Consider the following 72,089-nt stretch of genomic DNA (forward strand, 5'->3'; position numbering starts at 1 on the left):
ACCGATTCGACTTTCTCGGTCCACCGTTTCAATCCAATTGGTCCTTCGGTTCCATCAAATTCCAAAGGTTTGCAGGCAGTGAATTCTTTGTAGGAGCATCCTACACGATTTCTTGTGGAATTAGTTCCACTGTTAGATCCAGAGTTATTGTTATTTTGCATTGCAGCCTGTACTGCGGCTATGTTCGCAGCAAGGAAAACACGGAAGTCTTCCTCGCTCATGTTCAAATTCTGACGAGTCGCCGGTGCCATTTCCTTAAAAAATAGCCAAAAGAACTGAATTAATCATATAGAATTTAAGAGTAGTCAATAGTATCTCGTAGCATTATATGAACTTATTTATAAAAGCTTTTTCTTCATATTAGCATTTCATAGTTTTAATTCGGGTAATACCTACCCGTTAAGTTCATACTTACTAGCTACTATACAACTCAACTACTACACTTCTATGTGAAAAACTTATTACAATAATATTTCGCGTTCAAATCTTTAAACAATATTTTACAAACATACAATACCACTATTTTACATATAGGATGAAATATAGCACGTAATATCTTTGCTACTCGGCAACTATAAAGGCATTTCTAGTTAATACGCAAGTTGTTCAGCAAAAGAAATAAAGACACGGAATTCATAAGTCCAAAAACAAGTCATGCATTCTGGTTTTACTAAGACGACTTCCCATCCTTGGTCTTGTGAAAAGTAACCGTTATGACCATTGACTAGGCAGCATGTTGTAATGTTGTCAAAAGGACGAGGGTTTCGTAATGCCTAACAGCCTCGTAGTAATCTAAAAACCTTGTTTCTTACCCCAACTACTGAGTCCGTCACTTGTGGGAAGGTTTTATTTAAAAGTTGTAACCCGATATTCTTTTTCTCACTTTGATAAGAAGCGAACATCACTAACCCGTAAGTATAACATGCTTCTTTATGTTGCATGTTAGAAGCTCTTTATAACTCACGAAATCCTATATTTGGATATGTTGAGTCAAAATAGGTTCGTAACCCGTAGCGTAAAATTGCATCTGGGTTTCCCGCACTAAATGCCTTAAAGAAAACTTGGCATAACTTAAAGTCTCCCTAATGTGATATACTCCATCTTTCAAAGGAAAGCCTTTTATATACTAAGGCATGCCTGGAATGTCTTTCAAACATTTGACAAACTAATTTTTCCGTAACTAATTGTGCTGATGAATTCTGCCCGACTCTAGACAAGATTTCATCAATCATATCTCCTGGTAGGTCTTCTAAAATTTTTGGTTGTCTATCCTTAACGTCCATTTTGTGTTTTTATACTGTAAAATAGACAAGGATTAGATTCGTAAAAGATAATTAACAAACAATACAAGCAATTTTTACATAGAACATAAAAGTACAAGCACACTACATTACATATAATACACAACATGATTACAACCCTCTAATCTGAATCACTAGTTTCTTCTTCTTTGGACTTGGTTCGTTTTCCTAATTTTCTAGGGATATATGGTGCTCCTCTAATACGAGCAGTCGTTTTCCACAATGGTTTAAAAAACCTGGTGGTTTAGAGGTTCCCGGGTTATTGTTACAATTTAGAAAATACGGACGTTGCCGATACATATAAAGTTCATCGGGGTTGGAATCAGGTTTCTCTATTTTTATACCTTTTCCCTTATTATTTTCTTTTGTTATATTAAATTGGGTCAAGGTAATTTCTATAACATCATCGGAATCCTCATCGGGATTCAATTCATCGGAAAATGGGTAATCTTCCCAATATTTTGCTTCCTTGGCGGAAACACCATTGACCATTTTTAACTTTGGTCCGTTGGTTGATGATTTTCTTTTATTTAATCAATTTACTGTAGGTATCAATATTCTTCCTCCAGAACCTCTTCTTCTTCTGGTTCCTCCTCTTCCAGTTCCTCCTTTTCTGATTCCTCTTCTTCCGGTTCCTCTTCTTCCGGTTCCTCTTCTTCCGGTTCCTCTTCGGGAATTCGTGAATCTTCCCAAATTATATTCGACTCTTCATTATTATTAGGTGAGATGATGAGATTTGTACTAGTGGTAGACATCTATCACACAATATCAAACACATTAAGAGGTTAATATATCACATAATATTTACATGTTAATAATATATAGTTTCCAACAAAAGTGTTAAGCAATCGTTTTTAAAGAAAACACGGTCGAAGTCTAGACTCACTAATGTATCCTAACAAACTCGATAAGACACACTAATGCAAATTTCTGGTTCTCTAAGACCAACGCTCAGATACCAACTGAAATGTCCCGTTCATATTGATTATAAACGTTCCATATTAATTGATTTCGTCGCGAGATTTTGACCTCTATATGAGACGTTTTTCAAAGACTGCATTCATTTTTAAAATAACCATAACCTTTATTTTATCAATAAAGGTTTAAAAAGCATTACGTAGATTATTAAATAATGATAATCTAAAATATACCGTTTACACACGACTATTACATAATAGTTTACAATAAGAATATATTACATCAAAAAATAAGTTTCTTGAATGCAGTTTTTACATAATATCATACAAACATGGACTCCAAATCTTGTCCTTATTTTAGTATGCAACAGCGGAAGCTCTTAATAATCACCTGAGAATAAACATGCTTAAACGTCAACAAAAATATTGGTGAGTTATAGGTTTAACCTATATATTATCAAATCATATTTGATAATGCTAAAAACAAACATATATTTCATAGCATTATCCCTCAAGAAAGACAAGCTTTTAGTTGCAAGTGTTCTATTTACAAGTGATATTCGTTTAAATAATAAAAGGTGAAGACAAAAGACAGATTCGACGAATTGAAGACGCAAACGACCAAAAAGCTCAAAAGTACAAAGTACAATCAAAGAGGTTCAAATTATTGATGAGAAACGTCTCAAAATTACAAGAGTACAAGACGCAAAACGCAAAGTACAAGATATTAAATTATACGCAAGGACGTTCGAAAATCCGGAACCAGGACCAAAGTCAACTCTCAACGCTCGACTCAACGGACTAAAAATTACAAGTCAACTATGCACATAAATATAATATAATATTTAAATAATTCTTAAAATTATTTATATATTATATATTATATTTAAAACCGTCGGCAAGATAGAAACAAGCTCATGTGCGCTGGAAAAAGAGGCCATGCGATCGCATGGCCTGGAATCTATAATTCCATGCGATCGCATGGTAGTAGGTAGCTGGCCACATGCCTATAAATTCACGGTTTTGGTTGATCATATATCCATCTTTCATCTATCTCTCACTCGTAATATATATATATATATATATATATATATATATATATATATATATATATATATATATATATATATATATATATATATATATATATTATAAATTTAATTTTAATTTTAATTTTAAATTCTAATAATAAGGGTATGTTAGCGAATGTTGTAAGGGTGTAAGTCGAAATTCTGTCCGTGTAACGCTACGCTATTTTTTCATTGTAAGTTATGTTCAACCTTTTTAATTTAATGTCTCGTAGTTAAGTTATTATTATGCTTATTTAATGCCGACGTAATCGTGATGTTGGGCTAAAATATTAAAACGAGGTAATTGGGCTTTGTACCATAATTGGGGTTTGGACAAAAGAACGACACTTGTGAAAATTAGACTATGAGCTATTAATGGGCTTTATATTTGTTTAACTAAATGATAGTTTGTTAATTTTAATATAAAGATTTACAATTGGACGTACCTATAAATAACCATATACACTTAATCAGACACGGTGGGCGGGATATTTATAAATACTAATAATTGTTCATTTAACCGGACACGTGAATGGATTAATAGTTAATAGACTTATTAAAACAGGGGCGGATTATGTACAAGGACACTTGGCATAATTGTTAACAAAGTATTAAAACCTTGGGTTACACGCAGTCGATATCCTGGTGTAATTATTAAACAAAGTATTAAGACCTTGTTACTGTTTAAGTCCCCAATTAGTTGGAATATTTGACTTCGGATATAAGGATAATTTGACGAGGACACTCGCACTTTATATTTATGACTGATGGACTGTTATGGACAAAAACCAGACGGACATATTAAATAATCTAGGACAAAGGACAATTAACCCATGGGAATAAATTAAAATCAACACGTCAAACATCATGATTACGAAAGTTTAAATAAGCATAATTCCTTTCTTTCATATTTAATGGCACTTTTAATTATCGCACTTTTATTTATTGTCATTGTATTTAATTGCACTTTTAATTATCGTACTTTTTAATTATCGCAATTTTATTTTATCGTATTTTTATTTATCGCAATTTCATTATCGTTATTTACTTTACGCTTTAAATTAAGTTATATTTATTTTTAATATTTTACATTAGGTTTTAACTGCGACTAAAGTTTTAAAAATCGACAAACCGGTCATTAAACGGTAAAAACCCCCTTTTATAATAATAATACTACTTATATATATTTTTGTATTTTTACAATTATAAGTTAAAAATATAGCATTAAGCTTGGCTAAAGATCCCTGTGGAACGAACCGGACTTACTAAAAACTACACTACTGTATGATTAGGTACGCTGCCTATAAGTATTGTAGCAAGGTTTAGGTATATCTATTCTATAAATAAATAAATATCTTGTGTAAAATTGTATCGTATTTAATAGTATTTCCTTGTAAAAATTAATGTTATTTCCTAGTACGCCTCGCACACATCAAGTATTTTTGGCGCCGCTACCGGGGACACTAAAACGCCGGAAGCGCAACGCTATATAAAAAAAAGATTTTTTATTAAGTTCTTTGTATAAAAAATATATGTTTTAAATAAAAATACAAAAATATAAAAAGAAAATATAAAAAATCTATATATTTGTTTTTAAGAGTTTTAAATATATATAAAGTTAAAAAGTATTTTTATTTTAGTTTTTAAAATTAAATTTGTATTTAAGTTATATATATATTTTAATCTAAAACAGAAAAAAAAAGTGTCGCGGCCCGATCACTGTTGCAGCCCAAAGTCTGGCCCGAATTCGCAAGCCATGCGATCGCATGGAAAACCAAGTAACACCTCATGCGATCGCATGAGGTGATTTGACTGGTCTGGTAACCTAGTCCGACCAGTTTAGGGTTTAAATTAATTATAATTATTATTAAAACCCTAATTAGGTTATACTTATTTTTTTTATTTAGTTTAGTTTATTATTTAGTTTGTATTTTTAGTTTAATTAGTTTTATTAATATATAAAATTAATAGTTTTATAAAATAAATAATATAAAAATAATATTTTTATAAAAATTGTGTTTTTACAACTTTAAGTTTATTTTTATATTTTGTATCTTTTTATTTGTTTTAGCGTAATTTTTGTATTTTTCGCTCGTAATTAGTTTTAAGTCATAGTTTTTGCCATAGTTATTTTTATTACTAGATTTTTAGGCTTTGCCATAAAATCCCTTAATTGCTTTTTCTTTAGACTAAGATTTAGGTGCTTTAGAATTTTGCGACGCCGTTTTTATATTTTAGTACCCTTTTTAAGTTATTGCCGTTTTTGATATAGAATTTATTTTTAAGCTTTAATATTTTTAGACGCAACTTTTAATTCTTAGTTTTTAGTTCATTTTTAAGTTTCGACGCGCTACTTTTTATTTTTCGACGCCTATTATTTTTTTTCGACTTTTTATTTTTCGACGTTTTCCGACGCGCTCTTTTTCTTTCTTATTTTTAGCCGCTCTAGTTTTTAGGACTTAGAATTTTAATTTTCTATTTCTTCTCTAAAATTTCAACGAAAAATTATTTTAAGCGGTTAAATTGATAGACATCCAAATTTTCTGCTTCGTAGTAATAGTTGGATTTGTTAGTGGCTGAGTTGTGAGTTTCCGATTTAAAGGGTTCTGGCTCCCTGCTGCATCTATTGGCTATTCGAAACGTGGGCAAAAACAGAAAAGTCTATTAATTTGATAACTTATATAATTTTTATCTTTTATAACTAATAGGATATTCAGTGAATGCACCGACCAAAACGTTCACCACCTTTTGTACGTTCACCACCTGTAACACGATCAAGACATCTAGCAAATATTGTCGCCGTTGATTTTTATTTAGAATCGTCAACCAAGTACTCCAATTCAAATTTCCGATAATCCATTTTTTGAACCCGACCTCACAATTGAGAATCCGGAAGATATTCAGGGATAATTCAGAGATCCTGAACCACTAATCTTTCCTCCAGAACCACCAATCATTCAAACAGAGATTGTAGAGGAACCAACCATTAAATCAGAATCCTCTAGTGATTCAGATTCAACAAATTCAATTATGGAGAATCTGGAACCTCTAAGTATGGAAGACCGAATGCGAGCTAAACGCACTGGCCAAGGTCACGCAATTACTCAACCTGACATTAATGCACCAGATTATGAAATCAAAGGACAAATCCTACACATGGTAACTAATCAATGCCAATTTAGTGGTGCGTCGAAGGAAGATCCAAATTAACATCTTCGTACATTTAATAGGATCTGCACTCTATTTAAAATAAGAGAAGTGAAGGATGAACAGATATATCTCATGTTATTTCCCTGGACTTTAAAGGGAGAAGCCAAAGATTGGTTAGAATCGTTACCTGAAGGGGCGATTGATACATGGTGTAGTGACCCGAACTTTTCCATGTTTATATATATATTAAATGAAATTGTTATTTACATGATTAAGTGTTTCCAACATGTTAAACAATCAAACTTATTAAGACTTGATTAATTGAAATAGGTTTCATATAGACAATTGACCACCCAAGTTGACCGTTGATTCACGAACGTTAAAACTTGTAAAAACTATACGATGACATATATATGGTTATATATATAGTTAACATGATTTTATTATAAGTATGTATCTCATTAGATATTTTAACAATGAGTTATATACATAAAAATGAGACTATTAATTTAAGAAACTCGAAAACGATATATATAACGATTATCGTTATAACAACGTCTTACTAGGTACATATGAATCATATTAAGATATTGATACACTTGGTTAATTATGTTAAATGATAAGTAAATATATTATTAAGTGTATTAACAATGAAATACATATGTAAAAATAAGACTACTAACTTAATGATTTCGAAACGAGACATATATGTAACGATTATCGTTGTAACGACATTTAATTATATATATATCATACTAAGATATATTATATATCATAATATCATGATAATATAACAATTTAACATCTCATTTGTTATAATAAAAATGGGTTAACAACATTCAACAAGATCGTTAACCTAAAGGTTTCAAAACAACATTTACATGTAACGACTAACGATGACTTAACGACTCAGTTAAAATGTATATACATGTAGTATTTTAATATGTATTCATACACTTTTAAAAGACTTCAAGACACTTATCAAAATACTTCTACTTAACAAAAATGCTTACAATTACATCCTCGTTCAGTTTCATCAACAATTCTACTCGTATGCACCCGTATTCGTACTCGTACAATACACAGCTTTTAGATGTATGTACTATTGGTATATACACTCCAATGATCAGCTATTAGCAGCCCATGTGAGTCACCTAACACATGTGGGAACCATCATTTGGCAACTAGCATGAAATATCTCATAAAATTACAAAAATATGAGTAATCATTCATGACTTATTTACATGAAAACAAAATTACATATCCTTTATATCTAATCCATACACCAACGACCAAAAACACCTACAAACACTTTCATTCTTCAATTTTATTCATCTAATTGATCTCTCTAAAGTTCTATCTTCAAGTTCTAAGTGTTCTTCATAAATTCCAAAAGTTCTAGTTTCATAAAATCAAGAATACTTCCAAGATTGCAAGTTTACTTCCAAGTTTTCTAAATCCATTCCAAGTAATCATCCAAGATCAAGAAACCTTTGTTACTTACAGTAGGTTATCTTTCTAATACAAGGTAATAATCATATTCAAACTTTAATTCAATTTCTATAACTATAACAATCTTATTTCGAGTGGAAATCTTACTTGAAATTGTTTTCGTGTCATGATTCTGCTTCAAGAACTTTCAAGCCATCCAAGGATCCTTTGAAGCTAGATCTATTTTTCTCATTTCTAGTAGGTTTATCTAAGGAACTTGAGGTAGTAATGATGTTCATAACATCATTCTATTCATACATATAAAGCTATCTTATTCGAAGGTTTAAACTTGTAATCACTAGAACATAGTTTAGTTAATTCTAAACTTGTTCGCAAATAAAAGTTAATCCTTCTAACTTGACTTTTAAAATCAACTAAACACATGTTGTATATCTATATGATATGCTAACTTAATGATTTAAAACCTGGAAACATGAAAAACACCGTAAAACTGGATTTACGCCGTCGTAGTAACACCGCGGGCTGTTTTGGGTTAGTTAATTAAAAACTATAATAATCTTTGATTTAAAAGTTGTTATTCTGGGAAAATAATTTTTATTATGAACATGAAACTATATCCAAAAATTATGGTTAAACTCAAAGTGGAAGTATGTTTTCTAAAATGGTCATCTAGACGTCGTTCTTTCGACTGAAATGACTACCTTTACAAAAATGACTTGTAACTTATTTTTCCGACTATAAACCTATACTTTTTCTGTTTAGATTCATAAAATAGAGTTCAATATGAAACCATAGCAATTTGATTCACTCAAAACGGATTTAAAATGAAGAAGTTATGGGTAAAACAAGATTGGATAATTTTTCTCATTTTAGCTACGTGAAAATTGGTAACAAATCTATTCCAACCATAACTTAATCAACTTGTATTGTATATTATGTAATCTTGAGATACCATAGACACGTATACAATGTTTCGACGTATCATGTCGACACATCTATATATATATTTTGGAACAACCATAGACACTCTATATGTGAATGTTGGAGTTAGCTATACAGGGTTGAGGTTGATTCCAAAATATATATAGTTTGAGTTGTGATCAATACTGAGATACGTATACACTGGGTCGTGGATTGATTCAAGATAATATTTATCAATTTATTTCTGTACATCTAACTGTGGACAACTAGTTGTAGGTTACTAACGAGGACAGCTGACTTAATAAACTTAAAACATCAATATATATTAAAAGTGTTGTAAATATATTTTGAACATACTTTGATATATATGTATATATTGTTATAAGTTCGTGAATCAACCAGTGGCCAAGTCTTACTTCCCGATGAAGTAAAAATCTGTGAAAGTGAGTTATAGTCCCACTTTTAAAATCTAATATTTTTGGGATGAGAATACATGCAGGTTTTATAAATGATTTACAAAATAGACACAAGTACGTGAAACTACATTCTATGGTTGAATTATCGAAATCGAATATGCCCCTTTTTATTAAGTCTGGTAATCTAAGAATTAGGGAACAGACACCCTAATTGACGCGAATCCTAAAGATAGATCTATTGGGCCTAACAAACCCCATCCAAAGTACCGGATGCTTTAGTACTTCGAAATTTATATCATATCCGAAGGGTGTCCCAGAATGATGGGGATATTCTTATATATGCATCTTGTTAATGTCGATTACCAGGTGTTCACCATATGAATAATTTTTATCTCTATGTATGGGATGTGTATTGAAATATGAAATCTTGTGGTCTATTATTCTGATTTGATAATATATAGGTTAAACCTATAACTCACCAACATTTTTATTGACGTTTTAAGCATGTTTATTCTCAGGTGATTATTAAGAGCTTCCGCTATCGCATACTTAAATAAGGACGAGATTTGGAGTCCATGCTTGTATGATATTGTGTAAAAACTGCATTCAAGAAACTTATTTCGTTGTAACATATTTGTATTGTAAACCATTATGTAATGGTCGTGTGTAAACAAGATATTATAGATTATCATTATTTGATAATCTACGTAAAGCTTTTTAAACCTTTATTGATGAAATAAAGGTTATGGTTTGTTTTAAAATGAATGCAGTCTTTGAAAAACGTCTCATATAGAGGTCAAAACCTCGCAATGAAATCAATTAATATGGAACGTTTTTAATCAATAAGAACGGGACATTTCACATGGGACGTTTTAGTTGAAAAATTTCTTAAACAATTCTTTCCGGCATCTAAAGCCGTGAGACTTCAAGGAGAAATTGTTACGTTCACGCAAAAGCCAAATAAAACTTTATATGAAGCGTGGACCAGATTTGGAAAGTTATTAAGAGGATGTCAACAACATGGTTTAGACACCTGTCAAATAGTACAAATATTCTACCAAGGATGTGACATCACTACAAGAAAAGACATAGATATAGCAGCTAGTGGTTCCATTATGAAGAAAACAGCAACTGACGCTTACAAAATTATTGATAACACTGCTTCCCACTCACATGAGTGGCACCAAGAAAAGATATCGTTAGATCATCTAAAACAGCTATAGCCGATTCTAGCCATGACTTCGATTCCATTTCTGCAAAGATAGATGCTGTTGAGAGACGAATGGAAAAGATGACTAAGGATATTCATTCAATACGAATTAGTTGTGAGCAGTGTGGAGGACCACATTTAACAAAAGATTGTCTCAGTATTGAACTAACAATGGAACAAAGAGAGAATGTTTCATATATGAACCAAAGGCCTGGAAATAATTATCAGAATAATTATCAACCTCCAAGACCAATCTACAATCAAAATCAGAATTATAACCAAAATGTTCCATATAACGACCAACAAGGTCCAAGCAATCAACAAGTATCTAACAATACTTACAATCAGCAAAGGCCTAATTTTAAAAATAAACCACCACAAACCGATGATAAAAAGCCAAATTTAGAAGATATGATGTTGAAACTAGTTGAATCTCAAACTCAGTTTTTCACATCTCAGAAACAAACCAATGAACAAAATGCTCAAGCATTTAGAAATCAACAAGCTTCTATTCAAAATTTGGAACAAGAAGTGAACAACCTAGCAAGGTTGATAGGTGAAAGAAAACCGGGAAGTTTACCTAGTGATACAAATGCTAACCCCCGGAATGAAATAGCTAAAGTCATTACCACAAGAAGTGGTGTTACACTTAAACCACCTGAAATGCCTGTAATTTCTGATGAAGCTATTCCTACTCCACAAGAACCACAGTCTGAGCAAGATAAGGAAATAGAACCGGTAGTTGAAAAGGTTAATGAAGATAACACAGTTAAAGCTAAACCTTATGTTAAACCAAACCAACCACCACTTCCTTACCCGAGTAAAATGAGAAAAGAGAGACTTGAAGCCGAGCAATCCAAATTCCTGGATATGTTTAAACAAATAAATGTTAATCTTCCTTTCATTGATGTGATTTCAGGAATGCCTAGAAATGCTAAATTCTTGAAAGATCTAATCACAAATAGAAAGAAAATGGAAGAACTCTCGGCTGTTACTATGAATGCTAATTGTTCTGCAGTGCTATTGAATAAGATACCAGAAAAACTTTCAGATCCAGGAAGTTTCACAATTTCATGTTTTCTGGGAAGTCTTAGTTCAATAGAAGTATTGGCAGACTTAGGTGCTAGTATAAATTTAATGCCATATTCACTATACGCTAAACTAGACCTTGGAGAATTGAAACCAACACGAATAATTATACAACTAGCCGATCGATCAGTAAAATATCCTAGAGGGATAATGGAGAACATGCTAGTTAAAGTTGGTACCTTAGTATTTCCAGTAGATTTTGTTATTCTGGACATGGAAGAAGATTCTCGAGTTCCTCTCATATTAGGAAGACCATTCTTAAACACGGTTAAAGCACTAATAGACATGTTTGGTAAGAAACTGACCCTAAGTATAGAGGACGAGAGTGTTATCTTTTCAGTTGATAGAGCCATGCAACAACCGCAATCTGCAGATGATACATGTTATTATATTCAAACTATAGATTCACATGCAGAATTGTTAGAAGAATTTCCAGAATTACAAGGAACAGGAGAATGTTCTTTAGGAGAAGGAACTGAACCAATTGATGAAATTGAAATGTTAGCTACACTTATGGCTAATGGATATGAACCAACAACAGAAGAAATTCAAATACTAAAAGAAGAAGAAAGATATCGATACAAATCATCGATAAAAGAACCACCGACATTAGAGTTAAAGCCACTTCTAAACCATTTGAAATATGTTTATTTACATGTTGAATCTGAATTACCTGTAATAATATCGTCTTCTCTTACCAAAAATGAAAAATCTCAACTTATTTCTGTGCTAAAAGCTCATAAACCAGCTATTGCATGGAAAATTCATGATATTAAAGGAATAAGTCCTTCGTATTACACACATAAAATCCTTATGGAAGAAGGTCATAAAACATATGTGCAACGCCAATGAAGACTAAATCCTAATATGCAAGATGTTGTTAAGAAAGAAATTATTAAACTGCTTGATGCAGGTTTAATTTATCCAATTTCTGATAGTCCATGGGTAAGCTCAGTTCAATGCGTACCTAAGAAGGGTGGCATGACTGTCATCACAAATGAAAAAAATGAGCTTATTCCTACTAGGACTGTAACAGGATGGCGTGTTTGTATTGATTATAGAAAATTAAATGACGCCACCAGAAAAGATCACTTTCCCTTACCTTTCATTGATCAAATGTTAGAAAGATTAGCCGGAAATAGTTACTATTGTTTTCTTGATGGTTTTTCCGGATATTTTCAAATTCCAATAGCACCCGAAGATCAAGAGAAAACCACATTCACGTGCCCTTATGGTACTTTTGCTTACAAATGCATGCCATTTAGACTTTGCAACGCCCCTGCAACCTTTCAAAGGTGCATGATGGTAATTTTTCACGACATGATAGAAGAATGCATGAAAGTTTTCATGGATGACTTTTCAGTCTTCGGTGATACATTTGAATCATGTCTAGTTAATCTTGAACGAATGCTTATTAGATGCGAACAATCAAATCTAGTTCTTAATTGGGAGAAATGCCATTTCATGGTTAAAGAAGGCATCGTTCTTGGACATAAAATTTCAAAGGAAGGAATTGAAGTGGATAGAGCTAAAGTAGATGTAATTGCTAAACTTTCACATCCCACCAATGTTAGAGGAGTTAGGAGTTTTCTAGGGCATGCCAGTTTTTACCGACGTTTCATAAAAGATTTTTCTAAAATTGCCACTCCTATGAATGAACTCCTAGAAAAGGATGCTCCATTCATCTTTTCAGATGAATGCATCAAATCTTTTAATATTCTTAAAGAAAAACTCACTAATGCGCCGATCATGATAACTCCAAATTGGAATCTACCATTTGAACTTATGTGCGATGCAAGTGATTTTGCAATAGGAGCCGTTTTAGGACAAAGGATTGAAAAATGATTTCAACCTATTTATTACGCTAGTAAGACGTTACAAGGAGCACAAACAAATTACATAACTACTGAAAAAGAACTCCTTGCTATTGTCTTTGCTTTTGATAAATTTCGTTCATATCTCGTTCTAGCAAAAACGGTGGTCTATACCGACCATTCTGCTCTTAGATACCTATTTTTGAAACAAGATGCCAAACCAAGATTAATCCGTTGGATCTTACTCTTACAAGAGTTCGATATTGAAATTCAAGACAAAAAGGGAGCAGAAAATCTCGCCGCTGATCATCTTTCTCATCTTGAAAATCCTGAATTAGAAGTTCTAAATGAATCGGCAATACAAGACAACTTTCCTGATGAATATCTATTGTATATAGATTATAATGAAATCCCATGGTTTGCAGACTATGCAAACTACTTAGTATGTGGATTCCTTGAAAAAGGATTAGCGTACCAAAAACGAAAGAAATTCTTTAGTGATATAAAACACTATTTCTGGGAAGATCCACATTTGTTTAAAAGTTGTCCCGATGGAATAATACGCTGATGCGTATTCGGATATGAAGCTAGTCAAATATTAAACCATTGTCACACAGGACCAACAGGAGGGCATTATGGGCCTCAACTTACAGCAAGAAAAGTTTACGATGCTGGATTCTATTGGCCTACAATTTTCAAAGACGCACACCTTCTTTGCAAATCCTGTGATGCTTGTCAAAGGGCCAGAAAAATAAGTCAACGTGATGAAATGCCACAAAATGTCATTCAAGTATGTGAAGTATTTGACATTTGGGGTATTGACTTTATGGGTCCATTTCCAAAATCTCATAATAACCTCTACATTCTCGTTGCCATTGATTATGTATCTAAATGGGCGGAAGCACAAGCTCTCCCAACTAATGATGCACGAGTTGTAGTCAACTTTTTAAAACGTCTTTTTGCCAGGTTTGGAACACCGAAAGCTTTAATAAGTGATCGGGGTACTCATTTTTGTAATAATCAACTTGAGAAAGTTCTCAAAAGATATGGAGTAACTCATAAAATCTCCACTGCTTATCATCCACAAACAAGTGGACAAGTTGAAAATACCAACCGAGCATTAAAACGTATTCTCAAGAAAACCGTAGGATCAAATCCGAAGGAATGGTCCATTAAATTGGAGGATGCACTTTGGGCTTTTAGAACAGCCTACAAAACTCCAATTGGAACCAAACCTTTTAAACTCGTTTACGGAAAAGCATGTCATCTTCCAGTAGAAATTGAACACAAAGCATTTTGGGCTTTGAAGACATGTAATCTTGATTTACATGAAGCTGGACGTCTACGATTAAGTCAACTAAATGAATTAGAAGAATTGAGACATGAAGCATATGAAAATTCGTTAATCTATAAAGAAAGAACGAAGAAATGGCATGATAAAAGAATCAGAAGTTCAAAAGAATTTAAAGAAGGAGACAGAGTTCTTCTTTTCAATTCACGATTCAAGCTATTTCCTGGAAAATTGAAATCAAGATGGTCTGGACCATTCATAGTCAAAAGAGTTTTCTCGTACGGAACAGTAGAATTAATAAATTCAAATAGGATTGAATTTAAAGTTAATGGTCATAGAGTTAAACATTACATAGATAATCCAATGGAAGTTGAAGATGAAGTTAATCACAATTTCGATACCACAGCTAACTAAGTGTGGGAAAATTCGAGTGTTTAAAGGGTAATATGTATTTATGTTAGATTTAGATATTCTGTTTTCATGTAGTTCTCGAGAATGGAATCCGAATGGTCTTTCCCTAGCAGACCCTAAAGAACTAGTCTTCTCCCCCCATTCTGAATTTTTATTTTTTTTAGGTTTTACGAGATGAAGAATTCCTGTGAACTAAACCATGGTCTAATGCTACACGCTTTGATCACTAAACGTAATAATGACACACTCTCGAGTGACCTGGTGTCAGTAATAAGAGCCAAATTGGACGGAGTAAAAAAAAGAACTTAGAAACGATCATAATAAGTTACATTTTGGTAAAGGAAAATCAAAATCTGCAGCGAAAAGAAGAGCACGACACCTTGAAAGATGTCACAAATGCGAAAAATGGTCACACGAAGGAAAATGCTCGACGAATCAGACATATTCCAATACCGAGTTCGTTACTTTATGTAGAGAAGGACCGTTCATATGTTTCGAAGAAAAATCGTTGAATGCTCGAGGTTATGCCTATGTAGCTATGGAAAACCAATTAGTCCGATTATCTTATGAGTGAGCTAAAGCAGGTCACTGAGAATTCTATCTCACAGGTAAGTATGTACAGTTTTTATTTTTATTTTATTGCTTTTAACCTTTTGATAATAAACGCTAAATTATTCGCTATAAAGTATTAAATTGGTATTCAATAAAATTAGGTTTTGCAACTGAAATTATTGATATCATACAAAAATTTATTACATCACTGCGAAATTTACCGTTTATTCTTAAGGTATAAATATCTTTAATCAATCAACCCAAAATATTTCAAAAATTCGTCAGGAGTAAAACTAGGTAATATAGCCGAAATTACTTTACCGAAAAGAGGGGCGTATATTTTTGATAATATTTGATTGATTAAAGTGGGATAAAATATCAAAAAGATTTTTTTATTTTTATTTTTACTTTGTTTTTAAAATTAATATATTAATATTAAATTATTATTGTAAACTTTTAAAATCAATATATTTAAGTTTGTAAATATTTGAAAAATTTATGTTTTTAATATAAGTTTGTATGTATAAAAACAAAATTATAATATAAATTTGGTGTGAATTTTTAAAATTTTAATAATATGAATTTTTAATTTTATGCATTTTAAATTTAAGTTTGGTGTGAATTTAAAAACAAAAATTTACTTTATTTCGTTAAGTTAAAAATATGATTTTTAAAATTCGTCGTGAGTTGAAAACTAGGTCATTAAACCGAAATTGCTCTACCCAAGGGAGGGACGAGAACTTTTATTATCATTATTTTTAACCTTATTTAATTAAAGTATGCCAAAAACATTAAAAAATCTAAAAAAATTTTCTTTTAAAACAACCGCGTTTAAAAATGACAAAATTTTAAAATTTTGTTGAGGGACGGACTAGGACAACGATCCGAAACGCCCTCCTCCTCCTAAAAATAAACAAAATTTTAATTTTTTAATTAATTATATGTTTTATTAGTAAAGGTTTCATATATTAAAAAAAAAAGAGTACTGTACCCGGACCCCATGCGATCGCATGAGATTTGGCCTTTAGGACCATACGATCGCATGGAGCTGAATATTTGGCCAGAAATAAAAGACAGACGAGTTCTGCTCTTCCCACTCCAACACACACATAAACACACGAACATACACCCCAAAACCTCTCAATTTTCATCAAATTTTCACCAAATTCAACCAAATTTCTTGCTACAATCCGCTCTAAACATGAATTTGATAAGGAGTTTATCAAGAAGGGTAACAATTTCACTCCTAAACCTCTTTAAATTTGATTTTTAGTGTTCTTGAGCTATAATTTACCTAATTTGATTTTGTTAATTTCTAGTGTAATTAGTGTTAGATTGTTAGTATATTATGCATGTATAACCTAGATTGATGCTATTTAACATGATTTGAAGCCAAAAACTTCAAAATTTTTAGAAATCTAAGGTTTGTGTTCTTGAGCAATTTGGGGCTTTTAGATATAAACAGGTTATGGCCGATTTTTGTCATGAATTATTGCAAAATTAAGTAGTGTAACATGTTTAGGTAGCTAAATGATCCAAACTTTGATCCAAAACATGGTTTTTGAAGATTAAAGTGGACTTTTTAGGTATAAAATTCATGAACTTGATTAATTTGATATAATTGCCATTCGAGACTTGTTTAATTGTTAGTAATGGATGTTTTAACATGTTATTTGAGTTGAATGCTTATGAACTTTGTAAACATTTTCATATATGCTTATTTGAAAAAGTGTAGAATTGTAAAAAATTGTGAAAATGTGTATAAGTTTAATTTTGATTTAACATGTTATTGTAATTGTTTCAATTTGTTATTTTGCTTACACTAATGCATATTTGGATGCACAAATTTTGTGTTTAATGTGTTTTGCAGAGATTTACAGATACTGATGGTGCTTCATCATCATCTAGACGACCTGCTCCAGAACCTGAACCAGAAATGCAATATGAACCTGAACCGGAGCAACAACAGGAACCACAACAACAACCTGATCAACACGTACCATATTATGATCCGCTACAATTTGTTGATGCCTTCATAGTATTTGCGATACATCCACCAGTAGAATACCCAACGATTCATGAACACACGTTGTATCCTAATCTGAGATTCGATAGAAGCTGGAGGGATTACCCGGCATATCAAAGTAACAAATTCAAACTGCTACCAAAAAATGTAGAAGTGCCAAGGGTAATCGATTGGGATCCTTTGGAAAGGGTCCAACTAGCTAACTCAGTTAGGGAGCATCTGATCCAAAGGTATGGCAGTTCTTCTTTTACCGATTGGGAACGTCTATTCACCATTCGAAGGCATGTATATAAGGGATGGTGTGTTGATCTCATGAGTACTATAGCGTTAAATGTAGATGTATATAGATTAGATGATAGAAGTTTTCTTAGATTTATACTTGGCCGTAGGATGTACAGGATGTCCATGCTGGACATGACCAGGGTTTTACATATATATACTCCTGGTGAATTACTACTACCCGATTGTATAAATTTGATTTATCGTGGTGAAAGGGTAGACAGGAATTTTGACGCGAACGCCGTCTGGAGGAGTATGTCAAACAATAATGTTTTTACGCTGGGAGGAAAACACTCCTACTTACATATTAACAAAGCCGAGCTTCGTATAATTCATAGATTTCTAGCTAACTCGATTACACAGAGAGGTCACAACAAGGAGAAAATGACCTTACATGATTTATTTTACCTAAAGTGTATTCGAGACCCAAGAAGCTTTGTTAATATCCCCTACTGTGTTGGTTTTTATTTATCTAAAATGGTGGAAGGAATACAGGAAGGGGGGATAATGGGAGGAGGTATTTTTGTTACTCTCATTGGAGAGTATTTAGGTGTAGATAGGGACCAAGGGGGTCCACTTTTGAAATGTAGGGAACAGGTTGAGCCTTTAGGATTGAAGGTCTATCAGGGTGCTAAGGTATTAAAGAGCAGACGCAACCAGGCAATACCCTATGAAGGTAGTCGTCCTCAGGTAGAGAGAGTTTCAGATGAGGAAATGGAGGAAGCGGATGACATTAGGGATGTCATTAGGGAAGCTATGACTGACATCTACCAGCGTGTAGATGAGGTAGATATGATAAACGCTGAGAGATTTAGTCGGATGGAGCAGTGGCAAGCCCGGAATGATTACGAGCATTCCAGGCAACGACATCATGATAGATGGGACTATCATCAGCGTCAGATTATGAGCCGGCTGTCACCTCAGGATCACTACGTTCCGACCCGACCCGCTTACTATCCTCCACAGCAGCCCGAGATGAGACCACCATATACTCTCTACAACCCTAACCAGGCCTAGCAGTACACCTATCACCAACCATGGAACCCGGATGACGACATAAACTGGAACCCCTATCCAGATTGATATAGTTCCTGTTGGTGATTTCTATGATTTTTATCTTTTTATATGTTTAAACATATGATATTGTGATACATTAATGTATTGTTTAATATTTTTTTTTATTTGGTACTAATATTTCATATTTGATTTGAAAGTGGAATTTTAAGTCCCATTTCAAATTACCAATCATGTTTATATTTGTATTGTATGTATTTTATTTCATGTACACAACAGGGTAAAACAGCGCATTTTCAAAGACTGACATTAAGTTCAGCAAAAGCTACTGATTTTGACGACAAAATGAAAAACAAATGTGATGTAACAACAAGACGGAATGAACAAATGATGTGCACCATTTATCATTCAACAAACAAACGCCAATATATTTGTAAACTTTGGTAAAATTTAATCATTTTTCTACACTAATCACCCTCAATAATTTAAATAGTTACTGATTTCTTGCAAATGAGGGCATTGCAAGATCTTAAGTGTGGGAAGGGGTTAAATTCTTTCGGATTTTTAAAATTTTTTGACTTATACACTTGGTTACCATTAAAAATACTAGTAATGCAGTAGTTGTATTAGAATCTAGTGCTCTCTAATAATAAAGAACAGCCTTGGTCTTATATACTGACTACCCAATTCTAGTAAAATTTTCAAAATTTTCAATTAAATGAATTCAAAATCATGTTTATACATATTTATGAACGATAAAACTAGGTGTCAACACCGAAATTATTGTTACCTCAGAGTTAGAATTCATTTAAAATGGAATAGAGGACAATAAAAAGGAAAATAAAAGCCAAGTGTGGGAAAAATTTACCATGTTATTTAAAAACATGTATCACATATTTTTGTACAAATAATTGAAGATACTTTTGTTTTGGACAAAATTAACCGTTTTACCCGGTAAATTGTAAGATATTTGAAAGAAAGATGGATCTACACGATGAATCAATTCCATCATTAAAAGGAAGTAAAGTCTTCCAAAAAAGAAACACACTTCTTGATTTAGGTCAGGAAGTTGTCGTCCAGACCAGTTGTAGAGTCTACGAAAAACCTTGAAAAATTTTCTCAAAAATCAGCTGGAAATCCACGGACCTCAGCATCAAACAGGGTCGCCAAGTGGTCAGACTTATCCTAACCATGAGAGGATCTGTCTCGTAAAATGGGGAGGATGCTGTTCAAATTAGCTTGATAAGACTAATGAATCAAACCCCCAAAAAAGGATAATCTCCTTAAAGATTAAAAATCAGCTTTTAAGCCTGATATTACTCAATCCTGGAGATTGACTTTAAAGATTGAGAATTACAAACTCATGGTATTCGATGATATCTAAACTCGAGCTTGAACGAGAAAATATTTTGATCAAAATTACAAACCGATTTGTTTTCTAAAAAACCCATTTTTAATGCGTTCATTACCATTGAACGTAAAATCCTAAGAATTCACCTGGAATTCATTAGGTCACCCGAACCAAATCCGGTGTCAACCGTAAGAACGGTGGATGCATAGCATGGTCAAAGACAGGACCTTGTGCCAGATCAAAAAATTATAAGGGTGAGCTTTACTATTGCTCCTACAAAGGATAGTAATTGCATCCGACATGTTATAGACCATAATTAAAAGCATGTCAGGGGACATTGCCTTAACAGTTGCTTGTTCAACGCTTTCCTTTACAACCGGACGGTAGTTTACCGAAAGGTAATATACAGAGCAAGTATACTGGACGTGTTGCTTTCCCAATACAAGGTTAGCAAGTGGGTGACACAAAACCATAAGTTTTGAGCTAAAATTTTCAAATCTGAAACCCACCAAACCTACAAAAACAATTTGCAAACACCGGTGAAGGGTTATTCCGAAAAACTTATCTAGGGTAAAAGCTAGATTTAATTTTTAAAAAAAGATCAAATGTTTTCATAAAGATTCAATTTCCTAAAGGATCTAAATTTTTATAGTCATGTGGGACTGTAAACCACATCGTTACTACCATTGTTCATACCGCCGTATAGAAATCACTGATGTACAAAGTGTGAAGAATAAAGAAGTGATTCTAGTATTTTTATTTCAAGACTATATTGCTTGAGGACAAGCAACGCTCAAGTGTGGGAATATTTGATAATGCTAAAAATGAACATATATTTCATAGCATTATCCCTCAAGAAAGACAAGCTTTTAGTTGCAATTGTTCTATTTACAAGTGATATTCATTTAAATAATAAAAGCTGAAGACAAAAGACAGATTCAACGAATTGTAGACACAAACGACCAAAAAGCTCAAAAGTACAAAGTACAATCAAAGAGGTTCAAATTATTGATGAGAAACGTCTCAAAATTACAAGAGTACAAGATGCGAAACGCAAAGTACAAGATATTAAATTATACGCAAGGACGTTCGAAAATCCAGAACCGGGACCAAAGTCAACTCTCAACGCTCGACGCAACGGACTAAAAATTACAAGTCAACTATGCACATAAATATAATATAATATTTAAATAATTCTTAAAATTATTTATATATTATATATTATATTTAAAACCGTCGGCAAGATAGAAACAAGCTTATGTGAGCTGGAAAAAGAGGCCATGCGATCGCATGGCCTGGAAGCTATAATTCCATGCGGTTGCATGGCAGTAGGTAGCTGGCCACATGCCTATAAATTCGCGGTTTTGGTTGATCATATATCCATCTTTCATCTATCTCTCACTCGTAATATATATATATATATATATATATATATATATATATATATATATATATATATATATATATATATATATATATATATATATATATATATATATATATATTTTAAATTTAATTTTAATTTTAATTTTAAATTCTAATAATAAGGGTATGTTAGCGAATGTTGTAAGGGTGTAAGTCGAAATTCTGTCCGTGTAACGCTACGCTATTTTTTCATTGTAAGTTATGTTCAACCTTTTTAATTTAATGTCTCGTAGCTAAGTTATTATTATGCTTATTTAATGCCGAAGTAATCGTGATATTGGGCTAAAATATTAAAACGAGGTAATTGGACTTTGTACCATAATTGGGGTTTGGACAAAAGAACGACACTTGTGGAAATTAGACTATGAGCTATTAATGAGCTTTATATTTGTTTAACTAAATGATAGTTTGTTAATTTTAATATAAAGATTTACAATTGGACGTACCTATAAATAACCATATACACTTAATCGGACACGATGGGCAGGATATTTATAAATACTAATAATTGTTCATTTAACCGGACATGGGAATGGATTAATAGTTAATAGACTTATTAAAACAGGGGTGGATTATGTACAAGGACACTTGGCATAATTATTAACAAAGTATTAAAACCTTGGGTTACACGCAGTAGATATCCTGGTGTAATTATTAAACAAAGTATTAAGACCTTGTTACAGTTTAAGTCCCCAATTAGTTGGAATATTTGACTTCGGATATAAGGATAATTTGACGAGGACACTCGCACTTTATATTTATGACTGATGGACTGTTATGGACAAAAACCAGACGGACATATTAAATAATCCAGGATAAAGGACAATTAACCCATGGAAATAAATTAAAATCAACACGTCAAACATCATGATTACGGAAGTTTAAATAAGCATAATTCCTTTCTTTCATATTTAATTGCACTTTTAATTATCGCACTTTTATTTATTGTCATTGTATTTAATTGCACTTTTAATTATCGTACTTTTTAATTATCGCAATTTTATTTTATCATATTTTTATTTATCGCAATTTCATTATCGTTATTTACTTTACGCTTTAAATTAAGTTATATTTATTTTTAATATTTTACATTAAGTTTTAACTGCGACTAAAGTTTTAAAAATCGATAAACCGGTCATTAAACGGTAAAAACCCCCTTTTATAATAATAATACTACTTATATATATTTTTGTATTTTTACAATTATAAGTTAAAAATATAGCGTTAAGCTTGGCTAAAGATCCCTGTGGAACGAACCGGACTTACTAAAAACTACACTACTGTACGATTAGGTACACTGCGTATAAGTATTGTAGCAAGGTTTAGGTATATCCATTCTATAAATAAATAAATATCTTGAATAAAATTGTATCGTATTTAATAGTATTTCCTTGTAAAAATTAATGTTATTTCCTAGTACGCCTCGCACACATCAATAATAATAGACCACAAGATTTCATATTTCAATATACATTCCAAACATAGAGATAAAATTCATTCATATTGTGAACACCTGGTAACCGACATTAACAAGATGCATATAGAATATCCCCATCATTCCAGGACACCCATCGAACATGATAATTTCGAAGGACTAAAGCATTTCAAATTCCAGAATGGGGCTTGTTGGGCCCAATAGATCTATCTTTAGGATTCGCGTCAATTTGGGGTCTGTTCCCAAATTCTTAGGCTACCAAGCTAAAAAGGGGCATATTCGGCTTCGATCATTCACCCATATAATGTAGTTTCATTTACTTGTGTGTATTTCGTAAAACATTTATAAAATTACATGTATTCTCATCCCAAAATATTAGATTTTAAAAGTGGGACTATAACTCACTTTCACAGAGTTTTACTTCGTCGAGAAGTAAGACTTGGCCACTGGTCAATTCACGAACCTATAACAAATATGTACATATATATCAAAGTATGTTCAAAATATATTTACAACATTTTTAATACGTTTTAATATTTTAAGTTTATTAAGTCAGCTGTCCTCGTTAGTAACCTACAACTAGTTGTCCACAATTAGATGTACATAAATAAATCTATATATATTATCTTGAATCAATCCACGACCCAGTGTAAACGTCTCAGGCTAGATCACAACTCAAAGTATATATATTTTTGGAATCAACCTCAACCCTATATAGCTAACTCCAATATTACTGCATATAGAGTGTCTATGGTTGTTCCAAATAATATATATACATGGGTCGATATGATATGTCAAAACATTTGCATACATGTCTATGGTATCCCAAGATTACATAATATATTAGAATACATGTATAATACAATATAAGTTAGCTAGGATATGATTTGTATAGAATTGTTACAATATTTCCCGTAACTACAACAATCAAAAATATCCAATCTTGTTTTACCCATAACTTCTTCGTTTTAAATCCGTTTTGAGTGAATCAAATTGCTATGGTTTCATATTGAACTCTATTTTATGAATCTAAGCAGAAAAAGTATAGGTTTATAGTCAAAAATATAAGTTACAAGTCGTTTTTGTAAGAGGTAGTCATTTCAGTCGAAAGAACGACGTCTTGATGACCATTTTTGAAAAACATACTTCCACTTTGAGTTTAACCATGATTTTTGGATATAGTTTCATATTCATAAGAAAAATTATTTTCCCAGAAGAAAAACTTTTAAATCAAAGTTTATCATAGTTTTTAATTATCAAACCCAAAACAGCCCGCGGTGTTACTACGACGGCGTATGTCCGGTTTTACGGTGTTTTTCGTGTTTCTAGGTTTTAAATCATTAAGTTATCATATCATATAGATATAAAACATGTGTTTAGTTGATTTTAAAAGTCAAGTTAGAAGGATTAACTTTATTTGCAAACAAGTTTAGAATTAACTAAACTATGTTCTAGTGATTACAAGTTTAAATCTTCGAATAAGATAGTTTTATATGTATGAATCGAATGATGTTATGAACATAATTACTACCTTAATTTTAGTAGGTAAACCTACTGGAAATGAGAAAAATAGATCTAGCTTTAAAGAATCCTTGGATGGCTTGAAAGTTCTTGAAGCAGAATCATGACACGAAAATAAGTTCAAGTAAGATTTCTACTCGAAATAAGATTGTTATATTTATAGAAATTGAATCAAAGTTTGAATATGAGTATTACCTTGTATTAGAAAGATATATTACTGTAAATAAGAAAGATCTCTTGAGGTTGGATGATCACTTTACAAGATTGGAAGTAAGCTAGCAAACTTGGAAGTATTCTTGATTTTATGAAACTAGAACTTATAGAATTTATGAAGAACACTTAGAACTTGAAGATAGAACTTGAGAGAGATCAATTAGATGAAGAAAATTGAAGAATGAAAGTGTTTGTAGGTGTTTTTGGTCATTGGTATATGGATTAGATATAAAGGATGTGTAATTTTGTTTACTTGTAAATAAGTCATGAATGATTACTAATATTTTTATAATTTTATGAGATATTTCATGCTAGTTGCTAAATTATGGTTCCCATATGTGTTAGGTAACTCACATGGGCTGCTAAGAGCTGATCATTGGAGTGTATATACCAATAGTACATACATCTAAAAGCTGTGTATTGTACGAGTATGAATACGGGTGCATACGAGTAGAATTGTTGATGAAACTGAACGAGGATGCAATTGTAAGCATTTTTGTTAAGTAGAAGTATTTTGATAAGTGTCCTGAAGTCTTTCAAAAGTATATGAATACATATTAAAACACTATATGTATATACATTTTAACTGAGTCGTTAAATCATCGTTAGTCGTTACATGTAAATGTTGTTTGAAACCTTTAGGTTAACGATCTTGTTAAATGTTGTTAACCCATTGTTTATTATATCTAAAGAGATGTTAAATTATTACATTATCATGATATTTAGATATATTAATATATCTTAGTAATATATATATATATATATATATATATATATATATATATATATATATATATATATATATATATATATATATACAGTTAAATGTTGTTACAACGATAATCGTTACATATATGTCTCGTTTCGAAATCATTAAGTTAGTAGTCTTGTTTTTACATATGTAGTTCATTGTTAATACACTTAATGACATGTTTACTTATCATTTATCATGATTAAACATAGTGTATCAATATCTTAATATGATTCATATGTATTTAGTAAGACATTGTTATAACGATAATCGTTATATATACCGTTTCGAGTTTCTTAATTCAATAAACTCAATTTTATGTATATAACTCATTGTTAAAATACCTAATGAGATACTTACTTATCATAATATCATGTTAACTATATATATAATTATATATATGTCATCATATAGTTTTTACAAGTTTTATCGTTCGTGAATCACCGGTCAACTTGGGTGGTCAATTGTCTATATAAAACCTATTTCAATTTATCAAGTTTTAACAAGTTTGATTGCTTAACATGTTGGAAACACTTAATCATGTAATTATAAATTTCATTTAATATATATAAACATGGAAAAGTTCGGGTCACTACATATATATATATATATATATATATATATATATATATATATATATATATATATATATATATATATATATATATATATATATATATATATATATACACATTCAGATGGTTTTGGAGAGAAAAACAAAAACAACATAGTAATCAAATAGTTAAGCAGCCATGGATTTAGATTAATGTGCAGACAGTTTTAACGGACTGTGTATCGTGCGAAATTAGTGACGGATAAAAGTGTTCAGAAAAATTCCATATTTTTAAATTAACTATATTTTTTTATTTTGATCATATTGGAATAAAATTTAGTCATTAATTTAATAAAAATTACATCAACTGTCCCTCTCATTTATGGGTAAAATATAAAGTGTTAAAATTAAATAATTAGATCCTAAATATACTTTTAGTAAGCCTATAACTTATATAACTCATTTTCGGATCACCTTTTATTTTAAAATCATATAAGTTCGTTTTTAACTTGATTAATAGCCATCAAGATGATAAACGAGTGCTTTGAGCGTTTGTTAAATAAATTCTAAATTATATATATTAGATGTACTTTTCATATATAGATAGATTTATAGTAATGTCATGTATTATTTTATTTACACAAATAAACTAACTCATATAAGTTTCTATTTCAAATTAATATATATATATATATATATACAGATAGTGGTTCGTGAATCGTCGAAAATAGTCGAAGGTCAAATAGATATCTGAAATAGTTCAAAATTTTTGAGATTTAGTTTAACAGACTTTGCTTATCGTGTCGAAAACATATAAAGATTAAGTTTAAATTTGATCAGAAATTTTCGGGTCATCACAGTACCTACCCGTTAAAGAAATTTCGTCCCGAAATTTGTTTGGGATGGTCATGGCTAACAATAAGAATGTTTTCATGACGAATATGAGTTGATAAATAGGGTTTTATCGTCATTGAGTAATATAGATAAAACGATCTGATTATGTGAAGCGTACGAGTGAAGTTGTCACAAAATATTGCGATAGATATTTAACTTTTGACGTAGTCACGGTTGAATTCCGAAATTCAAGAGGTTTAAAGAAAATCTTTGAAATCTATAAGATCTGATTCTTCGGTGAATAGGGGAATTAAGATCTCTTTTAATAAATAATGTGATCTGCCTTGATTGCTCTGTCGGATATTTTCATTATAAATTTACTTTTTCCGTTCCATTAATTTTCACCCCTCAATACTTTATTTCTTAGTTCATACATCTAAAAGATTGTGAAAATGCTTAATCCCGTTCTAATCCTTGATATTTTCCTAATTATCATTTCTGTCATCCTTCTTTTCAAATTTCCACCAGAAAAATCTATTTACTCCTACTATTACCTTGGGGTGATACTATTCTTACTTCTACAGTGTCTTTATATTGCTATTCGTATTAATATCCACGATTTGTGACCTGCGTGTTGTTATTGGGCTTTATATTTTCTGTTATATTTTGCAGCTCTTTGGCTTTTTATTCTCTTCTCGACCTCTAGTAAGGCGATTAATGGTCCAGAATTCGTAAGTATAGAGTTTCGAATGAACTTCATGTTCTAAACAAGAAAGAACGTAATAGCATGATTTGATTTGTCAAATTACTAGAATCACTGAGAATAGAACTATCAAGAATATACTTTCTTGATATGTTCAGAAGTTAAGCAGAATGAAAGAGTTATGTAACATGGCACGTGATGATGTTATGGTCTGTGAATCATCACGTTCCATTAGAAACTCAGCATGACTTACTGTAATATAATCACGTTGATCAAGTGTCATTATATTATACTAACTCATGCTTCAGTTCCCAACACTACTTCAAAAACATTCATATTTTAAATTTGAATCTTTCAGAATTTAGAAACTAACACAGTTTCCTTTATGATATAACGCAGATAGCGCGAAGAGATAAATGATTTCAGATAAGAATAGTTATGAAAATATCTTCAGAAATATCGAAGATATTTATAATGAAAGATACGATGATATCTTAGAATTTCTAATATCGATGGATGATGATGAAGGTTTGTCTGTAAAGGTTTAGAGTCAGGAGCAAGGTATTCGTTAATGACTTCAGCAAATACGGAATCATTAGACTTCTTTGAAGGCAGGTTTAGTCTTTGTGATTTTTCCACGGTCTGCTTCATTGTTTGCTCAATCCATTTTTCAGTTCTGACTTTTTTCTGAGCTTTGCCAACATACTATTCTTTATCATCAACTTTTGACTGTTACGATTGTCTACAGTTTCTGATGCTTCATTCAGCTTTTTCAAAATTTAGGGTATTGATTCATAGACTGAGTGCTATTCAGAATTTCAAAATGGAAGATCATAAGTCTAAGAGATAAATTTTATATGTATACATATAACTGTTGATGTAGTAACGCTGCGAAATTCAAAATACTGATTGCTAATTCCCGGTAATTGGTATAGTCATTCTCGTTATAAGGTGTGGATGAGTATATGATAAGGTTTCAATGAATATAATGATTCTTCAGAAAGTCAGAGATCAATGAAGTTGCTGATAAGTTTACTGCTAATATGGTGGAATATAAACGGTTCTCTAATAACGATGATGAAAAGCAGACTTATATATCAAGGTTATAATAGAGTTTATTCGAATGAAAAGTCAAAATTGATTTGCTGGAGCTGTGACAAAATTGGCTACTTTGGAAAGAGGTTGTAAAGTTATTTTCAATAATAACAACGCCAAAGGAGCTAGCGCAGATACGTGTTAAACATTTATTCAGGTTCCAAGTGTTTCCGGGTGCATAACTATATGCATCAATCGTTTCTTCTGTAGATGAAGTGCGGTTGGTTCATCCTCTCGGTTGAGGTGTTTTCAAGAATCATGAAAGGTTTGAACGCAGATTGTAATCGTCAAAATACAAATGAGGTTTAAGATGAAATCAAGTGGCAAACTTAAAAAAATGTTTAGTTTCATATGTTATAATCAATATTTTAATTCATTTTAATTATCCAATGTTAATAGTCCACTGTTAAAAGTCCACAATTAGTAATTCAATAATTCATATATAATATTCGAATTAATTAATACATATCGTGACGCATTATATACATGTCTCAGACTCGATCACAACTCAAAGTATATATATTATTTTAGAATCAACCTCAACCCTGTATAGCTAACTCGATCATTACCGCATATAGAGTGTCTAAGGTTATTCCAAATAATATATATAGATGCGTCGATATGATATGTCAAAACCTTGTATACGTGTCCCGATATTTAAAATGCGTAAATAACAGTATTTAAATGAAGATAAATAATGTGCGTAAAATAATGTAACACCCCGTTCTCTCGTACGTATCGAAAGGTACATACTTAATCATTTGTACGTTTATAACTCGTTAGATTATGCACAAATGTATGAATAAATGTGTAGATATATATATATATATATATATATATATATATATATATATATATATATATATATATATATATATATATACACACATATATGTATACTTGATAATGTGTGCGCCTACAAGTTTATACATGGGCTTTGATAGCGTTAAGTCTTATGAGACTATTGTTTAAGTCTAGGAGAATATAGGGAGCGAGTTTGGATTGAACAAATTAAATAAACTCGAAAAGTGTTTAAGTTGGTCGAGCTGTCCAGTTCTAGCCTTAGGCCGCGCCGCGACATTTGGGTCCGCGCCGCGGCATAACAAGCAAATTTGGATCAAAAGTTGGTTTAAGAAGGGTCTAATTTCCCTTTATGTGTCGCGCCGCGACAGTTCTGCTGAACTGGTGTCGGATTTAGCTCATTTTAAGGGTTTTCAAGGGGCAAAATGGTAAATTGACATGTGGATCTGATGGGAGCATTAACTCTCCCCCATATATTCATTTATTTCATTTCCTTTTCCTTTTTCTTTCCTATCTCTCTCCCAAAACACAAAACCAACTTAGTTTAATCTTGAGATTTGGAGTTAGAGATTTGTGAATCATACCTAGGAGCGAGATTTAAAGTTGTTCTCCTTGTTACTAGCTACAAGAAGATAGTCGCGGTAAGTTCTAACTTTATGTTTCGAGTTTTAATTGGTTAATGGCTAGGGTTTGGGTTACTAGAGATTTGTATGACCCATTTGAGGGTAAAATGGGTGAGGTTGGGTTATGTTGTTGTAATTAAACCCTAATAGCCATAATCTAGGGTTTTGGCCTTGTGATTTGAGGTTGTAAGTGTCAATTGGTGTTGTTAGTCACTAATGCACTTTAAGATTTATGAAAGAAGGGTTAATGGGTAAGTTTGACTTGATTGTGAGTTTAAGTGAGATAAAATGGGTTAAAATGTGCTAGTTGACCTAATGGGATGAAATGGGTAGGGATTACCCTAAGTTTTGTGTTAATTGAAGTTAATAGACTTTAATTCACTAGTCTTAGTGATTAAAGTCGAGTCTTAGCCATGTATGGGCGGTTGTGAGTAGTTGAGTCATTTAATGCAATTTGGGTCATTAAATGCTCAAGTGGGAGTATTGTGGTTAATCCCACTAGTTGTGGAATTGAATGCGCACTTAATGATTTAGGTACATTATGTTGAATCTCGGAAGTACTAGATCATCATCCTTGTGACAAGGTGAGTGGAATAATTATATATGCATGTATATGATTTATTTGCTTGTGGTGTATGGGTTAAAGTTCGATGTTGACGATACCATACCCTAGAGTATATTATGTTGTGGATGAGGGTTTAAAGTTCGTTGTTGATGATACCTCATACGTATGGAATTAAAGTTCGATGTTGACGATGCCATACGACTATTGTAGTGAGTTAATGAGGGTTTAAAGTTCGATGTTGACGATACCTCATATGTGGGTTTAAAGTTCGGTGTTGACGATACCACAATAATGTAGACGAATGGGGTTTAAGTTCGATGTTGACGATACCATTCGTTGGGCTAGCCTTGAGATCTTGAGCACTTTGGATGTTGTGAACATCATCGTTATAATTGTATTTTAGCATGATGTATCGTTGTGTTATATGCTATTGTTATACTAGTCTTGTTATCGTGGTACTTAGTGTTATACATGTGAAAGGTATGCTAATTGTGTAACTAGTATGTATGCGGATTTGGTAAGTGTTTGCAAGTAAGTAGGTTATATATATGTATGTATAATTGTTGCACTCACTAAGCCTTGCTTACCCTCTCGTTGTTTACCATTTTATAGGTTCCATCTTGGACAAGGGTAAGGGCATACGGTTGGATTAGTTGTCTCCCGTTTGTGTTGACAGGGGGTGCTTTTGGGATAGCTTTTGAAGTGGCCGAACGTTTTGGGTAGTTTAGCCCCAAACCATGCTCTAGTGTCGTTTGGATTATAAACTATCATTTGTTGTTGGTCAAACTTGTATCACATTCATTAATAGGCCTTTGTGCGTTTTTGTAACCATTAAACTCGTAATATGTTTTGACGAATCGTGTGGAATGGGTTAAATATTTAATTGGCGCGTAAATGTGTATTATATTTTAAATAAAAAAAATTTATCGTATGGAGTACAGGTTGGGTTATTTCAAGTGGTATCAGAGCATGGTCTAAGGGATTTAGGCGACTTGAGATAGGTGTCTAGACTTGGACTTTATTGTGTGAGCGCTTTATGCGGGACTTGTAGGACTTTGGGTCTAATCGGGAATTGTTAGCGCCTTGGCTTATGTAAACTAACCTTGTGCTAATTGTTTTGTATTGTGGTTAGCAATCATCAAGCAAGACAAACGTGGTACTAGCGAGTTAATGCGACGTGCTCGCGTAACAACAATTAGCTACCGTTGTTACGGGTGCAAATCGTGTTAAACGAGTAATATATGACGATTGTTGAGCAAGATGGGGTAGTGTGGTACGCATGTATATACTTACGTGTTATGCTTTTCGTTCAAGGTTTAACCCTTTCCGTTTTATAGAATGAAGACGAGAAACGGACTCGATCATGATAACGGAAGTACAAGTGAGGACGCCGAATTTTCGGCTAAGGTTGAGGCCGTCTTTAAAAAGTTAAAAGCGGATTTTCTTACGGACGTCCGAAAGGTCTTCCAAGATTCGGTCGATGGGCAAGTGATCGATTTGATAAATGAATGAATGAAGGCCACTATCGAAGAGGCCCTTGATGCTAGAAACATTTATCGTCGCGGTGAAAGAGGTGAAGGAAGGCGGGACTTCCACTATAAAAATTTCAAGGATACTCAACCTCCGATGTTTAATGGGGTGAGGGATCCATTGAAAAGCACTTGTTGGATTTCCGATATCGAGGGAGCGTTCCGTACAGCAGAGTGTCCTCCCGAGAAGAAGATGAGATATGGGTCTAGCATGTTACGTGAAGAAGGCAAGTTGTGGTGGGACGATAAAATCAATTTGTATGGTGAAGAGCAATGCATGAGCTTGACATGGGAGGAGTTTAAGAAGGAATTCTTCCAAGAATACCGAACTTCTTCCGACCTTAATAGAATCCTGGACGAGTTGCATCATTTGCAACAAGGTTCAACGGACTTGGTTACTCTCAAGTCTACCTTTTTGGCAAAAACTCATTTTTGCCCGGAATATGTTGGTGACGATCACAAGCTAATGAAAGATTTCTACCGTACCTTGAATGACGAGTTCAAGGGTAAGATTAGTCGGGGAATGGCTAAGACTTTTGAAGAGATATACGAGTTGGTTCGGGGTTTTGAGCCGGAGGTTCCAAGAAAAAGCGATTTCGCTTTTTCAAAAAGAAAGTTTGAAGGTTTGAGTCATTCGAATTTTTCAAATAAAAAGAACAAGAACAAAAGGGGTTCCGAAAGTGTCAATAGTGTGAAGAAGGGGGCTACCGGTGGTTTTGGGAACTTTGTCCCTACTTGCTACAATTGTGAGGTACGTGGACATATGGCTCGAGATTGTCCGAAGCCAAATTCAACAACCAAGCTCACTTGTTTTAATTGCAACAAAGAAGGACACCGAAAGTCAGAGTGTCCCGATTTGAACAACGATAATGTTAAAAGGCTAGAGAAGGCGGCGGGTACGGCTCGAGGGCGAAACTATTTGATGACTAACGACGAAGCCAAGCAATCCAACGAAGTTGTCTCAGGTACTTTCTTGGTTAATTCCAATCCGGCAAGGATTCTTTTTGATAGCGGTGCAAATTTGTCGTTTGTGTCCCCAAAATTTGTGCCTAAACTTGATAGACCGTTAGCTAAGTTAAGTCATCCGGTAGAAGTCGAAATAGCGGACGGCAAGACGGTGCTAGTGGTTGATGTGTGTAAGAATTGTGACGTTGTCTTTGGTGCCGAAAACTTTAAGATTGATCTTATCCCGATGACTTTGGGAGATTTTGATATCGTTGTTGGTATGGATTGGCTCGATCGAAATAGAGCCGATATTGCATGCCATGAGAAATTTATCCGCGTGAAGACCCCAAGTGGGGGAGAGCTAATTATTCATGGTGATAAGCGAAGAAGATTTGTGCCGATATGTTCTTTTGCGTGGGCACGTCGTTTTCTTGTTAGTGGTGGCATGGCTTTTCTTGCCCATGTTGTTGATACCCGTGACAAGTCACCACCCATTCGTGAAATTCTGGTGGTTAGTGAATTTGAAGACGTTTTTCCGGATGAGTTACCGGGTGTTCCGGCGGAAAGACAAGTTGAATTTCGTATTGAGTTGGTTCCGGGAGCTACTCCCATTGCTAAAACTCCTTATCGTTTAGCACCAACGGAAATGCAAGAGTTGTTAAATCAAACCCAAGAGTTGCTTGAGAAGGGTTTTATTCGACCGAGTGCTTCGCCGTGGGGCGCTTCGGTTTTATTCGTGAAAAAGAGGGATGGTAGTATGCGGATGTGCATCATTTACCGGGAGTTGACCATAGTGACGATCAAGAATCGTTATCCATTGCCTCGGATTGATGATTTGTTTGACCAACTCCAAGGTACGACGTATTTCTCTAAGATTGACCTACGGTCCGGCTATCACCAAATGCGGGTCCGTGAGGAAGATACTGAGAAAACAGCTTTTCGAACGCGTTATGGGCATTTTGAGTTCGTATTTATGCCTTTTGGTCATACGAATGCACCGGCGGCATTCATGGATCTTATGAACCGAGTGTGCCAACCTATGTTGGATAAGTCGGTGATTGTGTTCATTGACGACATACTAGTCTACTCGAAGAGTATGAACGAACATGAACATCATTTGCGTGAAGTTTTGAAGACGTTACGAAAGGAGAAGTTGTATGCTAAGTTCTCCAAATGTGAATTTTGGCTAAGGGAGGTTCAATTCCTTGGTCACATTGTGAACAAAGATGGCATTCAAGTGGATCCGGGGAAGATAGAGACGGTGAAGAGTTGGAGACAACTGACTACGCCTACGGAGGTCCGAAGTTTTCTTGGATTGGCCGATTATTATCGTCAGTTTATCCAAGACTTTTCTAAGATCACTTCTCCGTTGACAAAATTGACAAGGAAGAATGCGAGATTTAATTGGGAGAACGAGCAAGAAGTTGCTTTTCAATTGTTAAAGGAGAAGTTGTGTCAAGCTCCGGTGTTAGTTTTGCTGGAAGGGGTGGAAGACATGACGGTTTATTGTGATGCCTCGTTAAATGGACTCGGGTGTGTCCTAATGCAAAGAGGTAAAGTCATCGCTTATGCCTCTCGACAGTTAAAGGAACACGAGACGAGATATTCGACTCATGATCTTGAGTTGGTGGCGGTTGTGTATGCGTTGAAAATTTGGCGCCATTACTTGTATGGTGTAAAGTGTACGATTTATTCGGATCATAAGAGTTTGAAACATCTCTTTAATCAACGAGATTTGAATTATCGTCAACGTAGGTGGATGGATGTGGTAAAGGACTATGATTGTGAGATACTTTATCATCCGGGCAAGGCGAACGTGGTCGCGGATGCGTTAAGTCGAAAGAGTCATCACCCGGCGTTACGATTGGGATTGTTACGTATGATTATTACTAACAATTTTCTTGAAAAACTTGGTGTGATTCAAATAGAGGCTTACGTTCACAACAAGCATGCGGAGCGAATTGTGGGACAATCGGAGTTCATTACTATGGGCTCACGGGGTTTGTTGTCTTTTCAAGGAAGAGTGTGGGTGCCTAAGATGGGAGATTATCGACAAGTGCTACTTGATGAAGCACATAAGTCAAAGTATTCCATTCATCCGGGCGCAACAAAAATGTATCTTGATTTACGGAAAGATTATTGGTGGCGGGGCATGAAATGTGATGTTGTGAAGTATGTTGAGCAATGCGTCACGTGTTTACAAGTTAAAGCCTAGCACTAAAAGCCGTATGGTAAGTTACAACCGTTAGAAATCCCGAAATGGAAATGGGAGCACATTACCATGGATTTCATCACAAAGTTACCTAAAACGGCGAGAACCCAGTTTGATTCGATTTGGGTTATAGTTGATCGACTGACGAAGAGTGCTTTGTTTCTTCCCATTAAGGAAGCGATATCGTCGAAGACCTTGGCTAAGTTGTTTATCAAGGAAGTCATCTCTCGACACGGTGTTCCTATATCGATTGTTTCGGATCGAGATACCCGTTTTACATCTCGGTTTTGGGAAAAGTTTCACGAAGATATGGGTACAAAATTGAAATTGAGCACGGCGTATCATCCTCAAACGGACGGTCAAACCGAACGTACGAATCAAACTTTGGAAGATATGTTACGAGCATGTATTATCAATTTTGGTGGTAGTTGGGACGAGCACTTACCTTTGGTAGAATTCTCGTACAATAATAGTTATCATACTAGTATTGGGATGCCACCTTATGAGATGCTTTATGGGCGTAGGTGTCGAACCCCGATTTGTTGGGGTGAAGTGGGACAAAAGGAAATCGGAAGTACCGATTTGGTCTTAGAGACGAATAGCAAAATTGATATTATCCGAGAGCATTTGAAAAAGGCTCAAGATAGGCAAAAGTCGTATGCCGACAAGCGTAGACGAACGATCGAATTTCAACAAGGTGACATGGTGATGCTTAAGGTTTCGCCATGGAAAGGTATTATTTAATTCCGGAAACGAGGAAAGTTAGCTCCTCGATTTATTGGATCATTTAAGGTTTTAGCTCGTGTTGGTGAAGTCGCGTATCGTTTGGAATTACCCGAAGAACTTGCGGGGATCCATAATACATTTCATGTTTCCCATCTCCGTAAGTGTCTCACGGATGATTCATCGTGGGTGCCATTAGATGAGATCGAGCTAAATAATAAGTTAGAGTATATTGAGGAGCCGATTGCTATACTCGATGAGAAGGTCAAAAGGTTGAGACATAAAGAGGTAAGGACTTTTAAAGTCCAATGGCGTCGTAGTAAAGGTTCCGAGTTTACTTGGGAGCCCGAAGAATTCGTGTTGGTTTATCTTCCTTCTTGTCATGCGGCTTGGATCGCGAGGACGCGCTCCGATTCAAGTGGGGGAGAGTTGTAACACCCCGTTTTCTCATACGTATCGAAAGGTACATACTTAATCATTTGTACGTTTATAACTCGTTAGCTTATGCACAAATGTATGAATAAATGTGTATATATATATATATATATATATATATATATATATATATACACATATATGTATACTTGATAATGTGTGCGCCTACAAGTTTATACATGGGCTTTGATTGCGTTAAGTCTTGTGAGACTATTGTTTAAGTCTAGGAGAATATAGGGAGCGAGTTTGGATTGAACAAATTAAATAAACTCGAAAAGTGTTTAAGTTGGTCGAGCTGTCCAGTTCTAGCCTTAGGCCGCGCCGCGACATTTGGGTCCGCGCCGCGGCATAACAAGAAAATTTGGATCAGAAGTTGGTTTAAGAAGGGTCTAATTTCCCTTTATGTGTCGCGCCGCGACGAGTAAGGTCGCGCCGCGACAGTTCTGCTGAACTGGTGTCGGATTTAGCTCATTTTAAGGGTTTTCAAGGGGCAAAATGGTAAATTGCCATGTGGATCTGATGGGAGCATTAACTCTCTACCACATATTCATTTATTTCATTTCCTTTTCCTTTTTCTTTCCTATTTCTCTCCCAAAACACAAAACCAACTTAGTTTAATCTTGAGATTTGGAGTTGGAGATTTGTGAATCAAACCTAGGAGCGAGATTTAAAGTTGTTCTCCTTGTTACTAGCTACAAGAAGATAGTCTCGGTAAGTTCTAACTTTATGTTTCGAGTTTTAATTGGTTAATGGCTAGGGTTTGGGTTACTAGAGATTTGTATGACCCATTTGAGGGTAAAATGGGTGAGGTTGGGTTATGTTGTTGTAATAAAACCCTAATAGCCATAATCTAGGGTTTTGGCCTTGTGATTTGAGGTTGTAAGTGTCAATTGGTGTTGTTAGTCACTAATGCACTTTAAGATTTATGAAAGAAGGGTTAATGGGTAAGTTTGACTTGATTGTGAGTTTAAGTGAGATAAAATGGGTCAAAATGTGCTAGTTGACCTAATGGGATGAAATGGGTAGGGATTACCCTAAGTTTTGTGTTAATTGAAGTTAATAGACTTTAATTCACTAGTCTTAGTGATTAAAGTCGAGTCTTGGCCATGTATGGGTGGTTGTGAGTAGTTGAGTCATTTAATGCAATTTGGGTCATTAAATGCTCAAGTGGGAGTATTGTGGTTAATCCCACTAGTTGTGGAATTGAATGTGCACTTAATGATTTAGGTACATTGCGTTGAAGCTCGGAAGTACTAGATCATCATCTTTGTGACAAGGTGAGTGGAATAATTATATATGCATGTATATGATTTATTTGCTTGTGGGGTATGGGTTAAAGTTCGATGTTGACGATACCATACCCTAGAGTATATTATGTTGTGGATGAGGGTTTAAAGTTCGTTGTTGACGATACCTCATACGTATGGAATTAAAGTTCGATGTTGACGATGCCATACGACTATTGTAGTGAGTTGATGACGGTTTAAAGTTTGATGTTGACGATACCTCATATGTGGGTTTAAAGTTCGGTGTTGACGATACCACAATAATGTAGACGAATGGGGTTTAAGTTCGATGTTGACGATGCCATTCGTTGGGCTAGCCTTGAGATCTTGAGCACTTTGGATGTTGTGAACATCATCGTTATACTTGTATTTTAGCATGATGTATCCTTGTGTTATATGCTATTGTTATACTAGTCTTGTTATCGTGGTACTTAGCGTTATACATGTGAAAGGTATGCTAATTATGTAACTAGTATGTATGCGGATTTGGTAAGTGTTTACGAGTAAGTAGGTTATATATATGTATGTATAATTGTTGCACTCACTAAGCCTTGCTTACCCTCTCGTTGTTTACCATTTTATAGGTTCCGTCTTGGACAAGGGTAAGGGCATACGGTTGGATTAGTTGTCTCCCGTTTGTGTTGACAGGGGATGCTTTTGGGATAGCTTTTGAAGTGGCCGAACGTTTTGGGTAGTTTAGCCCTAAACCATGCTCGAGTGTCGTTTTGAAGTGCCTTTTTGTAAACATTAAACTCGTAATATGTTTTGACGAATCGTGTGGAATGGGTTACATATTTAATTGGCGCGTAAATGTGTATTATATTTTAAATAAAAAAAATTTATCGTACGGAGTACATGTTGGGTTGTTTCAAATAAATAACAGAAATTAAATAACGATAAATAAAATTGCGAGAATTAAAATTGTGATAATTAAATTGCGATAAATAAATGTAATAAGGAATTAACAGTTAGCTAGGAACAATTAGCTAAGATTTTATTAGCGTGGATTCTTAACAAAATTTCTCATAGTTAATTTGTTTGTTTATAACAAATTTTATTTTGTCAAATGTTTTTCTTCATTATGCCACTTGTTGGATTCTGATAGGTCAAAATCCAAATATGAAATTGAATGAAAATGGTTATTCTGCGGTGAACAGATACGTATATCTGTGGATGTAAGTAGGATAGTAAATGATTGTTGAATCAGATTCGAAGAATGCACAGTGTAACTTATTAATGTGAAATCTCGGGTATTACCTACCCGTTAAAATATTTTCACCATTAACAATTTGTACAAAAGAATTTTTAATTGCAATCTTTATGAAAACATATATACATATATATTTTCTTCAGATGTAATCATGGATTTAATGAGTTAACATGATATTAAACTCATTTGGTTTACCGTTAGAACTAGAATACATAATCTCTAAGACATTAGAGATTACTTAATCGCCAGGAAGAACGAAGATAATTGATGTAGAACGATACGTAGAACAATGATTATACTCGAAGTACAGAATAAGATGTTGAGGGATGGATTGTTGATGGTACTGGTGCTTTTACTGATGGTACTGTTGGTGCCGATGATGTTGCTCAAGCTGGTAAGTTTTGCACCATATTCTCCAAGTTTATTACTCGAGCGCGAAGTTCGTTAACTTCTTCTATTATTCCAGAATGATTGTCGGTCGAAACGAGCGGATGAATAAAGTTTAGAATTGTGGATAGAATATAATCGTGTCGAGATACCTTGGAAATGAGGCTGAAAATGGTGTTTCGGATAGGTTCGCCGGTAAGTGCTTCAGGTTCCTCGTTGAGAGGGAAAAAAGGTGGGTGGAAGGGATCACCTTCTTGTTTCCAGTGATTAAGTAGACTACGAACCCATCTCCAATTCATTCAGAATAGATGATGGCTGATTGGTTGGTTCATTCTGGCCACACTGCTTTCGGAGCTTGAGTGGGACTCCATGTCGGAATCCGAGGGACTTGAACTAGTGGCGAATTCCATTTGGTACGATTGAACAAAAGGATTTTTTGATATGAAAAGATTTCCAGCTATCAGATGTATTCTAATTACATAGCATAGCTATATATATATAGAACAGAATATATCGTAGATCACAGAGGAATTTATGGAATATGTTAGACAAAGTTTACAGTAACAGATACGCTAAGATATAAATTAGCAGATATGCTAAGATATGAATTTTGTATATACACTATTCATGCAATCAATGCGATAAGATGTGTCTAGATTAAGAATGATAAGCAGGTAATTTTCCGACGAAAATGATAAGCAAGACTTTTGACATGCAGACACGGTCGAAGTACAGACTCACTAATGCATCCTAACGACTTATCAGTTAGACACACTAATGCAGACCTGGTTCGCTAAGACCACCACTCTGATACCACATGTAATGTATTCGTCTAGATGGATTAGGACGGGTCATTAAACATAGTATAAGTCTTGATAATTGAACAAATTTATAGTTTATCAAACTCAAAATATTATTTATTTCAGGAGCTATATTATACTTGAATTATCATGGCAATCGAACATGATTTTCATATAGTTTTCCAATACTTGAAAATCAGATTATAGTGTTTATAAAGCTTTAAAACATGATAAAACAGTCAACTTTGACAATTGTTCAATAAGACGAGATGTGCCTTATATAAAAATTCATTTACTCGATTAGTAATATTTGAAAATCCAATTTATCAATCTTATAACAAGTTGTTTACATATCAATTGCAGATTCAAAAGCAATTTCAATTAATGTTAATTATAATTCAGTTGACCATAACTTTTAATCCGTTTCTCGAAAACACACGATTTCTAAATGAAAAGTTATTAATTTTTCGACAGTTTTCCAACGACATGCATATCATATACCTTATATCAAAAACATATGTATCAAATTCGTGATTCATAAAAAACTATCTAACGATAAAATTAAAGTATACAAGTATGCATAAACATATATACTCGAGCACTAGACAGGGATACACTATTAATATATAAAAGATAAGATATGAGTGCTCACGTATCAATATTGAGATTCAATATTGCAGGAAAGTACGTAGACATAACGGAGATGATAAACACTAGATTAACCTCACAAGCATACCCACGAATCGTACCCATAACCTCCATAGCTATAACCCAATATTTCCTTAGCTCTATCCCTCTCAAAAACTCGTTTTGAAAACACGCGAGCAGAACCTCGTCGTAGTATTTTTATGTAATAATTATAATAATACTAAAATTATTAATAATAATAAGATAAATAATAATATTAATCTTATTAATAATAATAATATTAATAATAAATAATATACAGAGGAAGTAATGAATGAATATATGTGTGTGTGCAATTCAAAACGAGCTCGACATTTATAGACATTCAGCCACTAGCTCCCCCATGCGATCGCATGGGTCTGAGGAGCATTGGTCATGCGATCGTATGGCCTGAGGATCCAGCTCACAAATTTTTGTTTTTTTGTTTGTCGACATATTTTTATAATATAAATATAATATATTTAATTTATATAATTAATTATATATTATATTAAATTCACGTGCATATTGACTTGAAATTTTCGTTCCGATGACTCGTACTTTGTCACTCAACTTATGACCCAGTTCCGGTTTCTTGAATGCATTTTCGTACGCTTAGAAAACTAACACGTTACGTTATGCGACGTGTACCTTTATTAATAATTCGACCCAATCATCAATAGACTATATTACTCAAAGTATAATCTTTACATTTAAGTGTTGTGGTCATTTGCTTCTATAAATCAACATCTCGATATTCATTAACGTGATAATATTAATTAAAATCCAAAACGTTTTTGTATCTGATGTGTGCGAGGTGTAGTACGAAATAGATTATATTTTACTACGAAATACTATTAAATACTCTACAATTTTACACAAGTTATTTATTTATTGAATGGAATATACCTAAACTTTGCTACAACACTTATAGGCAGTGTACCTAATCGTAGAGTAGTGTATTTTTTAGTAAGTCCGGTTCATTCCACAGGGATACAACTGAGTTTAACGCTATATTTATTTTAAACTATATTTGTATATAAATATATATATATATACATAATATATATATATACATATATATATATATATATATATATAAAAATATATATATATATATATATATATACACATATATATATATACATATATATATGTACATATATATATACATATATATATCTATATATATATATATATATATATATATATATATATATATATATATATATATATATATATATATATATATATAAGTAGTATTATTATTATTATAAAAAGGGGGTTTTACCATTTAATGACCGGTTTGTCGATTTTAAGTCCTAATGCAAAATATTAAAAATAAAAATAACTTAATTTAAAGCGTAAAGTAAATGACGATAAATAAAAATGAGATAAAATAAAAGTACGATAATTAAAAGTGCAATAATTTAAAGTACGATAAATAAAATGACTATATATAAAAGTGCGATGAGATATAAATTAAAGGAATTATGCTTATTTAAACTTCCATAATCATGATGTTCGACGTGTTGATTTTAATTTATTACTATGAGTTAATTATCCTTTGTCCTGGTTTATTTGATATGTCCATCTGGTTTTTGTCCATAATAGTCCATCGGTTATAAATATAAAGTGCGAGTGTCCTCGTCAAATTACCCTTATACCCGAAGTCAAATATTCCAACTAATTGGGGATTTTAACTATATTATGGTCTTAATACTTTGTTAATGATTACACCAGGTTATCGACTGTGTGTAATCCAAGGTTTTAATACTTTATTAACAATTACACCAATTTTCCTTGTATGTAATCACCCCTGTTTTAATGAGTCCATTGACTATTAATCCATCCCCGTGTCCGGTCAAATGAACGATTATTAGAACTTATAAATATCTCGCCCATCATATCCTATCGAGTGTATGTGGTTATTTATAAATACGTCAAATTGTAAATCTCTATATTAAATTAATGAACTATCATTCAGTTAAACAAATATAAAGCCCATTAATAGCCCATAGTCCAATTTCCACAAGTGTCGGTCTTTTGTTCAAACCCCAATTATGGTCCAAAGCCCAATAACCCAGTCTTAATATTTAGTCCAACATCACGATTACTTCGGCTCAAATAAGCATAATAATAACTTAGCTACGAGACATTAATTTAAAAAGGTTGAACATAACTTACAATGAGTATTAATCGCGTAGTGTTACACGGATAGAGTTTCAACTTACAAACTTAAAATATTCGCTACTATAACCTTATTATTATTAACTTAATATTAAAATTATAATTATATAAATATAATTGAGAGAGTGATCAGAGAGATATATGATGAAGGTGTGTATAATTCGTCAAAAAATGCTCCAATTTATAGATGTGGTCAGGTTTCCTCAGCCATGCGATCACATGGGAATAAGGCCTCCAGGCCATGCGATCGCATGGCCTGCTTTCCCAGCTCCAAATGCTTCCAAAACGTGGGCTGCTGCGATTTATTTAATATATAATATAATATATATAATTTTATATAATTATATATATATTATATTATATTCATGTACATAGTTGATTCGTAATTTTAGGTCCGTTGCGTCGTGCGTTGATAGTTGGTTCAGGTCTTGGTTCCGGATTTTCGAACGTCCTTTCGTACAATTTAATATCTTGTATTTTGTGTTTTGCGGCTTGTACTCTTGTAATTTTGGGTCGTTTCTCATCAATAATTTGAACCACTTGGATTGTATCTTGTACATTTGAGCTTTTTGGTCGTTTGCGTCTTCAAATCGTCGAATCTGTCTTTTGTCTTCACCTTTTATTATTTAAACGAATATCACTTGTAAATAGAACAATTGCAACTAAAAGCTTGTCTTTCTTGAAGGATAATGCTATGAAATATATGTTTGTTTTTAGCATTATCAGTATCCAATTAAAATCATATATATATATATTTTAAAAATAAAAATTGTACATTTATATATAGTTGAAATATTTATAATATTTAGTTTTTCAAAAACAATTATATTTCGAAATATAAATTAGATCGTTTATGTAATAGAAAATATTATATCATATAACATTTTCAATTTAATAGATATAGTTTATTTATGTACTAGCGTTTTAAATATCAATCGCATCAATAAGCGAGTGTTACTATCATGTACATAACTAATTTGAAAACATATATATTTAATGAAAACGTTAAATACACGTTGCAAGTTCTTTATATATTTAGTTCTAACAATTAACATTTCGACTTATCGTATATGTTCAAATACATTCTTTAAAAGATTTCATTTATGTCATAAAACGTTTTAAATATTATCTTATCAAAAGACTCGAGGCAATCATTGTGTTGAAAGTTAATCTCTACAAACCTTTATCCAGTTATCGTTAATTAACCTATTTGTTCTTACTTGTAAATCACTTTACCATTTTTCCGAATATTGTTAAAATGGAAAGATTTCTCAAATCAAAGTGGACCTCTCAACAAAGACTCGTAATCATAACACAATGTAACTTGATAATTCAATCATTTGATATTATCCTATAATTTCGTCGTCAAATACGATCACGTAAAGTATTATACCTATTACTTTGTTAACGTTTTCAAGTTATAATATATATATATATATATATATATATATATATATATATATATATATATATATATATATATATATATATATATATATACACACACACATACATATATATTCCAATACAATTATAATGGTTCGTCAGGGTTTGGTCAAGGTTAAACGAATGTATTAACATAGTTTAAAATTTTTGAGATTCAACATTACAGACTTTGCTTATCGTGTCGGAAACATATAAAGATTAAAGTTTAAATTTGGTCGGAAATTTCCGGGTTGTCACACAGTTCGACGCCTATTGCAGATCATATGGCATCCGACATGAGAAGACAGTTCCACGTACCCCTCAACACAATGGTATAGCAGAAAGAATGAACCGAACAATCATGGGACGTGTTCAAAGCATGCTCAGTATGACTAACCTGCCAAAGCTATTCTGGGGGGAAGCAGTTAGAGCCGTATGTTACTTGATCAACCGATCTCCATCAGTACCATTAGACTTTGAAGTTCCGGAGAAACTTTGGTCTGGAAAGAACCCATCATACTCTCACTTAAGAGTATTTGGATATTTGGCGTACGCACATGTATCCAAAGAGCTCATACAGAAGCTGGATGCAAGGATCGCTCCATGCATATTCATAGGCTATGGAGATGAAGAATTTGGATACAGATTATGGGATCCAAAGGAGAAAAAGTTGATCAGAAGTAGAGACGTGGTATTCCATGAAAGTCAGACAATAGAAGATATTGAAAAGCTCACAATATCTCAGAAGTCAAATGTTGCTGCTCAGGTGCCAGAGGCAACAACAGAATCATTTATGAGAAATGAACATACAGTGCAAGATGAAATACCGGAAGTAGAAGATAATGAGGAAAATGACGATGCTGAGCAGGGGGAGCCACAACCCCATCTGCCAGACGTTCCAGGACCATTACAAGGTGAAGATGATGGTGGATCTCCTCAGCATATTCCAGAAGTTCGTAGATCTGAACGAGGTCAGATTCCATCGAGTAGATATCCGGAATTCGAGTACCTTCTACTTACTGAAGATGGAGAACCAGAGAGTTTTCATGAAGCAGTATCTCATAAGGACAAAGAAAAATGGTTGCTCGCAATGCAAGATGAGAGGGATTCTCTGCAGAAAAATCAGACTTATGAGATCGTAGAACTTCCACAAGGGAAGAAGGCACTGAAAAATAAATGGGTGTTCAAGTTGAAAAAGGAAGGCAGTGAAAAAGTGATGAAATACAAAGCACAACTTGTAGTCAAAGGATTCCAACAGAAGAAAGGGATTGATTTTGATGAGATATTTTCACCAGTAGTCAAGATGACTTCAATTAGAGCCATACTTGGTTTGGTCACAAGTATGAATTTAGAGCTTGAACAGATGGATGTAAAGACAGCTTTTCTTCATGGAGATTTACATGAAGAAATTTACATGGAGCAGCCAGAAGGTATTGAGGTTTCAGGAGATAACCTGGTATGCAAGTTGAAGAAAAGTTTGTATGGTTTAAAGAAGGCACCTAGACAGTGGTACAAGAAGTTTGACTCGTGCATGGTAAGTCAAGGGTACAAGAAAACTGCAGCTGATGAGTGTGTCTACATTTAGAAGTTTTCTGAAGGAGATTTCGTTGATCTTCTACTATATGTAGACGATATTTTGACCGTAGGGAAAGATGCAACGAAGATCAACCAGGTGAAGAAGGAACTCTCCAAGTCTTTTGACATGAAAGATTTAGGATAGGCTCAACAAATTTTGGGAATGCAGATTACCCGAGATAGAAAGAATAGAAGGTTATGGCTATCTCAGGAGAAGTATATTGAACGAGCCATTTCACGATTCAATATGAACAATGCCAAACCTGTTAGCATGCCATTAGCCAACCATTTCAAGTTAAGCAAGAGTTCTTGTCCCTCATCCAAGGAAGAGATCGGGGAGATGTCGTTAGTACCATATTCTTCAGCGGTTGGAAGTTTGATGTATGCAATGGTGTGTACGAGGCCCGATATTGCTCACACAGTGGGAACAGTGAGTTATTTTCTCTCTAACCCCGGGAAAGAGCATTGGAATGTGGTAAAATGGATTCTCGGATATTTTAAAGGTACAACTAAGATATGTCTTTGTTACGGAGGAGCTGATCCAATCTTGGAAGGCTATACAGATGCAGATATGGCTGGAGATCCTGATAGTAGAAAATCTACTTCAGGATTCATTTACACTTTTACAGGGGGAACTGTTTCATGGCAGTCAAGACTACAGAAGTGTGTTGCATTATCCACAACTGAAGCAGAGTATATTGCTGCCGCAGAAGCTGGAAAAGAAATGTTGTGGTTAAAGCGTTATCTCTAAGAATTTGGAATCAAGCAAAAGGAGTACAAGGTACATTGTGATAGTCAGAGTGCTCTAGATTTGAGCAAGAACTCCATGTACCATTCCCGTACAAAACATATTGATATTCGCTATCATTGGATACGCGAGGTAATTGATCGACAACTGTTGAGACTAGTCAAGATCCATACAAAGGAGAATCCTGCAGATATGTTGACAAAGGTGGTGACTCGAGAGAAGCTAGAGTTATGCAAAGACATAACTGTGATGTGTTTTCTTGTATACGGCTGGAGGGGGAGAATTGATAACTTCCAGCCGTAATATAGAATCGTCTAGATATTGAAAGTTGTCAACTTTGACAACTCATATGGAAGTGTTCAAATTGGAAACAATGACGGCTACAACTTTGACAACTCATGTAGAAGAAGCAAAGTTGGAAACTATGACGGCTAGTCAACTTTGACAACTCATGTGGAAGAAGCAAAGTTGAAAGCAATGACGGCTAGTCAACTTTGACAACTAGTGTTCACACATTCCACCTCCTCAAACTTTATTCATAAATAGGGGTGCAAACCTCATTTGTAAATCATTCAGAAAAGTATAATCACACCTAATTAGTGTGTGTGAGTTAAAGTGTAATCATAACCAAGAGTGAATACATCCTAGATAGTGATGAGATTCCTAGTGTGTTAGTTTGAGAGTTTTTTGTTTTTTGAGTTTTGTAATTCTCTGTAATCTATTCTTGTGAGTAATAGAGTTATTTCTCTGTAAATTTGTGTGTACCAACGTCCAGGCGATCCTCTTATAATCCCAACAAGAACAAGTACTCGTGTGAATCCGGCTCTAAAGAACATAGAGGACACACCAACGGACTATCACCAATAGCCCGAGCTTCCCACATGCGAAGCTTATCTTGAGTTTTAAGATTTTCACCAATCAACAACCAAACAATAAACGAGTGTTTAGGAATACACTGAGCAAACCAAACCACGTTAAACCATGAAACATTTCCTACACGCTTACGTGTTGTATCCGTAGTAACTCGAAATTCACATTAATTACCCATATTATCATGCCATTTAACCACATCTTTCCGATCGTTTAACTGGGGACAGAAACATTTGATAGCCAAGGGAACCAAATAATCCACTGATCTGGCCAACACCAACTATCATTGTTCACTAAGTCACGGACAGTAGCATCACGAGTAAAACCAACATTAGTTATATTCTTGTAAGATATAATTTTTGCTAGTGGCCCGTAGTCACTCCATGTGTCATAAAAGCTAAGCAGACAGAACCATCTCCAATTACAGTAAAAAGGTGACTTCTAGTAACATCTATAATACTCATAAGTTTGCGCCATCCCACACTTGCTTCTGCCAGGACAGGAACATCCCAGAAATTCCGTTCCTTTAATTGATATGTATGACTCCAATGAACCCATAACGATTGTTTGTTGGTAAGAACACGCCACACAAGAGAGGATAATAATGCAAGGTTCCATTCACGAAGCCTTTAAATACCAAGACCTCCTTCCTCCATAGGCACACAAACGACGTACCACTTGACTTTAGCTTTGCCACGCTTCAAATCTTCTTGACACCAAAGAACTCCACCATCAACGCCTCTATTTCCTTAATAATCAAACTAGGAATAATAAATACGGACTGCCAGTAAAGTTACATTGAAGAAATAGCAAACTATATTCAATTGCACTCTCCCTGCAAAAGAAAGAAACTTGTTTTTCCAATCTTCAATTATATTCTTAACACGATCTACTAACACTTTACAATCCCGATGTAGAAGGCTTGAAGAAACGAGAGGCACCTCAAGATATCTAACCGGAAGTTTACCTTCTTCAAAAGGAAAATTTTCCAAAATTCCTGTTTTGACAACTATAAGACAATATATAAATAGAATATGTTTGCTTTAACACTACATGTCAATATTATAGTAACTGTCGATAGTATATGTACAAGTAAAGAGTCAATTGTATATCACTGTAAAATAGGATAGTTAGTTCAGTTCAACTTACTTCCTTGTATATCGATAGCCTGTTGTAATCCTGCTATTATATAAGCAGCCAATAATGAATGACAATTCAAGCTTTATATTCCTTTATGGTATCAGACGCCTAAACTCAAAATCCCTCCTCACTTTTCAAACTTCGATCTAATTTTTCTGCAGACTCTTCACCTTCACAATTCTTCATCATGTCCGATTCAACCAAATTTAATCCCGCCGTCACCGTTAACAACATCAAAGAACTTCATCCCAATCACTCTTGAGATGGAAATGAGCCAATATTCTTTTTGGTCAGGCTTGTTCAAAAATCACTGTCAAGCTTATGAAGTTCTCGACCACATCATTCCATCCACCACCGGTGACATGGTCATGCTTAAGGTATCACCTTGGAAAGGTGTTGTTCGATTTGGTAAACGGGGGAAACTGAATCCAAGATACATTGGACCATTCAAGATTATAGATCGTGTCGGACCAGTAGCTTATCGACTAGAATTACCTCAACAACTCGCCGGCGTACATGATACTTTTCAGGTATCGAATTTGAAGAAATGCTTAGCCAAAGAAGATCTCACTATTCCTTTAGACGAAATCCAAATCAATGAAAAACTTTAATTCTTTGAAGAACCTGTCGAAATAATGCATCGTGAGGTTAAAGGACTTAAGTAAAACAAGATACCGATCGTTAAGGTTCGATGGAACGCTAATAGGGGACCCGAGTTCACTGGGAGCATGAAGATCAGATGAAGAAGAAATACCCACACTTATTTCCAGAATATACGACAACACCTTCAACTGCTTAAAATTTCGGGACGAAATTTATTTAATGGGTAGGTACTGTAGTGACCCGATCTTTTCCATGATTATATATTATATGAGATTAATATTTACATGAATAAATGTTTCCAACATGTTAAGCAATCAAACTTGTTAAGACTTGATTAACTGAAACGGATTTTGTGTTAACGTTTGACCACCCAGTTTGTCCGATGATTTACGAACGTTATAACATGTATATGACATGATATTATATATATGAACATATATATATGTGTAACATGATGAAATGATAACTAAACTATCTCATTATGTATATTAACATTGAACCTTATACATAAAACAAGACTACTAACTTAAGAAATTCAAAACGATATCTATACGTAACGATTATCGTCGTAATAACCTCTTAATATTTTTATATCATATTAAGATACATTAGTACATCATGTTATAATTATAATGTAATAATTTAACATCTCATTAGATTCAATAACAATGGGATTAATTACATTTAACAAAATCGTTAACTTAAAGGTTCCAAAACAACATGTACATGTAACGACTAACGATGACTTAACGACACAGTTAAAATGCATATACATATAGTGTATTAAGATGTATTAGTACACTTTTGAAAGACTTCATGACACATATAAAAGTACTTCTACATAACAAAAATGCTTACAATTACATTCTCATTCATTTTCATCGACAATTCTACTCGTATGCAACCGTATTCGTACTCGTACAATACCTAGCTCCTAAATGTACATACGATTGGTATATACACTTCAATGATCAGCTCTTAGCAACCCTTAGTGAGTTACCTAACATGTGAGAACCATCATTTGGCAACTAGCATGAATAATTACACAAAATTACAAACTAATGGAGCCTATATACCAACCCCATATTCACGTGAACTTGCATCTCCACAAACACATTCATTTTTCAATTTCCATGCATCAAACTACTCTCTCTCAAGTTCTCTCATATTGTTATAAGTGTTCTTCATAATTTCCTTCATAATCTACATCTATCTAGCTCATAAATCCTAACCTAGATCAACTTACAAAACAACTACTCAAGAACACATCAAGAACACTTTCAAGTTTGTTAACTTACTACCAATCTTGCAAATCCATTTTAAGTGATCATCCAACCTCACTAAATCTTTGTTATTTATAGTAGGTTATCATACTAATTCAAGATAATACTCATATTCAAACTTTGATTCAATTTCTACAATTATAACTATCTTAATTCAAGTAGTAATCTTACTTGAACTTGTTTTCGTGTCATGATTCAACTTCAAGAACTTCCAAGCCATCCAAGATCCTTTGAAGCTCAAGTTATTTCTTCATCATTTCCAGTAGGTTTACCTACTATGCTTGAGGTAGTAATAATATTCAATACATTATTCGATTCATATATATATAAAACTATCTTATTCGAAGATTATAACTTGTAATCACTAGAACATAGTTTAGTTAATTCTAAACTTGTTTGCAAACAAAGTAAATCCTTTTAACTTAACTTTTAAAATCAACTAATCACATGTTATATATCTATATAATATGCTAACTTAATAATTTAAAACTTGGAAACACGAAGAACACCGTAAAACCGGACATACGTCGTAGTAAAACCGGGGGCTGTTTTGGGTTGAATAATTAGAAACTATGATAACCTTTGAATTAAAATTTTTTATTCTGGGAAAATGATATTTCTTATGAACATGAAACTATATCCAAAAATCATGGTTAAACTCAAAGTGGAAGTATGTTTTTCAAAATGGTCATCAAGATGTCGTTCTTTCGACGGAAATGACTACCTCTTTCAAAAACGACTTGTAACCTGTATTTCCGACTATAAACTTATACTTTTTCTATTTACTTTCATAAATTTTAGTTCATTATGAATCCATAGCAACTTGATTCACTCAAAACGGATTTAAAACGAAGAAGTTATGGGTAAAACAAAATTGGATATTTTTGCTTGTTTTAGCTACGTGAAACTTTGTAACAAATCTATACTAACCATAACTTAACTAACTTATATTATATTATACATGTATTCTAACATATATTACATAATCTTGATAGTCCATAGACACGTATACAATGTTTTGACATATCATATCGACGTCATCTATATATATTATTTGGAACAACCATAGACACTCTATATGCGGTAATGCTCGAGTTAGCTATACAGGGTTGAGGTTGATTCCAGAATAATATATATACTTTGGGTTGTGATCGAGTCTGAGACTTGTATACACTGGGTCGTAGATTGATTCGAGATAATATATCGATTTATTTCTGTACTACTAACTGTGGACTACTAACGTTGGACTATTAACTTAACAAACTTAAATCATTAAAATGTAATAAAAAATGTTGTGAATATATTTCAATCATACTTTGATATATATGTATATATTTGTTATAGGTTCGTGAATCGACCCGTGGCCAAGTCTAATTCTCGACGAATTAGAAATCTGTGAAAGTGAGTTATAGTCCCACTTTTATTATCTAATATCTTTTTGGGATGAGAATACATGCAGTTTTATAAATGTTTTATAAGTAATTGAAACTACATTCTATGTTGAATTGCTATACCGGATATCGCCCTTGTTGAACTTGGTAGCCCATGAATTAGCGTTTATTATAATTGCCACTAATTGACGCGAATCCTAAAGGTAGATCTACGAGCTTTAACACGCCCCAGTCAGAGAATTTGAACTGCTTTAGTACTTCGATTTTTCTCTACAGACGAGTGGTTCTGTTTTGGGGATATTCTAGATACATTTTGTTAATGTCGGCTACCAGGTGTTCAAACATATGAATGATTTTTATACAGTTGGCTATTAATGAGAAAGGAAATCTTGTGGCCTATTATTACGATTTGAAAAATATATAGGTTAAACCTATAACTCACCAACATTTTTGTTGACGTTTAAAGCATGTTTATTCTCAGGTGATTATTAAGAGCTTCCGTTGTTGCATGCTAATTTAAGGACAAGAATTGGAGTCAGCATGCTTGTAATATATTGTTTAAAAACTGCATTCGGAGATTTAAATCGATGTGTAATATTATTGTAAACCATTATGTAATGGTCGTGTGTAAAACGTTATCTTTTAGATTATCATTACTTGATAATCTACGTTATGGTTTTAAACCTTTATCGATAAAATAAAGGTTATGGTTTGTTTTAAAAACGAATGCAGTCTTTGTTAAACGTCTCATATAGAGGTTAAAACCTCGCAACAAAATCAATTAATATGAAACTTTTATAATTGTTATGAACGGGGCATTTCAGTTGGTATCCGAGCGTTGGTCTTAGAGAACCAAAAATTTGCATTAGTGTGTCTTATCGAGTTTGTTAGGATGCATTAGTGAGTCTGGACTTCGACCGTGTTTTTCTTTAAAACAAAAAAAATGATTGCTTAACACGTTTGTTGGAAACTATATATTTTTACATGTAAATATTATGTGATATATTAATCTCTTAACGTGCTTGCTATTGTGTGATAGATGTCTACTTCTAGTACAAATACTGTCGACTCACCTAATAACAATGAAGAGTCGAATGTATTTTGGGAAGATTCACAAATTCCCGAAGAGGAACCGGAAGAAGAAGAACCGGAAGAAGAGGAACCGGAAGAAGAGGAACCGGAAGAAGAAGAGGTCCCGGAGGAAGAAATATTAATAACTACAGAAAAACGGTTAAATAAAATAAAATCATCAATTAATGGACCAAAGTTAAAAATGGTCAATGGTGTTTCCGTCAAGGAAGCAAAATATTGGAAAAATTACCAATTTTCTGATGAATCGGATCTCGACGAGGATTCCGATGATGTTATAGAAATTACCCCAGCTCAATTTAATATAAAAAAAGAAAATAATAAGGGAAAAGCTATCAAAATAGAGAAACCCGAGTCCAAAACCGATGAACTTTATGTTAACATGAAATATCCCGATGGGATATATCGTAAACACCCGTATTTCTTAAATTTTAACTATAATCCGGGAACATCTAAGCCACCAGGTTTTTCTAGACCATTTGTGAAAAGGACGTCTCGTATTAGAGGAGCACCATTTATCCCTAGAAAATTAGCAAAACGAACCGAGTCTGAAGAAAAAGAAACAAGTGAGTCGGAATAAAGAGTTGAAGTCAATTATTTTTACCATGCCATGTAATATATGTATTGCAGTGTGTTTTTACTTTTATGATGTATGTAAAAATTGCTTGTAATGTTTGTATTCTATCATCCTTTACAAGATCTAATTTTTCTTCTCTTTTACAGTATAAAGTACAAAATGGACATCAAGGATAAACGACCAAATATTTTAGAAGACCTTCCACCAGAAATGCTTGATGAAATTTTGTCTAGAGTCGGTCAGGATTCATCGGCTCAATTGTTTATGGTGAAATTAGTTTGCAAAGCATTTGAAAGGAATTCCAGGCATGCCTTGGTTTATAAAAGGCTTTTCTTCGATAGATGGTGTATATCACATTGGGGAGACCCTAAGTTACGCCATGTTTTCTTTAAGGCTTTGAGTGCAGGAAACCCAAATACAATTTTAAGCTACGAGTTGAAAGCCTATTTTGACTCCACATATCCCAACATAGGACTTAGTACATTAGAAAGAGCTTCAAACATGCAACTTAAAGAAGCATGTTATGTTTACGGGTTAGTAACGTTCGCTTCTCACCAAATTGAGAAAAAGAACATCGGGTTGCAACTTCTAAATAAAACAATTCCACGGGTGACGGATCCAGTAGTTGGGGTGAGAAATAAAGTTTTTAGATTGTTACGGGGTTGTTGGGTATTATGTAACCCCCGTCCTTTTGACGACGTTACAACATGCTATCTAGCTAACAGCCACAACAGTTATTTTCCATATAACGAAGGATGGGAAATAATATTAATAAAACCAGAATGCATGACTTATTTCTGGACCTATGAATTGCGTGTCTTTATTGCTTTTGCTGAATGACTTGCACTTAACTAGAATTGTCTTCACAATTGCCTTGTATCCAAGTTATTATGTGCTATATTTCATGCTATATGTAAAATAGTGATATTGTACGTTTGTAAAATATTGTATAAAAGTTTGAGCGTAATATTATTGTAATCAATTTTTCATATAGAATTGTAGTAGTTGAATTGTATATTAGCTACTAAGTATGAACTTAACGGGTAGGTACTACCTGAACTAAAAATTATAAAACGCTAATATGAAGAAAAGGCTTTTATAAATAAGTTCATATTATGCTACGAAATACTATTGACTACTCCTAATATTCTATATGATTAACTTAACTCTTTTGGCTATTTTTAAAGGAAATGGCACCGACTACTCGACAGAACTTGAATATAGCGAAGAAGATTTCCGTGCATTCCTTGCTGCAAACATAGCCGTAGTACAGGCTGCAATGTAAAACAACAACAATAATTCAGGGTCTAGCAGTGGAGTTAACTCCACAGGAAACCGTGTAGGATCCTACAAGGCTTTCACTGCCTGTAAACCTCTGGAATTCGATGGAACTGAAGGACCAGTCAGACTGAAATGATGGACCGAGAAGGTCGAATCTATGTTTGCTATAGGCAAATGTGCTGAAGAAGACAAGGTAAAGTATGCCACACATACCTTCACAGGTACTGCGTTAACATGGTGGAACACATATCTCGAACAAGTGGGACAAGATGCTGCTTACGCACTACCGTGGTTAGCATTCAAACATTTGATGAACGAGTAGTACCGTCCTAGAAACGAAGTCAATAAGCTCAAGACAGAGCTTAGAGAATTACGAACGCATGGATTCGATATCACCACATACGAACGACGATTCACCGAGTTGTGTTTATTGTGTCCAAAAGTGTTCGAAGATGAAGAAGAGCAGATCGATGCATTTGTAAAGGGGCTACCAGAGAGAATTCAGGAGGATGTGAGTGCGAGCGTGCCTACTTGAATGCAAAAGGCAAGCCGAATGGCTCACAAACTTATAAACCAGATTGAGGGAAGAATTAAAGAGCAGGCGGTCGAAGAAACCAAAATGAAGCAAGTCAAAAGAAAATGGGAAGAAAACAGTGACAAGGGTCACCAACACAACAACAGTAACTATCGCTCCAACAATCAACATAACAATCACAACTACAATCGCACCATTTTTCGCACCAACAAACGCAACAACAAACATCCCAACAACAATAACAACTGCAGCAACAAGAATCCCAACAACTATCTCAATAACAAAAATGACAACCAAAATCAGAAGGTTCAATGCAAAAGATGTGACATATACCACCTGGAGAAGTTATGTGCTGTAGTGTGTACCAAGTGTAACCGAAGCGGTCATGGTGCAACAAAATGTGACATCTATGGACCGAAGGTCTATAAAAATAATAAAACAAATAATCCTATTATTTGTTACGGATGAGGAATGCAGGGCCATTTCAGCATGGCATGCCCAAACTAAGGGAATAATAATGGACAAGTCCGTGAAAGAGTCTTCAACATTAATACGGTAGAAGCGCAGGAAGACCCGGAGCTTGTTACGGGTACATTTCTTATTGACGATAAACCTGCTTATGTTTTATTTGATTCGGGTGCGGATAGAAGCTATATGAGTAGAAATATTTTTGTGCCAAATTAAGTTGTCCATTAACCCTTTGGATAATAAATTTTTACTCGAATTAGCAAACGGTAAATTAATTACAGCAGATAAAATATGTCAGAACCAAGAAATTAAACTGGTTAGCGAAACGTTTAAGATTGATTTGATACCAGTAGAGTTAGGGAGTTTTGATGCGATAATTGGCATGGACTGGTTGAAAGAGGTGAAGGCAGAGATTGTTTGTTACAAAAATGCGATTCGCATTATGCGCGAAAAGAGAAAACCCTTAATGGTGTACGGAGAAAAGAGCAACGCGAAGCTAAATCTTATTAGTAATTTGAAGGCGCAAAAGCTAATAAGAAAAGGTTGCTATGTTGTTCGATCACACGTCGAGAAAGTATAAACTGAAGAAAAGAACATCAATGATTTTTCCGTCGCAAAAGAATTTCCCGATGTATTTCCGAAAGAATTACCGGGACTACCTCCACACCGATCTATTGAATTTCAAATAGACCTTGTACCAGGAGCTGCACCAATAGCTCGTGCTCCATACATACTCGCACCCAGCGAAATGAAGGAACTCCAGAGCTAATTACAGGAACTTTTAGAGCGTGGTTTCATTCGACCAAGCACATCACCATGGGGAGCTCCTGTTTTGTTTGTCAAAAAGAAGGATGGTACATTCAGGTTGAGTATCGACTACAGAGAGTTGAACAAACTTATCATTAAGAACCGTTATCCACTACTGAGGATCGACGACTTATTCGATCAACTGCAAGGTTCGTCGGTTTATTCGAAGATCGATTTACGTTCCGGTTAACATCAAATGCGAGTGAAGGAGGATGACATTCTGAAGACTGCTTTCAGAACGCGTTACGGTCATTATGAGTTTATGGTTATGCCGTTTGGATTGACTAACGCACCAGCTGTGTTCATGGACCTCATGAACCGAGTGTGTGGACCATATCTTGATAAGTTTGTCATTGTCTTCATCGATGACATACTTATTTACTCAAAGAATGATCAAGAGCACGAAGACACATTTGAGAAAAGTGCTAGAATTGTTAAGAAAAGAAAAACTGTACCCCAAGTTTTCAAAGTGTGCATTTTGGTTGAAAGAAGTCCAATTCATCAGTCACATAGTGAGCAAAGAAGGTATTCAGGTTGATCCGACAAAGATTGAAACCGTTGAGAAATGGGAAACTCCAAAAACTCCGACGCAAATACGCCAATTTTTAGGATTGGCTGGTTACTACAGAAGATTCATCCAAGATTTTTCCAAAATAGCAAAACCATTGACTGCATTAACGCATAAAGGGAAGAAATTTGAATGGAAGGATGAGCAAGAGAAAGCGTTTCAATTGTTGAAGATAAAGTTAACTACAGCACCTATATTGTCACTGCCTGAAGGGAGTGATGATTTTGTGATCTATTGTAACACATCAAAACAAGGTCTCGGTTGTGTATTAATGCAACGAAAGAAAGTAATTGCTTATGCGTCTAGACAATTGAAGATCCATGAAGAGAATTATACGACTCACGATTTGGAATTGGGTGTTGTTGTTTTTACATTAAAGACTTGGAGGCACTACTTATATGGGGTCAAAAGTTTTATATATACAGACCACAAAAGTTTTCAACATATATTTGATCAGAAACAACTAAACATGAGGCAGCGTAGATGGATTGAATTGTTGAATGATTACGACTTTGAGATTCGTTACCATCTGGGAAAGGCAAATGTGGTAGCCGATGCCTTGAGCAGAAAGGACAGAGAACCTATGCGGGTAAAATCTATGAATATAATTATTCATACCAACCTTACTGCTCAAATAAAGGAGGCGCAACATGGAGTTTTAAAAGAAGGGAATCTAAAGAATGAAATACCCAAAGAATCGGAAAAACATCTTAATATTCGGGAAGAAGGAATCCGGTATAGGGCTGAAAGAATTTGGGTACCAAAGTTTGGAGATGTGAGAGAAATGATACTTAAGGAAGCACATAAAACCAGATATTCAATACATCCTGGAGCGGGAAAGATGTATAAAGATCACAAGAAACACTTTTGGTGGCCGGGTATGAAAGCTGATATTGCTACATATATAGGAGAATGCTTAACTTGTTCTAAAGTTAAAGCGGAACATCAGAAACCATCAGCTCTACTTCTACAACCAGAAATCCCGGAATGGAAATGGAAAAACATTACCATGGATTTCATTACTAAATTGCGAAGGACTGCAAGTGGTTATGATACTATCTGGGTAATAGTCGATCGTCTCACCAAATAAGCACACTTTCTACCAATGCGAGAAGATGATAAAATGGAAAAGTTAGCAAGAATATACTTGAAGGAATTCATCTCCAGACACGGAATACCAATCTCTATTATCTCTGATAGGGACGGTAGATTTGTTTCAAGGTTTTGGTAAACGTTACAACAAGCATTGGGAACTCGTCTAGATATGAGTACTGCTTATCATCCACAAACCGACGGGCAGAATGAAAGAACGATACAGACTCTTAAAGACATGCTACGAGCATGTGTTATTGATTTTGGAAACAGTTGGGATCGATATCTACCGTTAGCAGAATTTTTCTACAACAACAGTTACCACTCGAGTATTGAGATGGCACCGTTTGAGGCGCTTTATGGCAGAAAGTGCAGGTCTCCGATTTGTTGGAGTGAAGTGGGGGATAGACAAATTATGGGTCCAGAAATTATCCAAGAAACTACTGAGAAAATCATTCAAATTCAACAACGGTTGAAAACCGCCCAAAGTCGACAAAAGAGCTACGCGGATAGTAAAAGAAAAGATATAGAATTTGAAATTGGTGACATGGTCATGCTTAAGGTATCACCTTGGAAAGGTGTTGTTTGATTTGGTAAACGGGGGAAACTGAATCCAAGATACATTGGACCATTCAAGATTATAGATCGTGTCGGACCAGTTGCTTATCGACTTGAATTACCTCAACAACTCGCCGACGTACATGATAATTTTCACGTATCGAATCTGAAGAAATGCTTTGCCAAAGAAGATCTCACTATTCCTTTAGACGAACTCCAAATCAATGAAAAACTTCAATTCATTGAAGAACCCGTCGAAATAATGGATCGTGAGGTTAAAGGACTTAAGCAAAATAAGATACCAATCGTTAAGGTTCGATGAAAAGCTAATAGGGGACCCGAGTTCACCTGGGAGCATGAAGATCAGATGAAGAAGAAATACCCACACTTATTTCCAGAAGATACGACAACACCTTCAACTGCTTAAAATTTCGGGACGAAATTTATTTAACGGGTAGGTACTGTAGTGACCCGATCTTTTCCATGATTATATATTATATGAGATTAATATTTACATGAATAAATATTTCCAACATATTAAGCAATCAAACTTGTTAAGACTTGATTAACTGAAATGGATTTTGTGTTAACGTTTGACCACCCAGTTTGTCCGATGATTCACGAACGTTAACATGTATATGACATGATATTATATATATGAACATATATATATGTGTAACATGATGAAATGATAATTAAACTATCTCATTATGTATATTAACAATGAAACTTATACATAAAACAAGACTACTAACTTAAGAAATTCAAAACGATATCTATACGTAACGATTATCGTCGTAATAACGTCTTAATATTTATATATCATATTAAGATACATTAGTACATCGTGTTATCATTATAATGTAATAATTTAACATCTCATTAGATTTAATAATAATGGGTTTAATTACATTTAACGAAATCGTAAACTTAAAGGTTCTAAAACAACATGTACATATAACGACTAACGATGACTTAACGACACAGTTAAAATGCATAGACATATAGTGTATTAAGATGTATTAGTACACTTTTGAAAGACTTCATGACACATATCAAAGTACTTCTACTTAACAAAAATGCTTACAATTACATTCTCATTCATTTTCATCGACAATTCTACTCGTATGCAACCGTATTCGTACTCGTACAATACCTAGCTCCTAAATGCACATACTATTGGTATATACACTTCAATGATCAGCTGTTAGCAGCCCTTATTGAGTCACCTAACATGTGGGAACCATCATTTGGAAACTAGCATGAATGATTACACAAAATTACAAACTAATGGAGCCTATATACCAACCCCATATTCACGTGAACTTGCATCTCCACAAACACATTCATTTTTCAATTTCCATGCATCAAACTACTCTCTCTCAAGTTCTCTCATATTGTTATAAGTGTTCTTCATCATTTTCTTCATAATCTACATAAATCTAGCTCATAAATCCTAACCTATATCAACTTACAAAACAACTACTCAAGAACACATCAAGAACACTTTCAAGTTTGTTAACTTCCTTCCAATCTTGCAAATCCATTTCAAGTGATCATCCAACCTCACTAAATCTTTGTTATTTACAGTAGGTTATCATCCTAATTCAAGGTAATACTCATATTCAAACTTTGATTCAATCTCTACAATTATAACTATCTTAATTCAAGTAGTAATCTTACTTGAACTTGTTTTCGTGTCATGATTCTACTTCAAGAACTTCCAAGCCATCCAAGATCCTTTGAAGCTCAAGTTATTTCTTCATCATTTCCAGTAGGTTTACCTACTATACTTGATTTAGTAATGATGTTCATAACATCATTCGATTCATATATATAAAACTATCTTATTCGAAGATTATAACTTGTAATCACTAGAACATAGTTTAGTTAATTCTAAACTTGTTTGAAAACAAAGTTAATCCTTCTAACTTAACTTTTAAAATCAACTAATCACATGTTCTATATCTATATAATATGCTAACTTAATGATTTAAAACTTGAAAACACGAAGAACACCGTAAAACCGGACATATGCCGTCGTAGTAAAACCAGGGGCTGTTTTGGGTTGAATAATTAAAAACTATTATATCCTTTGAATTAAAAGTTGTTCTTCTGGGAAAATTATATTTCTTATGAACATGAAACTATATCCAAAAATCATGGTTAAACTCAAAGTGAAAGTATGTTTTTCAAAATGGTCATCAAGATGTCGTTCTTTCGACGAAAATGACTACCTCTTTCAAAAACAACTTGTAACCTGTATTTCCGACTATAAACTTATACTTTTTCTGTTTATTTTCATAAATTTCAGTTCATTATGAATCCATAGCAACTTGATTCACTCAAAACGGATTTAAAACGAAGAAGTTATGGGTAAAACAAAATTGGATATTTTTGCTTGTTTTAGCTACGTGAAACTTTGTAATAAATCTATACTAACCATAACTTAACTAACTTATATTATATTATACATGTATTCTAACATATATTACGTAATCTTGATAGACCATAGACACGTATACAATGTTTTGACATATCATATCGACGTCATCTATATATATTATTTGAAACAACCATAGACACTCTATATGCGGTAATGCTTGAGTTAGCTATATAGGGTTGAGGTTGTTTCCAGAATAATATATATACTTTGAGTTGTGATCGAGTCTGAGACTTGTATACACTGGGTCGTGGATTGATTCGAGATAATATATCGATTTATTTCTGCACTACTAACTGTGGACAACTAATTATGGACTACTAACGTTGGACTGTTAACTTAACAAACTTAAATCGTTAAAATGTAATAAAAAATATTGCGAATATATTTCGGTCATACTTTGATATATATGTATATATTTATTATAGGTTCGTGAATTGACCCGTGGTCAAGTCTAATTCTCGACGAATTAGAAATCTGTGAAAGTGAGTTATAGTCCCATTTTTATTATCTAATATCTTTTTAGGATGAGAATACATGCAGTTTTATAAATATTTTATAAAATAGGCACAAGTAATTGAAACTACATTCTATGTTGAATTGCTATACCGGATATCGCCCTTGTTGAACTTGGTAGCCCATGAATTAGTGTTTATTATAATTGACACTAATTGAAACGAATCCTAAAGGTAGATCTACGGGCTTTAACACGCCCCAGTCAGAGAATTTGAACTGCTTTAATACTTTGATTTTTCTCTACAGACGAGTGGTTCTGTTTTGGGGATATTCTAGATGCATTTTGTTAATGTCGGTTACCAGGTGTTCAAACATATGAATGATTTTTATAAAGTTGGCTATTAATGAGAAAGGAAATCTTGTGGCCTATTATTGCGATTTAAAAAATATATAGGTTAAACCTATAACTCACCAACATTTTTGTTGACGTTTAAAGCATGTTTATTCTCAGCTGATTATTAAGAGCTTCTTCTGTTGCATGCTAATTTAAGGACAAGAATTAGAGTCAGCATGCTTGTAATATATTGTTTAAAAACTGCATTCGGAGATTTAAATCGATGTGTAATATTATTGTAAACCATTATGTAATGGTCGTGTGTAAAACGTTATCTTTTAGATTATCATTACTTGATAATCTACGTTATGGTTTTAAACCTTTATCGATAAAATAAAAGTTATGGTTTGTTTTAAAAACGAATGCAGTCTTTGTTAAACGTCTCATATAGAGGTCAAAACCTCGCAACGAAATAAATTAATATGAAACATTTATAATTGTTATGAACGGGGCATTTCAATTCTCCCCCTTTAATTAAAAATTTAATTTCTGTTCGCCAACTTGCTATTGATAATCGTATATCTATTGAATTTGATCCGTTTGGTTTTACTTTGAAGGAATTTCCGAAGGGGACCCCAATAGCTCGGTGTAATAGCACCGGCGATCTATATCCATTCCATCCATCATTGCTGCGTTCCATTTCAAACAACTTTGCTTTTTCGGCTACATCATCCGATTTATGGCATAACTGGCTAGGTCATCCGGGAGTGCATGTTTTTAATTCTATTAGCAATAAAAATTACATTTCTTGTAATTCTAGAAATAAAACTACTATTTGTCAATCTTGCATTTTTGGAAAACATGTACGTTTACCTTTTCATGCATCTACAAACTTTACTTATGCACCTTTCGACATAGTTCATAGCGACTTATGGACCTCCCCCGTCTTAAGTAATGAAGGCCATCGCTATTACATGTTATTACTAGATTATAAAATAAACTTCTTACGGACGTTTCCACTCACAAATAAATCACAAGTATTTCAAATTTTCTTAAACTTTCACAAACACATACAAACCCAATTCGGAATCAATATTAAATCTTTCCCTTACTTCCTTGTATATCGATAGCCTGTTGTAATCATGCTATTATATAAGCAGCCAATAATGAATGACAATTCAAGCTTTATATTCCTTTAACAACACATGAAACATTTACGAAGAAAGTAGTGCTCTTAGGCAAACTCGGCACCACCCCGAATACCTTTTGAAATCATCTAAAGCAGCCACAATCACCTGTACTGAAGCTATATTTGTAGCTGAAAATAAATAAAAATCATTGGCAAAACATAAATTAATAATCTCTAGCTGGTCACACTTCGAATGATACTTAAACGTCTCAGATTCTCTAACCCCGCATTCTAACAGTAAGGATAAAACTTCCATAACGTGCGTAAATAAATAAGGTGACTTCGGGTCACCCTACCGCAACCCTCGTTTACCTTTGAAATAACCATGTAAGTCACCATTCACACAAATGAAAAACAAAGTAGACTTCACACATGACATAATCCATCCCACCATCGTTGTATGAAAACCAAACCGCTGCAACATAAGTTTTAGAAAATCCCACTTAACACATTGCTAAATAAATGAAGTATCCTTGATTCGTTTTCTGATGATTTTGCTAATATATTTGTACACCACATTGCAACACGAAATAGGCCTAAAATGTGTGACCTTGCTTGGCGTTTTAACTTTCGGTAGTAAAGTAAGAATAGTATGATTGATTTCGGTAAGTAATATACCATTCTGAAAGAATTCTAGAACTGCCTCCCCAACCTCTTCTCCTATAATATCCCATGAGGATTTGAAAAATTCCTCCGTAAAACCATCTGTACTTGGAGACTTATCAAGTCCCTCCTCAAAAACCACCTGCTTCACTTCAGAAATATCAGCATCTCTAATCATAAAGGCCGCTTTCTCGGTAGTAATAGAATTGGTAAATAAATTATTCGGCTGATCATTCGTCTCAACAGGAGAAGAGGAACCAATGAAGTTTTCATAGTATTTAACAAATTCGTTTGCATTTCACACGCCTTCAATAAGCTGAACATCACTATTTTCAATAGCCTGTATACAGTTCCCGTATCTCATGCCTTTTACCACATTGTGGAAGTAACGAGTATTTTCAATAGCCTGTATATGGTTCCCGTATCTCATGCCTTTTATCTCATGCCTGTATACAGTTCCCGTATCTCATGCCTTTTGCTTCAAAAATTTTCTTCCACCATAACTGCCTCGTTAAATTCTCGTAGAACACTAGATTCTAGATCATGAAGTACAATAGAATTAGGATCTCTGTCCAATCTTGTTTGAGCTTCATCAAGCTCTGCACACAAATTGTCAAAACGCGTATGTAAGTTACCCTTGCACCACACCAACTTCCGAAGAGGTTTGTTTAACGCCCGCAACTTCTTCACAACTTGAAACATCTTTACTCCTTGAACTTCCATCGACCACGTATTAGAAATAGTCTCCTCAAAATTGTTTTGTAATGTAACAAAATTACAAAACTTGAAAGGCTTTGGACGACTCTTAACATTACTTGGAAATTTCAGAACAACCGGACTATGATCCGATATTCCATATGGGTGAAACACTGCATAAGCATTGGCATGATCTAATAGAAACGCCTCTTTAGCCATGATTCGATCAATCTTTTTTAATAAGCCCGTCTTAGCATACAGATGTTGATTCCATGTATATTGCAACATTGTATGATTCACATCAGCCATGCATAAGTGATCAACACACTCCTTAAATTCTCTCATCGCTATAGATATTCTAGACGTACCATTCGATGATTCATATAAGGTGATAGATGCATTGAAATCACCTATAATCACCCAAGGATTCCTTCCAACAAGCGCGTTATGTTTATCAAAATCTTTCCATAACAATCTTCTATTAAATATACTAGTTGTGCACATATATAAACAAAACATAACACCATAGGTTATCGTCTACAGAATGAATCTGACAATGCATGACTTGGTCAGTCATGGCTAACACCATACATTCATTACTAATGTGTCCTAACCCAGAATGATGCGAGAGCCCGACTTACACAAATTGCCATGTGAGGTCCAATTCCATCTTGGAAACACCATGCTGCAAATACTCGACAGCTTATGCATCTCAACATAAGATTCAAGAATTGCACACACTAAGTTTACACCCAAGTACCACCTCAATAATCTTGATTTGTTTTGGGGACGCGATCAAACCCCTAATATTCTAAGAAGCAATACTATACATGAGGAACTTGTTTACCGAGAGAGCTTACCCCCTCAGAACTTTTCGAAGCCATAAAATCAGCTATCTCATCTACTTCTCCTTTGACGTCATTCTCTTCCCCTTCTAAATGAGTGAGGTCCACCGTCTGATTATGAAACAGCTCATCCTCATCTAAGTCATGAAGTGCACTAAATTTATTACCCATTTTCACTCCCATTAGGAGCTTGACTTGTACCACTATTTTTCAGTTGTGATTCTTGTCTACCTTCTTTACTCCCCATATTTTTTGGCCGGTACATAAATTTTAGTTTACCCTTTCCCCCACTGACACCACTCTTCAATTTTACATTATGACCTGCAACAGTCTTAGCTTTTTTTTTTTCCACAATTTGAAAACCATCATCTCATAGTTTCAGATTTTCAATTTTAACCAGGATATTTGTCGGACATTCAACGTCAGCATGGCAAACACGTGACAACAAGTACATCTCGGGGGCTTCCATTCGTATTCCAATCTAATGATACTTGTAGTTTTTGTGTACCAAGCTTGGTCTAGCCACCCATAGTGATTCTGTCATATCTTTACTAGCATCCAACTCTACCATAGCCCGGGCATAGTGCAGTCACCCCACGACTCCAAAACCACGGTACTCGTGAAGGAGTCTAGCATCAACGGTTTACCAATCTTAGTTGTAATTATACTCAAACCATCCTTCATATATCCAGCAAGGGGAACATCATGTAATTTTGAAGCGACCCGTCCTAATCCATAAGGACGAATACAATAACATATGGTTACATTGCGAGGTATTTGACCTCTATATGATAAATTTTACAAACATTGCATCCATTTTTAAAAGACAAACTTTCATTACATCGAAAGTTGACAGGCATGCATACCATTTCATAATATCCAACTATAAATGATCTAATTAGTCATTTACTTAATCATAATCTTTACTGAACTCAATGACTTGAATGCAATGTCTTTTGAAATATGCCATGAATGACTCCAAGTAATATCTTTAAATTGAGCAAATGCACATCGGAAGATTTCTTTCAATCCTGAGAATAAACATGCTTTAAAGTATCAACCAAAAGGCTGGTGAGTTCATTAGTTTATCATAATCGATCATTTCCATAATTTTAATAGACCACAAGATTTTTATTTTATAAACATAATCCCTAAGCAGAATCCTTTCGTCTGCATTAAGGTAAAATCATTCATATGGTGAACACCTGTTAACCAACATTAACAAGATGCATATAGAATATCCCCAAAACAGAATCCTCTCGTCTATATAACAATAAGTCGAAGTACTAAAGCATCCGTACCTCGGATGGGGTTTGTTAGGCCCATAGATCTATATTTAGGATTCGCGTCAATTAGGGGTACTGTTCCCTAATTCTTAGGTTACCAAGCTAAAGGGGTGATATTCGATTTCGATAATCCAACCATAGAATGTAGTTTTGAGTACTTGTGTCTATTTCGTAAAACATTTATAAAAGCGCATGTATTCTCATGTGATGACCCGGAAATTTCCGACCAAATTTAAACTTAATCTTTATATAATTTCGACTTGATAAGAAATGAATTTTAATAAATCTTGAACCTCCGAAAAGAGTTTTAGACAAGCTTTTGGTCACCCTTTTATTCGGACGATTCACGAACGTCATAACTTGATTTAATTGTTTAATTTTTTAATTATTGTGTATATATATGGATTTATATATATTTAACTTGAAAATATGATAATTAAATATCTCATTAAGTATATTAACAAAGTATTATATATATATTTTCATACTACTAATTTAAAGAGTTTTCAAACAATATATATATTACTATTTAAATGACGTAATTAACTTATGTTAAAATGTATTTACATATAATGTATTACGAGTGTAAATACATCCTTACAAGTATTTAATACACATTATAATATACCAATACATATAAAGGATAGCTATACTCGTATTTCCGTTCAATTTCCTCAAGAATTCTACTCGCATTCATACGGTATTTTTACCCGTATTATACACAGCTTCTAGAAGTATTTACTATTAGTATATACCAATAGAAATCTTCAATTATTTGTGTAATATGTCATCCATGACCTAATAAATTTAATATGTCATCCATGACTTAATACATTTGAACTTATACTAGATATTTTCACTAAAAGCCAAATTTTCAAGCCTATAAATAAGCACCATTTCTAACTCATTTTTACACATTCATTTTCCAAATTTTACTTCCAATTTTCACACACACTTGCAAGAACTCTCTCAAGTTTTATTCTAATACTTCTTTCCAGCTACTTTACATTCTAAACTTGAGGTAAAAACTCTACTTCAACTCTTGTTCAATTCATATGTTTATAGCTATCTATATAAGAGTTTATAAACTAGAACATAGTTTAGTTGATTCTAAACTTGTTTGAAGAACTAATCTAATCCATCTAATTTAACTCTAATAACACTTATTTATATGTATTATGATGTTATATTAAGTTAATATGAGAACTTATAACTTGTACATATGAAGAACACTTTGAAACTTAACGTATATCGTTTAATCTCCATTCGGTAAAAAGTGGGCTGTTTTGGGTTGGGAATTAAAAACCTATCTTAGACTTTGAGTTCGAGGCTAAGACTTTGGAAATATGTTAATATATGTAAATACGACTTCCAGTATTTTTTTTCATGATTTTAGACAAAGTGGAAGTATTTTATCAAAAATCATATATTGGGTGGGTGCCGGGATTCTTCCAAATCTGTCCACCGGCACAAAAAGAGGGTAAAACTCTGAATATTAATATATGGGTTGAACTTTTAGAATTGTTTTTGAAAAATTAACTTCTTAAGGAATCCATATCAATTTGATTCACTTTAAACGGAGTTGTAATGAATATTTGGCGAGCAAAACAAAATCTGCTAAAATTAATGTTGTATGGACGAAATTGATATTGTAAAAACTATATTAACCATATCCTTGCTAACTTTTCCTATATCCTATATATATTTGGACATGTTATCATTAGTATAACAATATATTATAATCTTAGTTAATTTCGAGATTGTATATATTATATATATATAATAATCTTGGTACATTCCATGACAATAAGTATACAATACGTTTTGATAAATCCTAAGACAATAAGTATACAATACGTTTTGATAAATTCTAAGATAATATGTATACAATACGTCTCTGGGTTGATGCAAAGACAATACGGATACAATACGTCGTGGGGTAATTCTAAGATTATATATACCGATTATTGGACTGTTGGACATTTCGGACTATTTTGGACTACTAACAAAGGACTACTAACATAAAATGTTAAAAATTATTATATAAGTATTCTATGAACTTGCTTTATTTTGTTTATATGTCGTATTATTATCTGAATCATTATTATTGCTATAGGTTCGTGAATCCAAGGACGTCGGTCATATTTTTAATAAGTTGAAAACTTATTATTAATATACTTTTACTACTGTGAGTATATAGTCCCATTTTAAAACTCTACAAATATTTTGGAATGAGAATACATGCATTTTATGTTTTACGCCATAGACACAAGTACTTAAAATATATTCTACGTTGAGTTATACCACTTTGCATATCTTCCCTAATAGCTTGGTAACTAATATTTACATGTTGTAAGAACATGTAAGCGCGAATCTTATTGATAGATCTATTGGGTTTGACAACCCCAACCGGGCTAGTCGCTCTAGTATCGTAAACGGTTGCATAGTACTTCGTTTTTACTACACTGGGTACAGTGTAGGGAGATTTCATAATAAAGGGAATATGCTACATTAATGGTTAAATATGGTTACCGAAGCGCTCAATAACTTATAGAATACTTTTATACACTTGAGAGTGTACATATATTTATAACTATGAAATCTTATGGTCTATATTTATATCGATGCTAAACCTATATATCTCACCAACCTTTGTGTTGACTGTTTAAGCATGTTTATTCTCAGGTCCTTAAGAAAGTCTTCCGCTGTTGCATTATCTGAGCAAGCTGTGCATGGAGTCTCATGCTTTTGTTTAAATGAAATGTTGCATTCAATAAAACCTTTGTCATGTATTATATTTGACTGTTATGTCAAGTGTGTAGTATTTGAAAACCGATGTATTATGGGGATTATTCCTTAAATAATCACCCAATTGTTTAAAACATGCATTATGTATAATAATGGTGTGCTTTTTATGAAACGAATGCAATATTTTTCTAAAACGTATCATACAGAGGTAAAATACCTCGCTATGGGACCAATGAATCACTGCATTTAAAGTAATATGGACGGGTCGTTTCAGTTGGTATCCGAGCGGTGGTCTTAGTGAACCAAGTCTTGCATTAGTGTGTCTAAATAATAGTTGTTAGGATGCATTAGTGAGTCTGGACTTCGGCCATGTCTACATGTCAAAAGTTTTGCTTATCATTTCTTGTCAGAAATTACCTGTTTATCATCTTAAGTCTTGACGTGTCTTACTGCAATTATTGCATAGATAGTGTATAGACAAAATTCATATCTTAGTATATCTGCTAAATCATATCTTAGCGTATCTGTTACTGTAAACTTTTCCTGACATATTCCGTAAATTCCTCCGTAATCTACGAAATCTTTTGTTCTATATATATGTAGATATTCTATGTAATTAGAATACCATCAGATAACCGGAAATCATTTCATATCAAAAAATCCTTTATTCAATCGTATGAAATGGAACTTGCTACTAGTTCAAGTCCCTCGGATTCCGATATGGAGTTTCATTCAAGCTCCGAAACCAGTGTGACTGGAATGGATCAACCAATTAGCCATCATCTATTCTGGATGAATTGGGGATGGGTTCGCAGTCTACTTAATCATTGGAGACAAGAAGAAGGTGATCCCTTCCATCCATTACATTTCTCTCTTGGCGAAGAACCTGAAGCACTTACCGGCGAACCTGTCCGAAACACCATTTTCTCTCTCATTTCCAGAGTATCTCGTCACGATTATATACTATCTCACATTTTAGATCTTATTCATCCGCTCGTCCGAACCGATAATCATCCCGGTGTAATAGAAGAAATCAACGAGCTTCGCACTCGGGTAGTGGCTTTGGAGAATATGGTGCAAAGGTTACAAGCACCAGCAGCATCACCAGCATCAACAGTACCACCATCAGCAACATCAACAGTACCATTACCACCATCAACAACAACATCCGCATCACACACCTCGACGTCAGAATCTGTACCTCGAGCATCAACGTCATACGCACCATAGATACCAAGGAGTACTAATAAAAATCAGCGATGAAGTATTGATTCATAACTTCATTGGATAAAAATTCTGCGGCGATTATGTAATCTCTAAAGTCTTAGAGATTATCTATTCCAACCTTAACCATAAATCAGATGAGTGGACCGAAATGATAGAAGGAAGAGTAGACACCCTGACAAGAATGGTGGTTTACAAGATAGACTTGTTATACAAGCACCATCGGTAGTACCACCAGCATCACCATCAGTGTCACCAACACCGGCAAAACCTGTAGCACTACGAGCTCCGCCAATTCCATAATCATCAACATCATCACAAATCAACAACGCGTATATTGTATCAACGAGTTATGAAGTATTCACTCATTCCCCCTGAAGAAATTATATGTATATTTTATATATATATATATATATGAATTTTGAGATCAAAATATATCTTTCCGTACTAAGCTATTATGTATGAATTAAATAAGGGTAGATACTACTCGGTTAAATTCATATTACTAATATGCTATGATGTACATCCTTCCTTAACAACTTAATCATCGTTAACTACGACCTCTGTTTCAACTCCATGAATTCTGTTTCATAATAAACTAAGTGTAATATTCAATTATATGTTTGATTTTACACTTAGATATACTTGAAGCTTTCTAGAAAACATCATTCATATCTTACGAAGTTCGCAAGAATTCACAAGCATCGACATCCATCACCAAGGAATGTCAATAAGAATAAATAATAAAGTATTAATTACATTAGTGAAATACTCCACGAAGATTATGTAATCTCTATTGTTTTAGAGATTGTTAATTTCTAATTCCAGCCGAAAATCAAATGAGCTTAATTTAATATTAACTCATCAAATCTGTATTACATCTAAAGAAAATATACATATATTTTCATAAAGACTGTAATAAAAATTCTCCTGTACCAAAATATTACTTGTGAAACTTTTAACGGGTAGGTAATACCCGAGAGATATATAAATTCACAATTAATACATTACATTCTTCGAATCTGATTCGGCAATCATCAACTATACTCACTACTTTCGCAACGATATACATTCTTTTATAGAAATCAA

Source organism: Rutidosis leptorrhynchoides, chromosome 11 (assembly GCF_046630445.1).
Source record: "Rutidosis leptorrhynchoides isolate AG116_Rl617_1_P2 chromosome 11, CSIRO_AGI_Rlap_v1, whole genome shotgun sequence".
Taxonomy (NCBI): Eukaryota; Viridiplantae; Streptophyta; class Magnoliopsida; order Asterales; family Asteraceae; genus Rutidosis; species Rutidosis leptorrhynchoides.